The sequence below is a fragment of the Pinus tabuliformis genome, chromosome Q, assembly GCF_031772625.1.
Source record: "Pinus tabuliformis cultivar Carrire ecotype Pingquan chromosome Q, CPIR1, whole genome shotgun sequence".
Lineage (NCBI taxonomy): Eukaryota > Viridiplantae > Streptophyta > Pinopsida > Pinales > Pinaceae > Pinus > Pinus tabuliformis.
The window spans coordinates 118,034,009-118,106,097 of record NC_142296.1 but is presented as its reverse complement, the minus strand read 5'-3'; positions in this window follow the sequence as shown (position 1 = coordinate 118,106,097).

The following is a 72,089-nucleotide window of genomic DNA, read 5'->3' as shown; positions in this document are numbered from 1 at the left end:
TCCCATACTCCAATATGAATCACAAAGAATTTGAAAAAATTATAACATAAATGTCAAGGAGATGAAATTATTGATTTTTGTTACCCTCCTTATCATCCTATGTATTTACTAGCTCAATCAAGAGTTAGGCGCTTGATTGGTCAATTACGCATCCTCAAAGCACCTTAATTTACCATTGAGAGGTCACAGGTTCAATTCTCTCGATGCTCTCAGGATCGGGTAAATGTTCAGTTCACTTAAAATTTAGGAATCAGTGGAAATTATGCTTTGATTAATTAACCCCGCACAAAGTTAGAGGTTGTGAATGAGGCCAACATTGAAATTTTTTCAGTTTGTGCTTGTATGCACTGAAATTTGAAATGGTTATAGTAGATGCATGAATTGATGTTATGGGAGGGTTCCCATACTCAAATATGGATCACAAAAAGAATTCAACAAAATTATAACATAAATGTCAAGGAGATGAAATTATTGATTTATTTTTACTATCCTTCGCATCCTATGTATTTACTAGCCTTGTTGAGGTTTAGGCACTCGATTGGTCGAGTTCCCATCATCACAGAACCTTAATTTTCTATTGAGATGTCACAGGTCCAATTCTCTCAATGCTCTTGGGGTCAAGTAAATGTTCAATTCACTTAACATTTAGGAATTGATCGAAATTATGCTTTAATTAATTGACCCCGCACAAAGCCGAGGGTCTTGAATGTGGCTGACGTTGAAATCTTTTCATTTTGTGCTGGTATGCACTAAAATTTGAGATGATTATCATAGATGCATGTGTTGATGGTATAGGAGGGTTCCCATACTCAAATATGACTCAGACAAAGAATTTGAAATTTTTATGACATAAATGTCAACGAGATGAAATTATTGATTATTTTTTACTATCCTTATCATCCTATGTATTTATTAGACCCATCGAGGGTTAGGAGCTCATTTGGTCTACTACATATTGTCAAAGTAGCTTAATTTATTATTGGAAGGCCACGGGTTCAATTCTCTTGACACTCTCCAAGTTAGGTAAATGTTTAATTCACTTAAATTTTAGGAATTGGCAGAAATTATGCTTTAATTAATTGAACCCACAGAGAGTCAGGGGTTGTGAATTGGGCCAAAGTTGAAATTTTTTTCAGTATGTGCTTGTATGCACTGAAATTTGACCTCCTTATAGTATATGATGCAAGTGTTGATGAAATGGGAATGTTCCAAGACTCAAATATGACTCACACAAAGAATTCAACAAAATTATAACATAAATGTCAAGGAGAAGAAATTATTGATTTTTTTTACTATGCTTATCATCCTATGTATTTACTAGCCTCGTTAAGGGTTAGGTGCTCGATTAGTCGTGTACCCATCTTCAATGCATGTTAATTCTCCATTGAGAGGTCACAGGTTCAATTATCTTGACACTCTTGAGGTCAAGTAAATGTTCAATTCACTTAATATTTAGGAATTGGTGGAAATTACGCTTTAATTAATTGACGACGCACAAAGCTAGGGGTTGGGAATGGGGTTGACGTTCAAATTTTTTCAGTTTGTGCTTGTATGCACTAAAATTCAACATGTTTATAATAGATGCATGAGTTGACAGTATGGGAGGGTTCCCAGACTCAAATATGACTCACACAAAGAATTCAACAAAATTATAACATAAATGTTGAGGAGATGAAATTAATGATTATTTTTTACTATCCTTATCATCCTATGTATTTACTAGCCCCATCGATGGTTAGGTGCTTGATTGGTTGAGTACCCATCACCAAAGCACCTTAATTTGATATTGAGATGTCACTGTTTAAATTCTCTCGATGGTCTCGGGGTCAAATAAATTTCCAATTCACTTAACATTTAGGAATCGATGGAAATTATGCTTTAATTAGTTGACCCTGTACAGAGCCAGGGGTTGTGAATGGGGCCATCGTTGAAAAGTTTTCAGTTTTTACATGTATGCACCCAAATTTGACATGTTTATAGTAGATGCATGCGTTGACGATATTGGAGGGTCCCCTTAATCAAATATAACTCACAAAAAAATTCGACCAAAATATAACATAAATAACAAGGAGATGAAATTATTGATTATTTTTACTGTCCTTATCATCATATGTATTTATTAGCCCCATCAAGGGTTAGGCACTCGATTGGTCGAGTACCCATCGTCAAATCACCTTACTTTTCTATTGGGAGGTCATGGGTTCAAATATCTTGACACTCTCGGAGTCAGGTAAATGTTCAATTCACTTAATATTTAGGAAATAGTGCAAATCATGCTTTAATTAATTGACCCCACACAAAGTCGGGGGTTATGAATAAGGCCAACGTTGAAATTTTTTCATTTTGTACTTGTACGCACTAAAGTTTGACATGGTTATACTAGATGCATGAATTGACAGTACGGGAGGGTTCTCAGACTCAAATATGACTCACACAAAGAATTTGACAAAATTATAACATAAATGTTGAGGAGATGAAATTATTGATTATTGTTTATTGTCTATTAGGTCCCTATAATACTAGTGTATTCCCCTTATTGTTATTGTTTTTTTTTTCTCTGTAAATACTAATTCTATTAAAAAAGGTGAAAAAATATGTACAATGAGGTTATGCCCTCAGAGGAGGCCGAGGCCATTCCTCAATCAAAAACTCAGGGACAATACAGTTTAAACTGTCAACTAGATTTACATTACAGACCTCAGAGAATTGATTTCGGTCCCTGACAGACTGACAAAATTTACCAAGACTACTGTTATCATAACCTTCAGTGACCTCAAAAACACGGTAGCGCTTAGCATAGCTATCTTTAAAACAAAAATTGAAATCTGTGTTGGCTGGAGTTGCTACCTGAAGCTTGAGACTGAAACAGACAAGAACATTTAACTGCAAAATCAAAGACATAGGACCAAAATTGCAAAGCATGTGAACCAGAAGGCGACCCGACAGAAAGGAGTAGAGATTAATCCGCATGGCTTGGAGAAGCTGGCATGTCCTCCTTTGCCTGGCTTGGTGAAGCGACCCAAGTCACGAACCCGTCTTCGTCCAGAACCGGCGCTCCATCAGAATCAGTAACCAGACGTAAACAGCCAGTTGCTCTTTGTGATGGCTTGCATACAATGTCATCTTCCTGAGCGGGGTCGGGCTGCTGAGGCACCTCCGGGACAGGGGCGTCCACATGCATGCGGTCAACATGAAACACCAACCCGGTCATATCCCCAAGAAGAATACTGTCATCCTGAGAATGTGAGGAAGCGGAAGGAGTCGAGCTGAGCTGGTTGCTCTCCTCCTCTGAGACAAATACAGTAAAATTCACCGTCACCACAGGCCTGTTGAGCCGACTTTGGAATATGAATCTGGAGGTCTGGTAAGAGTTATTCGGAATAAGCCTCTCTTGGTCTGAAGGCGGAGATGAGGGAGGGACTAAGGCAATTGGGGCAACCTGCTGAGGAGCAGATTGAGAGGGGCGACCCCTGTTCCCAGACCGACCCCCACGACGCGGGATACCTCGACTGCGAGGCATTGAATCAGAGGCAGAAGACCTGAGAGATCGATTGAGACAGAATAAATCCGAAATGGTGGGAGTGCTACTAAAATCCTGACGATTCCAGAGCCGAGCGATTAAGTCGACAGGATAGACCAGACCGGGGAGCTGAAGCGGCTTAGCTTCATAAAGAACAGAGTCATTAACTGCAACAGAGATGTTGAGCCGATCCATTTTAATGAGCCGATTAGAGGACAGAGTAGCCATGCTCGCATTGATATCAAACTCGCTTCGAGACTGATCAGGATTAAATTCACCTGCCATGAACCTGAAGCTACCTCCGACGATGCGTACCTTGTAGATCTTCCGCCTGCCATCCGTTAGGCCAGGTGGCTGCGTGGCATACTCTATCATTGAATGCAATTATGATCACCCGCATCCGGGTGCGTATCCTTTATCTGAGATTTGTCCTGAGTGACAATTTCCTGAACTTTGGCGATTTGGTCCCTGGAAGCTAAGCCGGCAATAGTACCTTCAAAATAACCATCCTTAGCGTCCACTCCAATATTGGCAAGAAGATCAACGAGCTTATTTCCTTCCCTTCTGGTGTGTTTGAATGTGATTGCTTGGTGCTGAGAAAGCCAGTGATTTATCAGCTCAAGCCTCTGGGCCATTCTCCAGCTATTGCTTACCTTGTGAATGGGTGAACCGTGCTGAAGCTTTATGAAGCTTTATGATCATTCTGATTATGATCTGCGAATCTCCTTCTATGATGAGAGGGAAAAAATCCCTTTCATGGGCTATTTTGAGACCTCTCCATAATCCCTCCAATTTTGCTGAGTTGTTGGTGTCCCATCCTATCAAGCCCATGAAGATGCATTGAGGATTGCCATTATGGCCTCTGAATGCTCCTCTGTATCCTACTTTCCCTGGATTTCCTTTAGAGGCTCCATCAAAGTTGAGCTGGAGCATGTCTAAGGGCGGCGGAGTCCAATTACTTGATTCCTGACTTTGCATATTGGGGTTCTTTTTATTGATTGAGTATTGGTTTATCTGAAGCCTCCAGTTGTTCCATACTGTTTTTTCCTGAGGTAGTGTGGGAAGATATTCTGAGTACCATTCTCTGATTGATAGAGTCTCCATAATGTTCTGATGAAATTTGTTCCAGATTTTTTCTATAGGCATAGTTTGATCTTTGAATATTCTTCTGTTACGCTCTTTCCATATGTTCCACATCAGTAAGCCAGGTATAAGATGCCACAAGGTGTTAAGGAGATTACTTTGAAAAGGCTTTTGACTCCAATTGCGTATGGTGACTTTGAGGTCTCCTTGTACTCTTCCCTCTTTTTGACAGCAGAAAGCAACCTTCTCCCAGAGTTTCCTCCCAGTTTGACAAGTTTGCATAAGATGAAGGGTTGTTTCCTCCTCTTGCCTGCACATGTGACATATAGATGGTCCCGAGAAACTTCGTTTCCTTAGATTGTCCCACGTTAGAATTCTGTTGTGACAAAGGAGCCATAGAAACGTAGAAACTTTCGGCCAGTTGGAAGTATGCCAATTTTTTTCCCATAAGTTATCTTTGTTTAGCTGCTCTTGTATGATTATGTTGTACGCTTCCTTTGTAGTAAAAATTCCTTTCTCTTCATAGCCCCATCTTAAAATGTCCATTTCTTCTGAGACCATGACTTGCCTCTTTTGTAGTTCTGTATTGAGAAGTTGCTGAGTTTGTGCAGAGCTATTCGGTAAAAATTGATTTGCATTTTTCCATTGCCTATATTCTTGAGCTGTAGCTGTGTTCCAAAATTGATTGACTTTGGCTAAATGATTTATCTCCCGCTCTGCAGTTGGATGGTCTTGGAGAATGTCCCTTATCTTTGGTAATTGCTACCATGAGTCCTCCCAAAAACGAGCAGTTGTTCCACTTTTAATTTCCCAAAAACTGTGTTCTTGAATGAGACTTCTGTGTTGTATAGCCGAATTCTAGATTGCCGATCCCATACTTATCTCTGTCATTCGTATTCTTTCTTCCATGGGGCAGTTGCTTGCATATTTAGCTGTCCAAAGGGAGGCCCATGGAGTATTAGGATGGGCAAGCCATCTCCACCAAATTTTTGCACCCATTGCTTTATTGTTGTGCTCAGGATCTCTTAGACCAATACCTCCTGCTTTCTTAGGAAGACAAACTTTATCCCATTTAATTAAAGCCCATTTACAATTTTGGCCTGAGCTTCCCCATAGAAAGTTGTGCTGGAGATTCTTGATTTCTTTGAGAACCCATTTGGGGGCAGCCAGGATGGAGAAAAGATAGAGGGGCATGGAGTGAAGGATTGCCTTGATAAGAACGATTATGCTTGCCATATTCAGAGCCCGATTAGTCCAGAGGAATAGTCGAGTCTCTAGTTTTTCCAACAGTTGCTTCCAGGAAGAATGTTTGAGAGCTGAGGCCATTAGAGGGGCACCGAGATACTTGGAGGGAAGGGATGCATTGGTGAAACCCAGAATTCGACCAATGGCTTTCTGGGTAGGAGCAAGGGTATTAAAGAAAAAGATTTGGGATTTGACTCGATTGATAAGAGCACCAGAAGCATCAGAGAAAGTTGACAGGATTGATTTGAGGAGGCGAGCTTCCTGCACCTAAGGATGGCCGAAAAGCATATTATCGTCTACAAATTGCTGGTGGGAGTAGGCAGGGGAGTTGTTAAAAGAAAGACCTCTTAATTGCTGATCAAGCCTAGCAGCGGTGATGCTTCTACCCAAACCCTCAGCCATTATTATGAAGAGAAAGGGAGACAAGGGGTCCCCTTGCCTTATCCCTCTGGAGGGACGGTAAGTAGCTGAAGGAATACCATTAATTAACACAGAGAAGAAAGCTGAAGATAATAGGTTAAAAATCCATCTGACCCATGAGTGTGCAAAGCCAAAGGCTATAAGAATTTTTTGTATATAGACCCAACTAAGACTATCAAATGCTTTAGATAGATCTAGCTTAAGCAACATACCTGGATTCTTGGTTTGCTTTAAGGAGTGGATTATCTCATGAGTTAAGATAATCCCGTCCGTTATTTGTCGGCCTTCTACATAACCTGATTGCTCGGGCGAGATAATAAGAGGGAGCAGCGGCTTTAATCTTGTTGCTATTACTTTTGAAGTAATTTTATAGATGATATTACACAGAGCAATAGGTCTGTATTTGTCAGGGGTGTTGGAATCTTCCCCCTTTGGAATTAAGGCTATGAAGGTAGCATTTAAGCCTGGATACATCCATCTGAGAGCCCTGGATTCCTCCACGACTTGCCAGACCTCATTCTTTATCAAGTCCCAGAATTTATGAAAAAAATTCGATGTAAAGCCATCCGGACCTGGCGCTTTCCCCTCCTTCATTTGTTGAACTGCCTCTTCAACTTCCTGAAAGCTAATAGGCTTAATGAGAAGACTATTATGTTCCTCTGTTATTATCCTGGGTATGTTCTTTAGAAGCTTATTGATGGCCGGCATTCTGTTTATGTTGGGTTCCTGATGAGCTTTCTTAAAATAGTTGAGAAATTCCCCTTCAATGTCGTCATGAGTTTCAATTTTATCCCCCTGTTCATTTTTAATGTGAGTGATGTAATTTATCATTCTGCGCTGCACAGTAGTTTTATGGAAAAAATTTGTGTTCTTTTCTCCACTTTTTAGCCATCTGATTCTTGATTTCTGTCTCCATAATGTTTCCTCCTGTTTGTCCCTTTCTAAAATTTTTGATTCTATGGCTTGCTCCTGTTTGGTAAGTTCCTCCGTGCGCCCAGCGGTGATAATGGTTTGCTGGATTTTCTTCATCTCTGCGTTGAGCATGGCTTGAGCTTTAAAGATGTTGCCAAAAGTGTTATGATTCCATTGTTTGATTGCCCCTTTTAGATGCTTGAGTTTTTGCTGGAACCTGGAAATTCTAGTGCCTTCAGCCGGATTGAAGTTGAGCCAGGTTGATCTAACTAGCTCTTCAAAGTCCGGGTGAGATAACCAAAATTCTTCAAATCGAAAGGGGTGTTTGAGATTGTTGCCTAGCCTGTTCCATTGTAGTTCGATAGGCCAGTGATCTGATCCAGAGATAGGAAGAAGAGATGTTGTGAATTCCCCTCCTAAATGAGTTGCATTATTTGAGATGAGGAATCTGTCAAGACGCGAGGCGATCTACTGCAAACCTTCCCTTTTGTTAGTCCAAGTGAAGAGGCCATTGCTTGTGGGAATGTCTATCAACTAGTTGTTGTTAATGAAGTTTTTTAGTAGATTGCCATCACTATTTGCTCTGCTTCTACCTCCTTGTTTTTCTTCCATGTTGGTTGTCATGTTGTAATCACCTCCAGAGATCCACAGTGGGTACGGCCTGTCTTTGCTGAGTTCTGACAATGTATTCAGGATTTGAGCTTTTTGAGCAGTATCCTGAGGAAAGTATACATTAGTTATCAGTCCATGGGAATTAGTACCTGAGAGGTGGAATGTTGCCTGGATGAAACTTTTGTTAGCTTGTATATTGTTGAGTTGGATGGTCGGGCATCCCAAAGGATTGCCAGTCCTCCCGAAGCTCCCTGAGTATCAACAGCTGTAACTAGCCCTCCTGACCAAGCTTTCGCTGCTATTTTTTCCAAAATTGTTGAGCTGCATTTCGTCTCCTGCAAAAAGAGTATACTTGGTTTTTCTTGCATCAACATATTTTTTAATAATCTACCTTTCCTCGGGCCATTGAGCCCTCTGATATTCCATGATATCAAATTCATTGAGAAGGGTGGGGGTTTGCATTGAAATATTTGGTCAGTTTGGCGTACCTCCCTGACTCCACTAATATCTCTCCAATCTTGATGGTTCTCTCCAGTGTTGTTTTTCTGCCTCTCTTCTTATTGTCCTTGGTGATAAATTTACCATCCCATGGACTTCCTATTTGGACTCCTAGAGAGTATTTCTTTTGTGCTATGTTCAGGACTTCTACTAGGTTATCCACTTGCCGTTCTGGTATTTTTTCAAAATTCCTTGTCTTGCATGCTTGTTACAAACCTAGTATGTCCAACTCCCCTATGTCTAAGGGCTCCGGGTCTTCTTCCATGATTTGAGGTTCTTGAGAGTTATCCACTTGTTCATTTGATGATTTTTCATTTGGCTGTGAGTATTCAACGTCCATTCCTTGTGATTGCCATGGCATGGATTTGGCTTGAGATATCAAGTTTACTTGCTTTTGAGTTTTCTTTCCTATTTGCCCTGATGTCTCACCTGGTTGTTCTTGATGGGTTTCTTTGTCTTTCGCCCTTTCCTTCTCCAGATCTTGCTCATCGTCCTTGTCCAGTGCTTTGAAACTATTGCTAGTTGTGGGCATTGCCTTATTGACTGGATTTACCTTGGGGTTGCCTGTTGCTTTCTTGTTTCCTCTCCTTCGATTTGTTACCTTAGTGAATCCATCTGTTGTTTGATTGTTAGAACTGTCTTGGGAAGAGGGTTTATTATTTTGAGGACAATCTCTATAGAGATGCCCTATATCATGGCATTTCCTGCATCTAAAGGGCACATGTTCATAGTCTATAACTTGAATCCACTCAGAGTCTTCATGAAAGAAACTTACCGTGTCTGGCAGTGGTTGCTTGAGATCCATGTAGACACAGATCCGAGCATATGATGTATATCTGCATAGTTTTGTTTCTTCTGCAACCTTTACGAACTCGCCGATTGCATTCCCAATCTCTTGTAGAGACTTTTCTTCCCAGTATTCCCACGGCAGTGAATAAAGCCTTATCCACACTGGCGCAGAGCTCATATCCTCCTTGTCTGGTTTGAATCTTTCGACCCAACCTTTGAGATATAATCCTGCGAAGTTGAAACAATACGGACCCCCATCCAATATCCTGTTGCGGTCTTCCAGGCAGTTAAAAACTGCTATGAAGAAGCCCTTGGCTCCTAAGTACAGAGAGATGTGCCCCTTTGGATGCCATTTGGTATTGATCCAACTTCTCAGCGCTCTCTCCGTCGGCCATATTCCTATGAATTTACCGATCAGCGCGTGATCTCTCATGTACTGTATCCTAGCATTGATACGTTCACTCGGGAAGTCCACCCTTGGTCTGTGGGCCGCTACAGGCTTGCAAGTTGAAGAACTTGCCCTGTTCCTTTCTTCTGCATCAATGTCCTTTCCTTTCTGCTTTCTGCGGTCCATGGTACCGCCGCTCAGTTCATTTTCATTCTCCTTGTCTGCCGTATGCTGTGTTCGGTTGTCCGGATTGGGGGGAGGCCCCTGGCCCTCCCCCTGAGGGGATTGCATTTTGCCCTGTTCCTTATGGGCGCTTCTCCTTGAACGCTGGTTCACCAGACTCTGCCGGTTGTACCAAGTTTGACAGGCCTGCCGTTTGCAGGTTTCGCAGAAACCCTAGGGTTGGTTGCAGCAGTCGTAGGTCATCCGCGAGTTTTGTCCCCTTATTTTTATTGTTAATGTAGCCCCCTACTATTATTTTTGTGCCCATGTATCCCCCATTTTTTTATTTCTGTGCCACATAGAAGCCCACTACTATTATTGTTGTGCCCTTACATTATTATTATTATGTAGGTTCTAATTATATTGTGACCCCTTACACTCCTATATATACCAAGGAGGTCTTATCATTTGTATCATACAATAATTGTTCATTTATTTAATGTAAAGGATGTTTTACCCTCAAAGAATCCAATTTCTAAGTCATTGATCTATCTTTTCCTCTATTTTGTGAGTTGGTTGCACAACATTTGGTACTAGAGCTTTGGATTCTAGGGTTTTGCTTTTTCAAACAAGCCATATTGGAATTTTTGCTATGACATACAATGATTCAGAAGCTAAAATTGTAACCATGTGGAGCATAAATATTGGTGAACATTATGTACGAATTTCAGATCTTGGTTTGCTACATTTTCGGAGATATGATCCAAGAAAGTTAGTGTTTTTGCAGGCTCCAGAATTCTATCTCAAACAGGTGACCTAAGGAAAATCGTCATAACTTTCTCTCTTAGCATCAGATTTTAATTTCATAAAAAGTGAATAAAATTTCATGGACTCTAATTTTTAGTGAATAGTTTTCAAAGCCGAAGGTTGAAACAATGATACATTTTACTTCGTACAAGTTTTGTCTACTAAACTAGTCTATAATCAGGACATCGTGGGAGATTGGGCATAACGTTTTCTTGAAGAATACAATCTCAGTATGATTTATGGGGTTGGAAAGAAGACTCAGAGTGCTACCATTGGATAGAATATCAAGCCTTGAACATTCAAAATTATAGAGGTACAACAATTTCAACATTGAGCTCCTAAAAAGCAAGAAAAGGGTGTGTATCTTTTTTAAATTTTGCATAATTTTGCTTGAAAAAATAGTTTGAAGTGATTCAAAGGGCATAGTGAAGTATAGATATCATTATTTGATTCAAAAATGCCTGGAAACAAAAAATGGACACAACTAGTGAGCAACCATAAATCTCTTCCATGATGCATGAAAAAGAGGAAGAAATGTAGCATGATATATCAAAATGACGAGACCAAATGCAACAAATTTCCCTCTCGCAAAAGGTAGCAAAAAATCAATTAGAAGCCATGATGAATGTTAATATACATAGTATAAAATGGACATGGGAGTTTTGAATGATGGTTTAAAATAAGACATGGAAGCAATGATTAATATCAAGATAGCTTCCCAGTGGTGACAAGGTAACCCATGAAAATCACGATGAGGAAAAAAGGAATATGAATTATGATTTTAGAGACTCCAATATTAGGTTTAAGAACCACCACATTCCAAATATCAATATGAGGAATTTTTATGGCAAGGATCCAATAACATGGATACTACAGATTGAGAAATATTTTGATCTCCATGATGTGCAAAAAACACAAAAGGTATGCATTAAACCTTTATATTTAGAACCCAATTAGTTTGTATGGTATCAATGGATTTTTTCTCATAAAACACTTTTCACTTGGTCAATTTTTACGGAGGAAATGATAGCACATTATGAAGATACAAAAAGAAACCCCTTCTTTAGCCAATTGATAAATCTCAAACAAAAGGGTTCAATGGCGGAGCACATTAAGGACTTCTAAAAATTGAATATCATGGTAACTGATATTCCAGAGGAGCATAAGGTTGATGTCTTCATAAGGAATTTAAAGGATAACATCTAACATGAAGTTTGTCTTTCAGAACCTGATTCATTAGAGAAGGCATTCAAGATGGCAAGAAAAGTTGAAAGAAAAATTGTGGCTACAAGGAAGTATACCACTCACAACTATAAAGATGGAAGTGTTGGTGCTCCTAGCCTTCCACACCCTACAATGTTTACACCACAACAATTGGAGGAAAAAAGAGAAAAAGGGATTTTTTTATAATTGTGACAGAAAATACACTAACAGTCATAAGTGTGATGATAATAAATTATTCTACATGGATTGTGAAGAGGAGGAAGAAAAGGAACAATAAACTTCAAAAGAGGAGGATATACACTAGTAACCAACCCTAGAGAAAGAAGAAATGAATCTGACCATATTTTTTAATGACTTGGCAGGAATTAACACTCCTCAAACTCTCAAGATAGAAGGATATATCAACAAGAAAAATGTAATAGTGTTGATTGATTCAGGTTGTATGCATAATTTTATTCATTTTAAGATAGCCAAGGAATTGAATTGCTTCCTGTATCCAGCATTAGAGTGCCAAGTGATGATTGCAAATGGAGGAACTATAAATTTCTTTAGAAAGTGCCATAATATAAACCTAACCATGGGGGAATATGTATTGAATAGTCTAATTCTTTCCATTCCAATGGGTGGTATCGATGTTGTACTAGGAGTCCAATGGTTACAATCTTTGGGGATAACATCTTTTAATTTTCAAGAACTTTTCTTTATTTTTTTTTTGGAAGGAAAGGAAGTTGAATTAAGTGGTATCGCAGGGAAACCAAGAAAGATAATCATCTCTAATGGAATGACAAAGCTTCTGAAGAAATAACAATGGGGCGTAATTGAACAATTATGCTCACTAAAGGTTCAAACATCGAAATCATCTATTTATCCAAATCTCCAAAAATCCTTGGATAATCATTCTAGGTATTTGAGATTCCCAAAGGAATCCCACCTATTTATGATCATGATCATTCTATTCATTTGATTCCATGAAGTGTTCCTCTAAACATCATACCTTACAGATATCCCTATCCCCAAAAGAGTGAAATTGAACATATGGTTGCAGAAATGCTAGAGATTGGTATAATTCAACCTAGTCAAAGTTCTTTCTCTTCTCTAGTATTATTGGTGCACAAGAAGGATGGATCATGGCACATGTATCTGGATTATAGGGAGCTCAACAAGCTCACTATTAAAGATAAATTTCCCATTCATGTCAATGATGAATTGTTGGATGAACTACATTCAGGATATCATCAAATTAGAATGAATATTGAATACATTCTAAAAACAACATTCAGAACTCATGATGGTCATTATGATTTTTTGGTCATGCCTTTTGGCCTTACTAATGCACCTTCCACATTTCAAGGTTTGACGAATTGCATTTTCAAACCCTTCCTTAGAAAATTTGTGTTAGTATTTTTTTATGATATATTAATTTACAGCATGTCTTTGAAGGAGCATGTTCAACATGTTGACAAGGTGCTCAAACTATTGGAGGAGAAACAATTATATGCAAAAACTTATAAATGTTTCTTTGGAGTATATGGGGTGGAATATTTGGTTCATATTGTATCTCATGAGGGTGTTAATGTATACCCTAACAAAATTAAAGTCATTAAGGAATGTAAAATCCCCACAACCATAAAGTATATTCGAGGATTTCTAAGGTTGACATGGTATTATCACAAGTTTGTTAAGCATTATGGGAGAATAGAAGCACCTCTAACAACATTACTGAAGAAATATGCATTTTCTTGGACTCCATAAGCAACTAAGGCATTTGAAAATATTAAAGAAGCAATGTGCCAAGCACCTGTATTAGCTACGCCAGACTTCACAAAAACCTTTATTATGGAATGTGATGCCTCGGGAAATGGAATTTGTGTTATTTTAATGCACGAAGAAAGACCCATTGATTTTTAAAGTCATCCAATCAAAGGAAAGTATTTACACAAACCTATTTATGAGAAGAAAATGTTGGCAATATTGCATGCACTAAAGCAATGGAGACCTTACCTAATGGGAAGACACTTCAAGGTAAAAACATATCATGATAGTCTTAAATACCTTTTGGAACAAATATTATCTTCAGAAGAGCAACAAAAATGGGTCACCAAGATGTTGGGTTATGACTTTGTAATCATCTGCAAAAAAGAGAAGCAAAATGTTGTTGCAAATGCACTCTCAAGAAAGGATGAGGATGTGGAAGAATTTCTTTGTGCCATTTCTATTATCCAACCTGATTGGGTAACCAAAGCAAGGGAAGATTGGAAGAATGACGAAGAGGTATGGATACTCATTCAAAATTTGCAGTAAGATCCCAGTACATCTGATACATTTAGCTGGAAAAATGATTCATTATGGTACAAAGATCGCTTATATATTTATAAGAAATCCCAACTCAAGAAAAAGATTCTTTTGGAATGGCACACCTCCCCCTTAGGAGCGCACTCAAGATTTTTTAAAACTTACCACATGGTCAATAAGGAGTTTTTTTATGGCCTTAAATATGACATTCAAAATTTTGTAGTAGAATGTCTGGCTTTCCAAAAAAATAAAGTTGATATAATTAAGACTCCGGCTCTGTTACAACCTTTAGCCATTCCAAATCAGTGTTGGGAGGAGGTCTCAATGGATTTTATCACAAGTTTACCCAAGTTTGAAGGAAAGAGTGTCATCATGGTGGTTGTTTATAGACTTACCCAGTATGCACACTCTTGTGCATTATCTCATCCTTTTAAATCTAGTATAGTTGCTACTAAATTTATGGAAACAACTCAGAAGCTACATGGAAACCCAAAGATTATAGTAAGTGATAGAGATCCCATTTTCACAGGAAATTTTTGGACAGAATTATTTCCTTGTCTTGGTACTCAATTAGCTCATAGCTCATCTTATCATCCTCAATCTTATGGGAAAACTAAGATAGTGAAAAAATGTTTGGAAGGATATCTTTGTTTCTTTGTATCTGATAAAAAAACACAATGGGTCAAGTGGTTACCTCTAGTTGAATGGTGGTATAACACTTCTTTCCATACTGCAACAAAAATGACCACATTTATGGCACTTTATGGATATCATCCACCATCCATCACTTCATCTTTAAGAGAAAATTATAAGGTTCAAGCAAGGGAAGATCACATCGAGCATCAACAACAAGTTCTCCAACTCTTAAAGGATAACCTCACTCTAGCACAAAATCGAATGAAATAACAAGAAGATTAGTATCGCAGTGAAAGATTTTTTGACGTAGGCGACTATATATTTTACGACTACAACCATACAAACAAATGTCCCTGAAGCAAGCTAAGAAGGATAATAAATTATCACCCAGGTACTATGTTTCTTACAAGGTGTTGCAAAATATTGGTACTATGGCATACAAATTGGAGTTGCCTACATCTTCCTGAGTACACCCAGTTTTCCATGTTTCATGTTTAAAGAAGATTATTGGTGACAAGCTCCTAGTTCAATCATTGTTTCCATAACTTAACGAAGAAGGAAAAATCATATTTGAGTCTGAAGTAGTCACGGAAACAAGAAACTGACGGCTATGGAATCGATTAATTTCATAGTATCTCATTAAGTGGAAGAACTTAGCCATTGAAGATTCCACATGGGAGGATGAGAATTTTATACAGAAGCATCTGGAACTACTCAAGCGTTGAGTACAACACTTTTTTTTGAAGGAGAGGGGCATGGTAGGTGCCTATAATACTAGTGCATTCCCTTTATCGTTATTGTTAGTGTAGCCCACTATTATTATTGTTGTGCCCATGTATCCCCCATGTTGTTATTGTTGTGCCCCATAGAATCCCAGTGTTTTTATTGTTGTGCCCTTACATTATTATTGTTATGTAGTCTCTGATTATATTGTGACCCCTTAGACTCCTATATATACGAAGGAGGTCTTATCATTTGTATCATCCAAGAATTGTCCATTTATGTAATGTAAAGGAGGTTTCTCACTCAAAGAGGCTAATTTCTAAGTCGTTGATCTATATTTTCTTCTATTTTTTGAGTTGGTTGCATAAAATTGTCTTTATAATCCTATGTATTTATTAGCCTCATCAAGGGTTAGGTGCTTGATTGGTCGAATACCCATCATCAAAGCACCTTAATTTTCTATTGAGAGGTCACGGGTTCAATTCTCTCCATGCTCTCGGGGTCATGTAAATCTTCAATTCACTTAACATTTATGAATTGGTTGAAATAATGCTTTAATTAATTGACCCCGCATAGAGCCAGGGATTGTGAATGGGGCCAATGTTGAAATTTTTTTAGTTTGTGCTTGTATGCACTAAAATTTGGCATACTTACAGTAGATGCATGTGTTGGCAGTATGGGACGATTACCAAACTCAAATATAACTCACACAAATAATTCGACAAAATTATAATATAAATGTTGAGGAGATGAAATTATTGATTATTTATTATTGTCCTTATAATCTGTTATATTTACTAGCCCCGTTGACGATTAGGTTCTTGATTGGTCGAGTACCCATCATCAAAGCACCTTAATTTTCTATTGATAGGTCATGGGTTCAATTCTCTTTATGCTCTCATGGTTAGGTAAATATTCAATTCATTTAACATTTAGGAATTGGTGGAAATTATGGTTTAATTAATTGAACTAGCACAATATCAGGGGTTTTGAATGGGGCCAACGTTGAAATTTTCTCAATTTGTGCTTGTATGCACTTAAATTTGACATGGTTATAGTAGATGCATGCATTGATTGTATGGGAGGGTTCTAGACTCAAATATGACTCGCACAAAGAATTCACCAAAATTATAACATAAATTTCGAGGAGATGAAATTATTAATTCTTTTTTATTGTCCTTATCATCATATGTATTTACTAGCCCCTTCAAGGGTTAGATGCTCGATTGGTCGAGTACCCATCATAAAAGCACCTTAATTTGTTATTGAGAGGTCACAAGTTCAATTCTCTTAATGCTCTCGAGGTCAATTAAATGTTCAATTCACTTAACATTTGAGAAATAGTGGAATTATGTTGTAATTAATTGACCTCACACAAAGTTAGGGTTTGTGAATGGGGCCAACTTTGAAATTTTTTCAATTTGTGCTTGTATGTGTTGAAATTTGAATTGATTATAATAGATGCATGGGTTGATGGTATGGGAGGGTTGCTAGCCTCAAATATGAATCACACAAAGAATTAGAAAAAATTATAACATAAATGTCAAGGAGATGGAATTATTGATTATGTTTTAATGTCTTTATCATCCTATGTATTTGCTAGCCTCATCGAGGCTTAGGCACTCGATTGGTCAAGTACCTATCGTAAAATCACCTTAATTTTCTATTTAGAGGTCACATTTTCAATTCTCTTGATGCTCTCGAGGTCAGGTAAATTTTTAATTCGCTTAACATATAGGAATTAGTGGAAATTATGCTTTAATTAATTGACCTTGTATAGAGTCGCGGGTTGTGAATGGAACCAATGTTGAAATTTTTCATTTTGTGCTTGTATGCACATAGATTTGACATGGTAATAGGAAATTCATGCATTGACAGTATGGGAGGGTTCCCATACTGTCACACGGAATCTGTCAAGGGTGCGGACACGACTGACCTTCCTAGAAGTCTAAGACATTCTAATGACAAACAAGACAAAATGGAGTGATCTTTCTCTAAATACACCTTTTACAACATGAAAACTACAAGTGTTTAGGCTTACCTTATTCCAAAACGCTGTTGTTGAAGTCCGTTCTTGACGATCTGGATGAGCTCCTCCTTCAAGTCAATTCCTGCAACCACAAACAATCAAACAATTACCAAGCACTTGCATTTCATATAATAAAACATATATTCAACATGCAGACCAAGGAACACATGAAATAACTTATTAACACAAGCTATTGAGAAAAATAAACCAGTTTGTATTAATAACGAAACAAAGAAACTCTTACAACCTGGCCTTGGTGTTGTGCAAGTTCCTCCCAGGGTCCATCAAGGGTTTTCCTCTACTTTGACAAAGCTCACCCTCTCCCAAGTAGAATCAAGTGAAGACAATCTCTCCTCACAAAGGCTCTAATGGAAGACCTAAATCCTGCAGCATTTACCCAAAGAAAATGTATAGCTCCAACCCCTCTCCTTTGGCTCAATGCCTTTATTTATAGTGCTGTAAAGAGGTTATTCAGGTCCACTATCAATGGGATCATCCCCCTCTATGGGTGGGATAGCTCCCTTATTGATGGGATAAGTTCCCCCTTAATAGAGATACATGAACCAACTGGAGGCGCATCCATTTCATCAAACCGACCTCTAGAATGTTCTAGAAGTAACCACAAGTAACTTTTTCAAGATAAAACTCGCGCATTTTGCCTTTTACAGAGGGACGCACCTGTCCCTTAACATACAGAGCGTCCATGGACGCAGATTTTGTGAACATGGTCAGCGTCCCCGCAGGTAAGGCTAGAGAGAACCTGCGACCCCAGAGATAAACATGATTTTTACAAGACTTTCTCTCTTCTTTGAGTTTGAGATGGATAACAGAGGCATGAGACTTGCCTAAGAGGGTAGCATGACTGTTGATTTGAGCCATACTAACTGTAAGTAGTCAAGGTGACATTTTTTAGTGTAACAGATTGCCCCCTAAAGTGCGAAGCCTGGAATAGAATAGGGTTTTGTAATTCTAGGAAGGGTGAAGCGCTTTATCATTTCAAGGATTGCCTTGTGGATGGCCTGGTTGGAACCTGCAATTTTCAACACAAAATACATGGATAAGATTATATCATCACTGAGGTAGGCATTCCCATACTCAGATTCAAAACTTTAACTAATGGACTAACTATTCTGATACAGGAATGATCTTGCAGTACATTATTTTTATAGACTTTTGTAGACACAGTATGGACGCAGCCATCTGTTTATGATAAGTCTACATAGACAATGAATACAAAACTCCTTGCAGCCTGGATGGTAGAAACTAGATCCAGGGTCTTCACTTCTACTTCCCGAATTGGTACGATTCTAGCCATGTGATTAAATGATTCGATGTCGAACATGGTAGAAACCACTTGATTACCAGTCAATGATGTAAACTGTTAACAAGCGTGAGAGAAACCACCAGTAATGTCAATGGTCCTCAAAGTACCAAGCACAACCCGTGAAATGTGAATAGATGTTTTGATGTCGAACACTTCACGGAATCCTCTGATCGAAAGTCAATGATGTAAACTGACGTCAAAGGCGAGAAACCTGCCATTGATGCATGCAGACTTCAAGGTACTGTCAATTCCTAAGTCATCTTTCTAGATAATGTGTCGATGTCGATAGAAAGCGACCCGTTGCAGGCAAGCCCGCAACACGAAATCATTGTTCAAGTTGAAGAAATGTTGCTGTAAGGACTGACTCAGGGATGGTCAAATGGATGACAAGTATTTTGCAGATGAAAGTTTTGCTTGCAGACCTTTTGAACACATAACGACACAACAGATGGTTTGGTGACGAATAACTCAAAGTTGATCCCTGAACCCGGTTAAAGATTTTCAAAGTGATTTGGTCAACTGTGAGGTAAAAGATTTCCCAACCCAGGTGAATGAAAAGTGTCGTGTTCAAGAGCGGTAATAAAGTCTCTTCTGAGGCAAAAGGTGACAAATAGGTTCATTCTTCTCTTTTTTCCCCCACCATTTCTGGCAAGTACCTCTTTATTTTTAACAAGCTTGAGGAGGATAACATATGCTTGATTATAAGCTCATCCTTCGGACGAGTCCAACCTAGTTTAAATTCGAACCCTAGGAAGGAGTGGTTCGTTCCTGTTTGTAATTGAACAGGTCCTTTACTGTAAAAGTTTAACGAGCCCAGTATAGGAGAAACTCGGCGTTTTTCATTTTTAGAGAGTCTGAAAAACTTAAGGAAACTCCACGTTGAACTTTTTCGTATATTTGTGTCCCTCAAGCCCGAAAAAGTATAAAATAATACCTGGGGGAACCGCTTGATCTTGCGACCAAGGAGTACTTTCATAATAGTGTCGTTGACCTGAAAAGTAAAAAGCGATCAAAGACACGTCGTTTTATTTCCTTATCGAGTTTGAAACGACAAAAACCCGGCAATCTTTTCCTGATTTTGCGGTCAGAAAAGAGCTAAAAGGGGACCGTCTTTTAATTCCGTTTTAACGAGTGAAAAAGAAACACTCGGCAATCTTTTCATGTTTTAGGAGTCAGAAAAGGGCTTAAAAGATGACTCTGAAATTTTGTTTGTGAAAAATTACAATTTCCCTCGAAATCCCTTCGTCCTGCACAAAAGCGACACATTACTCATACCTGTTTAAAATAGGCAAAAATACATTTGAAAACATCTTTTCATGGTAAAAAATGAACTAATTCATCCAAAAAACCTATAAAAAGACCTTTTACCATGTCATTTTTACCGTTTCACTGTTGAGGTTGAAAAAGGAGCTTTTGACAAGAAACTTCCCGTGGTTGCTGCGGAAAATCTGACCGTCGGAATCGAACGCCGCTTCACCGAGGTATTTTACACATCCCACTCTTCATTTTTATCCGTTTAGTTTTTTGTTTTCGGTCTCTGTTTCATTTTTTGGGGGGGTTTTGGGTTCAAAATGCGCCCCTCGGCGGACGCAGGTGCCCTTCGGGTGACCCGCGTCCCCCGACTTTTTCTCACACGGGAAAAAGGTCGGGGGACGCAGTCCACCTTCAGGCGAGCTGCGTCCGGACGCCCTGTGCTACAAAGCCGGGGTGCGTCTTCCGCAAAGGGCGCATTTCAAAACCCTAACTCTCTCAAAAAACCACCAAATTTTCTCAAATTAATTTCTAAATGACTCTTTTGATGTGCAGGGCCCAAAACATGTTAGACTGGAGAGAGAGAGAGCACGTAGAGGACGATGAAGCTGCGATTAACCACCAACCCTCTCTGGATGCCTTAAGAACATGTGGATTGTACAAATATTGGACCATACCGGGCATGAGGGGCCAGGTAAGATTTTTGGAATGGCTGGTTGAGCGATGGAACGTTCAAGATCAATGTTTTTACATTGGAGGGCACCAGCGCGAGATAGAGCCCTCGGATGTATACTTTCTCACTGGCTTGCCAAACAGAGGTGAGCAACTCAACCTTGCGGGGACCAGGCCGGGTGGCCAATCCCTTGATGATCTCCGCGAGGAGTGGTGCAGACCAGGGACTCGCCATAAAAAAGGCGTGGAGATAAAGCACATCGCTCTGGCGGAACTTAGAGTTATTGCATTTACGGTCACTAGGATTTGTGGCGCGGCCGCCTTGCACATTGCCTCCGGATCCCAAATGCGGATGGCAGTTGACTGTTACCAAGGCACCATCTTCAACTGGTGCGAAGCTGTGTCGGCTCATATGAAGAGCCAACTAACCAAGGCAAAGAACGGATGACTAAAGACTTTTGGATATGGGCCTCTAGTCGTGAGCTTTGCCTTGGAGAGAGTTCCTATGCTGATCCCTCAGCAACTCACTGTTGATGACTTGGGTCCTCGGGAGCCAAAGCTTGTTCGATGGGTTGCGGTGATGGCCCGGCATCCTGACGAGGGTGCTGCAGTGGTTCGATTCTCAGACAGTTACTTCGACTGGCTAGAGGGCCAGCTTTTTGTGATACAAGATTTTCCATATGCCGGAATGGATTTCAGAGGTGATCCGGACATGGTTCTTCCACAGGGAGAACAATGGGATGACAGAGGTACTTTCATTTTCACAAGTTTTCTAATTATGTATTTTTTATTTTTCATATATATCGTCTCAAAGTAACAGTAAAATTTTAAAAATGCAGATGTTGGACCACAGCGTCCAGCCAATCTCCGGCCTTACGACAGACGACATCCAACTGCACCGGCACCGGCCCTACAGGATGCGACAGCAGAAGTACTAGCCGATTTGGAGCATGATCTAGAGCGTCTCACGGCAGATATACCTGAGACTACTATGGATGATATTCCAATGAGGCTTCAGCGCTTCGTGGTCGCGGTCCCTGGACCGTTTAGGAGATTTCTGCGCAAGATAGCCCGCGCAGTGGTGTCGTACAGAGAGCACCACCAGTGATTGACTAGTCACTTTTGTAGTCACATGTGACATTTTTGACTTTTTGTACTATCATTTTGCCGATCATAAGGTGTGTTAAACCTATGATCGAAGACGATGTATATTTTTTGGACACACTTCTATCTATATCTATATATCACTATTACCGGCTTATCTTGTTTAACATGTATGATGAAATGTCTTTAAATTTACTTGCATGATTATTATAAATGTCTGTCCAACACTCGAGAAGCAATTGCATCTGCTAATGTATTCAAAGACCTTGGAATATGTTGATATTCAATGTAATCAAATTCACGTTCCAAGAGACGCACTCTCAAAAACAACCTTAATAACACAGGATTTCTAATGGCATAAACTCTATTAAGCTGTAATACAACAAGTTCAGAATCTAACCTCACTATCAAACGTCGAATTCCAAATGAAATAGATTCGGATAATAATTCAACCACTGCACTGTATTCTGCAATGTTATTCGTTGTTTGACCGAGGCTTACCCCATGCATAGAAACTAACTCGTCAGAGGGTGAATAGATAACCCAAGCTGCGGAAGAGATATTCCGTGTACTACGACAAGCACCATCAGCAAATCCAATGTATGTTTGGAGAGGCGTCGACATCTACAATATCAAGAGTAAAACCAAGATGAGCCAAAATAATGACGAAAAACCACACTTGCTAAGCTAAGCACACTGACTAAACTAACACACTTGCTAGCTAGAAAGGAAATCTAACCTATCTAAAAATTTCTCCATCCATCATTTTAAGCATAATACCTCTTTAGGTAAAGTCCATTTCTGGGTTTGCCCAAAGAGTCCCCATCAAAATCAACTAACTCATAAGCCCCTTTTGCTAGCTTTCGCTTTACAATGTAGGGCCCATGCCACATGGGAACGAACTTTCCGGCACCTAGCTTATCGTTAGCTTGATCATATAATAATACTAGGTCTCCTTCCGAAAAACTTCGAGGGGTTACATTTTTATCGTACTGAGCTTTCATTCGTTTCGCGTGAGTCTCGATAGCTAAAGTAGCGTCACGTCGAGTCTCATCTAATTTAGCTAAGTATAACAACCGTTTCTCCTCTTCGGAAGTAGCTGGAAGTAATTCGACAGCCATTTGAAGTGATGGGATTTCGCACTCAATAGGTAACACAGCTTCTAAGCCATAAACTAGCTGAAAAGGGGTGAAACCTGTTGAATTTTTCACTGAAGTTCGATATGCCCATAGCGCCGAAAATAACATGTTATGCCAATTCGTTCGATGGATACCAATGATCCGTCGAATCATGACGACTAGAACTTTGTTGATTGACTCAACCAAACCGTTGGCTTGCGGATAATAAGGTGTAGAGCTATCGTGGCGCAAACCAAGCTGGCTTGTAAGTTCAGTCATCATGACATTTCGAAAATGGCTTCCATGGTCCGTAATGATTGCTTGTGGGACACCAAACCTAGTTATGATATGATTGAATACGAAAAGTGCAGCTGTCTTGCCGCTTGCGTCGAATGTAGGCATCGCCTCGGCCCACTTAGTAAAATAATCAACCGCAAGGATGATATACGCATGCCCCCCGGCCGAGTGAGGGTTACAAGTAATAAAGTCAATGCCCCATTTGGCGAATGGACCAGCGGCAATTATAGGGTGGAGAGGAGCAGGTGGAGCGCGCATCTTGCGATCAAACACTTGACAGTTGTGGCATTTTCTGACGGCAAGGATACAATCTTTAAACATAGACGGCCAGAAATAGCCAGCGCGCAACACCTTCTGAGCTGTGGCATACCCAGACATATGACCGCCACATGCTCCAGAGTGACAATCATTCAAAACTCTCTCAGCCTCATCGTGAGTTAAACAACGTCGAAAAACTAAGTCTGCCCCCAGGCGATAAAGTGTATCTCCAATAATTCTGTATTGCTGGGATTGAAACCGAATTTTTCGACGGTTTTCCTTGGAAGCTTCAGGCCGAAAGGTTTGGGTTTGGAGATAGATGATTATATCCCCATACCACGGATCTACAGTGCTAATAAGAAACAAAGATTCGTCCGCAATGGACTCCTCTGCCACAGTCTCTGTGTCAGCACTCGGGAAATCACACATTAATTCCGCGAAGACTAAAGATTTCTTAGACTTGGACTTCTCAAACTCCAAGTCGAACTCTTGCAGGATGACGATCCATTTAGAGTACTTGCCCCCTAGCAGTTGTTTTGTCAAGATATAAATCATAGGGTTGCAATCCGAAATAACAGTAGTTTTGCGGAGAAGAATGTAGTGACGAAAACGCTGGACAGCTTGAACGGCTGCCAGGGCCAATTTCTCCACATGTGAATATTTTAACTCAGTTGGATTTAAGGTTCTGCTAAGGTAATATATCACATGCTCTGCCTTGAATTCATCTTCTTGAACTAACACCATTCCAATGGTGGAATGCGAAGCTGCGAGGTATAAGAAGTAGTCCTGGTTGTAGTTGGGAGGATGCAATAACGGTGCATGGGTCAACGCGTGTTTCAGTGCATCAAAAGATTGTTGAGCAATCTCGTCCCAAAAGAATTGTACGTTCTGTTTCAACAACCGTGTAAAACCTTTAGTGACCTCGGCGTAGTTAGGGATGAATCGGCGTAAAAAGTTCGCTTTCCCTTGCAAACTTTGGAGTTGGCGCAAACTCGAAGGAGGAGGCAATTGGATGATAGCCTCGACTTTCGAGGGATCGACGCGAATGCCGGTTTTGGAAACAACAAATCCCAGCAATCGACCTGTTTCTATACAGAAAACACACTTGTGGGGATTCAACCGAATTCGATAATGCCTACACCTCATAAAGATTGCTCGTAAATGGACAAGGTGATCAGCTCGGTGTAAAGAATGAGCAGGCAAATCATCGAGATAGGGTTGCACAATGTGCTTGATGTCATGAAATGCATAAGACATGGCCCGTTGAAAAGTAGCACCGGCATTCTTAAGGCCAAAAGGTAATTTGCAATAAGCAAATGTCCCCCATGGACAAATGAATGCCGTTTTTGGTTGATCGGCAGGTAGAATATTGATTTGATTATAACCTGAGAAACCATCCATGAAGGAAAACATCTCACTTCCGGCACAATCATCAATAATTTGATCGATATAAGGCGTAGGATAGTTGTCTTTTGGACAAGCTCGATTGATATCCCTATAATCGATACAGATTCTTATTGTTCCTTGTTTTTTATTGACGGGAACAATATTCGATACCCAATCCGTTAACGGGATCGGATAAATGAAACCTGCTTTCAACAGCTTTTCGACTTCGGCTTTGATTGCAGCTGCTTTTCGAGGGTGAATCTGACGCAACCGTTGCCGAATGGGTTTAGCATCCGGGTAGGTTTTGATTTCATGAACAACAATGGCAGGATCAATTCCGGCATTTCCTCGTAGGACCAGGCAAACACGTCGCGGAATTCTTGGAATAGGGCCTTGTAAGTTTGGATTTCTTCTTCAGTACATGCGGCACCTATATGAATGTTCTCCTCGATTCCGGGCTTTACTGAAATATCAATGGGAATAGTACGAGAAATATTCCCTAAATTCAGCTCTGAATCAGAATGTTTCGTTGGATCCTGAGCGTCTTTGACATATTCAGCGGTAAAGATAGATGAAAAATCATTTTCAAAGGCATCATCCTTAGGTAAAAACGAAGATCTGTGATGGAGATCTTCCCATGGTAGATCATCTACACTTAGGATTTCGCGAAGTTGTTCGTCAGATGACACTTCTTCGGGAAACGTTATCCGTTCTAAGGGTGAGGTGAAAAGTGACTCTTCACTGACCACATTCATTTGGTCGGTTGAATGAAAGTCGGTAAAAGACATAAGAGCTTCATAAGCAATCTCATACGGACTCAACGGCATAACATCACCGAGTGAGTCTAGCTCAGAGTCAGAGGGAACATACCAAGGATCATCATAAATAATGTTTTCTGACGTGATCATATGAATTGTTGCAAACGAAGGGTCTGCATTGAGTGGAGGGAGAGGAAAAGTTCCCAGTAAACCGGAATCCTTAACTAAACCTACACCAATGTCCCTATAAGGGATTGTCGTTTTACCAACATGCTGGATAGTTTCTAAAGAGGTTGGGTCGGATGAAAAGTATGTCAGCTGATCAATAGTCACGATCTTACCGTTATGTGGAAACTTAATGACTCTGAAGACCGATGAAACGACCGCTGTCATAGCATATGACCAACTTCGACCCAAAAGAAGGTTGTAGTCTAGAGGGGCATCAACCACTTCCACATCCAGACTAACGGTTTTACCTTCGACCCCTATAGGCAATTCTTGTAGAATACCAAACGGACGGAACCCACGGCCATCAAAGGCCTTAAGGATGGTGGGGGATTGGTTCAACGAAGGAGAACCAAGCGATCTCCAACATTGAATCGACATAATACACGTAGAAGCTCCCTCATCAATCACAGTCCGATGAATAGGCCTGTTTTTGACTATCACTGGAATTTGGAAAGCCATTTGATGGGGGAGACGCGGTGTACTACTTTCTAGATCAAAGATCATTAGGTTCGGGTCCTGAACATCGACAGCTCCAATAGCCGACAAAAGCAATTTTCGTTGCGCTGGACATGATTGCAGCACTTCGAGTGCCGACATTGCTGAAGGTGAAACAGCTAAGTCTTCAACAATGTTGTAATTCTGGGCTGCTCTCGCATGTGGATTGAAAGCAGACCTTCGAAGTACACCCTTGGCGGGCGGCTTAATCACTAAGTCTGGGTTAGGTTTTTCGATCTGTAGTGGATCGGAACCAGGAGCTGAGGTTGATGGGTTAGAGTTAGAAGATTCTGCTTCTTTACCATCAACAGGAGCCTTACTACCATAATCTTGCGATCGAGTCGCAATCCTGACATGAGACATCATCAAAATGGGTTCTTCACTGGCATTCGAAGAAGAACCTATCATCTTATTTTCCTGCTCGGGGAATGGATTCTTTAACACAGCAGGAGTGGGAGAACCTTTAACTATTTTCACTACCTCGGCCCGATGAGGGCAGTCTCTCGTAAAATGATCTTCTTCACAAATGAGACAAGGATAACGAGGTTTGCGCTTTTCGTCATTGGTTTCCGACTTTTCCGTTTTCTCCTTTGGAGCCTTGTCTGCTTTAGCCTTCTTCTTTCCTTTCTTCTTTCCACCGTTTTTGGATTTGGCCGTAGATGACTCTACAGCGTGAATGTCGGCGGTAAGTTCAGGAGGAGAAGACTCTCCTGTCGGAGAATCAGGCAAAGTGATAATTGGAGTATTGGAGGTCTTGGAAGACTTCTTCTTACTCTTCGTAGTCACGATACCGATCATACCATCAGCGGCATGAGATCCCGAAGGAGCAGCAGCGATTTGGTTTGACTTTGGAAGATCCGGAATTTTCTCGTGTAACGTACCCGACTGAGTGTAAACTAAGTCAAGGTATTGTGCCTGAGCAATGACTTGCTCCTCAGTAACTACGCCGGCCTTAGCTACATCTTCAGTAATTCTTGGTAATAATGATTTTACAAACCATTCAGCTAAAATTTGGTCCGGGATAAAAACTTTCACTAATCTTCTTCGACGTCTCCACTCATGGATGTGATCAGAAATGTACGTGGATGTCGATTGTTTTAGCGAAGTTAATAATTCCGTACCATTATCGTATCTGACTGGTAACTGAAAATGAGTTAAGAATGAAGTAGCTAACTGGCTAAAGTTGTAAAAAGAAGCCCGTGGCAACTCAATGTACCACTTGGCTGCGAGACCAATGAGTGTACGCTGGAAAAGACGTAAGCGGATAGAATCATCTGAGATGGAATTTGATGCACACCAGAGGTGGTAAGTCATCACGTGATTAGACGGATCCTCTCCAGACTTACCTTCGAACTTGGGTATATCGCTGGGCAACTTATTTGGCATTGGCGGCCAGAACGGAAGATATTGAATTGGATCGTTCGTTAGGCGCGTCAAGTCGGGTAAATCTAAAGTTGCAATAAATGGTAACTGCCGGTTAGGATCTCTGAAACTCTGAGTCACAATACCAGCCCCAGGAGGAGGATATCCAGGATAACTAGGAACAGGATTCGCATTGGGGATATTATATCCTCCTGGAAAACCAGGATTAACCGGACCGTACTGGGGTTGTTGAGGTGGTTGATAATTGTACCCAGGATACGGTTGATACTGGTAAACCGGTTGTTGGGCAGCTTGCCCAGGTTGATACTGTCCCTGGTACGGAGGTTGAACAAATTGAGGTTGAGTAGTAACAACCGTACTTGTACCAGGTTGACCTGCAGGCATCTGGACTGTGGTTTGAACCGTGGGTCCAGACAACGGTACAGATGTCTGAGGAGCGGTTACAGGGACAGTAGAAACCGGAGCTGCCGATACTCCAGAAGTAAGCATGGTAGATGAAGCGGTAGTTGCTGCAGCCGTGTGAGGAGGAGTACTCGGTGCAATTGGCGGCTGAGTAACTACGGAAGTTACAGGGGTCTGAACACTTGACTGGACAGGTTGCGGTTGCTGGGGTGGACCAGGAACTGCAGGTTGTCCTGCTTGAGGTACCGACTGTATACTTGGTTGCGACATCTGTTGACCCTGTGACGGATCCCATGTTAACATTCCAGGGTATTGACTCGTAACAGGTTGAGGATACTGAGATCCATAGCCGTATTGAGGATAGGGTTGATAGCCGTAAGGTGTAGTCCCATATGATTGCCCTTGAGGTGGTTGATAACCTTGACCAGGGTATTGACCCGTAGGTTGATAACCTTGAGGTAAATACGAATACTGGGGTTGACCTTGACCTTGAGGTTGGTATCCTTGAGGTTGATACCCTTGGGGTTGATACCCTTGGGGTTGCCATCCTTGAGGTTGCCATCCTTGAGGTTGATACTGATACTGAGGTTGACTTTGGGGTACGTATTGAGGCTGGGGTTGATACCCTTGGGGTTGATACCCTTGAGGTTGCCCCCCAGTCACAAATGAAGTACCTTGAGGTTGCCCCCCAGGCATTAACGAAGGTTGCCCCCCAGGCGGTAATTGGCCACCTTGAGGTTGGTTAATGGGAGTTGAACCTGACATCATATAAACTTCACCTATACTCAATGGTACATTACCACTGTTTCCAACTAATAACCCATGATCAACAGGTTGAGGAGATGCTCCCGCAAAGGTACCAGAAAGTGACTGATACCCAGTAGGAACAGAAGGACCGCCATGTAAAAATGATTCAGGACTTTGTGAAAACACAGATGACTGACCAGACATATTTACAGGAGAATGAATTCCTCTAGGTGGAACCGGAGTACGAGGTGTAGAAAAACCTACTGAGTTGTCTAAAAAATTGGTTAATGCAAGGTACCAAGATTCACTTCTAGGAGGACTGTAAAAGATGGATTCACGCTCCCTTAGATCAAGGGTAATTAGATCTTCAGAATCAGACACGCCTATTTCTTCCTCTGGAACAAGTTCTTCTATAGCAATTAATCCAACAGGAAGATTTTCGGTGATAATTCTTTCTACTCTTGGTGAATCAGGAACACTAGGAGTTGGAGTAACAGGTTCAGAAATTTCAGGTTCTTCGCCTGTTTCACTGGCAGATGAAAAACTACCAGCAAGCTCGGAAACTGTAACAGCTTCGGGATTGTAACCTGTTTCTAATCTTTGGTAATCTGGATGGACTACCAAAGAAGATTCTCCTTCTTCAGGTGAACCTATTTTACTGCCACTAGGAGTTACAAGGACCTTTAAACCCTCTAAATAACTGGGGTCGTCTCGAGGAGGTGAACCCCTAAGTTCACGGGATCTTCTCAACAATTCGGCCACAGATACAACTTCAGGAGACTGGCCCGCAATGCGACGGGACCTTCTCGGTAATTCCGCCACAATTAAAGATTTTAACTACAACACACGAAAACAAAGTAAAAAATTTCAAATCAAATCACCTAAAGTCTTCTAAAGAACCAATCAAATTTGAAGCACACGCCTAAATAATCTAGAGCGTCAAACCACACACAAACAGTAGTCTTCCGGACCAAAAACGCTAGTTGGTGATTAGGCCCAACCTCGCAGGATTCAGTACAGAAATAGTGGGTGGAACAGTTACCCCGGCAACCTGCTTAATGAATAGACTGGACCAAGTTCCTCCACTTTAACCGTCTCGAAGTGAAGCGAACCCCCCAGAAAATCCAAGTGAGTATAACCGACGTCTGCTCCAGGTACAGTGGGACCTTCCCTCCACCGTCACCTTGGGTAGAATCCTAGATATTATGGCCACTAAGGTTACCAATCACAACAATTACACCTGGGGGAACAGTCTAAACTCCAACAGCACGCAAGGGCAGAGTAGCAAGCTCCAATCCCCTTACCGGCTCCTTGACAACAATCCAAGGTTTACCGATAAGTGACCCCTGGCTCCTCGACAATGGTTAATCCGAGGTTTACCGTTTGTAATACGTACTGTCTGGCGTCGTTCCCAACGAGGGAGGAATGATCCCCTCACTGGTTCGGACACGAGCTCGTGTTTCTCCTTTAAGAGGAGCTTTCCCAGAATGTAACTGAAACAATTGGATTTGTTCTACTCAAGATAGACTATCTGTTTGGTTTTGTAGTCTTGGAGAGTTAAGTACTCACCTACTCCAAGACCCTAGCCTAAGCTATGTTGGTGCTTCAGAGCCCTAGAAAAATAAAGATTACTAGATTGATTTTAATTTAAGCGTTACTTTTAAGGTTGTTTCTTAAGTCAAAAGGTGATGGAAGTGAAACTAGTGGTGTGTTGACTCGACTCGAAACCACTACAAAATGCACCTAAAATGATTTATCCACTACTTTACTTTTTCGATGAATTGCTTAACTAAAAAGTTGAGAGAATGCAAACTTTATAAAAGCAACTTCTTAATTGAAGACAATCAAAGAAACAATTCGTTTTTCTTTTCCAAGCATAAAAACATAACTTCTCTTTACATGCACGAAAAAACTCTTTTCTTCTTTTGAAAACAAAAAGCTACTTAAAACAAGACTTTTTAAGAAGATGTTTTTGTATTTTTCTTTTAATAAAACAAATAAATCTAATATAACCAAAAATCAATCTTAACAACTCTTAAAATCTATGAAAATGCACTCATAAGCAAACTAAAGGCAAATTTACTCTAAGCAATCTTAACGAGGCCAAAACTAACAATGATTATTTCTAAGGTGTTTTACTTGATCATGAACGAATCAAGGACTAGCTTATTGCAGAACCAAAAACTAGTCAAAACAAAATTCTAATCTTTTTGTCCTTTTTGAAAATGGAAATCAATACTTTAAAAACAAGCAAAGCGAAATTTGACCCAAAACAACTCAAATGATAAGTTGCTCACACAAGGAGACTTTACGGCAGGCTCAACTTCTAAGAAGGTTGACTAACCAGAGATATCTAAGGCTGGACAACTTTCTAAGCTCAAAGTTACTACAAAGCCTTTCCAAAAATCAAACCCTAGGTCTAAACTTCGTTGAAAACCACTAAAACACTCAAAGCTCACAAAACCAGTTCAGGTGAGAATTCTCGACAGGGTACTAAAGGATCTGGGCAGAAAATACTAAGGAAAAACAAAATCTAAAAGTAATTTAAAGCAAAAATGGAATTTTCTTAACTTTTACAGGAAGACGCAGGCCACCCGTTGTCACAGGTGCGGCCCCGCACTGTGCAGTCGACAACAGCGCGTCCAAGGACGCACTGTGCAGCACACAGAGACTGCGTCCTTCTGGAAAAAGGAAGAAAAACTAAAACCAACTAAATCTAAAGCTAAGCCACCCAAATACTAATTCTCACAGTCAAAAACCAGAAAATAAAAATGATTTTCTCAAAGCAAAGTTCATATAAAGGAAAAGACTCTCTCATTAATGGATTCCCCAGCGGAGTCGCCAATTTGTCACACGGAATCTGTCAAGGGTGCGGACACGACTGACCTTCCTAGAAGTCTAAGACATTCTAATGACAAACAAGACAAAATGGAGTGATCTTTCTCTAAATACACCTTTTACAACATGAAAACTACAAGTGTTTAGGCTTACCTTATTCCAAAACGCTGTTGTTGAAGTCCGTTCTTGACGATCTGGATGAGCTCCTCCTTCAAGTCAATTCCTGCAACCACAAACAATCAAACAATTACCAAGCACTTGCATTTCATATAATAAAACATATATTCAACATGAAGACCAAGGAACACATGAAATAACTTATTAACACAAGCTATTGAGAAAAATAAACCAGTTTGTATTAATAACGAAACAAAGAAACTCTTACAACCTGGCCTTGGTGTTGTGCAAGTTCCTCCCAGGGTCCATCAAGGGTTTTCCTCTACTTTGACAAAGCTCACCCTCTCCCAAGTAGAATCAAGTGAAGACAATCTCTCCTCACAAAGGCTCTAATGGAAGACCTAAATCCTGCAGCATTTACCCAAAGAAAATGTATAGCTCCAACCCCCTCTCCTTTTGGCTCAATGCCTTTATTTATAGTGCTGTAAAGAGGTTATTCAGGTCCACTATCAATGGGATCATCCCCCTCTATGGGTGGGATAGCTCCCTTATTGATGGGATAAGTTCCCCCTTAATAGAGATACATGAACCAACTGGAGGCGCATCCATTTCATCAAACCGACCTCTAGAATGTTCTAGAAGTAACCACAAGTAACTTTTTCAAGATAAAACTCGCGCATTTTGCCTTTTACAGAGGGACGCACCTGTCCCTTAACATACAGAGCGTCCATGGACGCAGATTTTGTGAACATGGTCAGCGTCCCCGCAGGTAAGGCTAGAGAGAACCTGCGACCCCAGAGATAAACATGATTTTTACAAGACTTTCTCTCTTCTTTGAGTTTGAGATGGATAACAGAGGCATGAGACTTGCCTAAGAGGGTAGCATGACTGTTGATTTGAGCCATACTAACTGTAAGTAGTCAAGGTGACATTTTTTAGTGTAACACATACTCAAATATGAGGCACACAAAGAATTCGAAAAAATACCAACATACCAATAATCATCACATAGCTACCTCGAATCCTAAATTTCTCCATTCTCATAGTAATGAAACACCAACGCAATATTGAAGTAGAATTAATGGTTAGTGTCTATGATCAGATTTAACAACAAGAATTTTTTTAGCCCTCTTATCCTAATCTTCCTTTATGTAATATATCCCTCAATTAACAATTGGTTCCCATTAGTAATTCAAATTAAATTAAACACATCTCAACCCTATTAACAAAATTAAATATCAGATATATGTACCTTATGTTTAATATCCTATATATATAACCTTCCTTTCCCTTTTTTTATTTTTTGATGTAAGCATTTTTTTTTATTTTCTTTTTTTTTTTTGCTTGTTAAGACTAACCTACGTACCCACGGGGATTTGAACCGGTGATGTAAGCATTTTTTATATATAGAAGTAATTTTCAAAAAATTAAAAGGAATATATAACCTTTAATATTCAACAAAAAAAATCAATTTCTAATTTATACAATTGGCTATGGCATATGGTATACGATGATCAACACTAGAAAGGTTTAAGGCTATGGACAATAGAGGAGACTAACTTGTTGGTATAAAGGGCCCAATGTCATCATGCTTGATGATCGGTACTCCTACATTCAATTAAGAAAAACATAAGGCAAGCACAAGATGTAATGTTAAGACAAAGTTTTATTTGGGAATGCTTCACCTTCAAGCTATCCCCCCAACTAAGAATCCATCATATATGTTGAATATTTGAGAAAGAGAGGGGGTTATTTGGGTAAGAAGAGAAAATAAATGATGCCTAGATTTCACTAAGAAGCATAGAGTTGAATTGGAGAGAAACTTTCTTGTTGTTGCATAATAAAATCCTAGCTAGTAAAGCTAACTTAATGTTGGTTTCCTCTTCGGATTTCCAAGATATTTCATGTCCTCATTACATATTGTTTTCTTTCATGTTGATTATTTTACTATGTTAACCTGCATTTATGGTTTATTTAGCAATTTGAGGTATTTAATGGTTTCGATCAATATAGTTATTAGTGTTGAGTAGTTAATGAGTTGGTAACTCAATGATCTTTAGTGTGGAGGTTTTGTTTCATTTTAGAATGTTTAATAGTTTTCATCTATTTCAATAGCTCTTTATCCTCCATTGTTGGGTGATGTCAAAGATGGGAAATCAATAATTCCCATTCCAAAGCTACTACTATTAAAATAAACTAGGAGTTGCTAAATTTCTTTTCATGTATGTTGTGGGGTTTCTCTCACTTTCATAGCCGATCTTGAATTGTTTAGTGAGTGTTTAATTCATGCTCTCTAGAGGTCATATCTCCTCTATGGGCTACATACACTTGATAACTATTGTCTATACCTTGACCACAAGTCATAAATTATATTGATAAAATGAAAAAACTACATAATATATAATATAATAATAAATAAATAAATAAATGTTTAATGTTTAATATATGAAAAAATTATAGTATATGGTTTAAATGTAACATATATATTGTATATTTTCCGTTATATATAACATATTATATGTGATATTATAAATAAATGTCTAAATATTCAATATTTAACAATCTTTATAGTATATATAGATATATAACATTCAATGTAATATACCACTCATCATAACACTCAAGATTTATATTTCGTTCGCCTATGGCTATACTATTCGCAAAGTTGGTTCATATATTTTATTCGCATGTGGTCTCTCTTGAAGCAACTCTCTTTTTTTCCATGGTACAATGACTACTGGAGAGAAGTGCTTCACGAGTGTGGTACCTATGGGACAGAACGGACACTCATGGAAAGAAAACATTAGCTCTTACAAATCTAACTTCACAACATGATCAAGCAGCAACTAGTGCATTTAATGAGAGGAATTGTGCAATTTTTACTAATAGGGGTGATTGCCTGATTGTGGGAACTGCGTAGTCCCAGTAGTTAGTGAGGAAGCTTGATGACTGGAACTGTGCAATGCACAATTCAGTCTAGGTCAGGGTCTAGTAGTAGTCTCAGTGACCAAGCTGGGAAACTGGCTCTATGCAATTCCAGAAGCCAAGGCAGAGGCCTTGAGCTCCCAGATTGTGTAGTGCATGCGGTGAAGTGTGAGATATGGGTAGGGGGAGCCTAGATCTGTGCATGGGGAGTGTGAAAACAAGAATATCTTAAGGATGAGTGAAGATTTGACTAAGTGTCAATGTATGCATGTAAAACAAGTGCAACAATGGATAAAACTAAAGGAACAGGAGGCATGTGAAGGGAGTCACCGCACAACGACCGTTGGTGCAAAAAGGGGAAAACTCATGTGACTCTTGAGAAAGGCATTCTATAACTTGAAACAACACTTATACAAGTTAAAACGCCAACAGTCATTCAACAAAATGAGTGAAACAACACTCCTACAAGCTAAACAACAAAAGTGACAAAAAAAAACAACAAAAGGTGTGAAAAGAAAAACTCACCCCGAAAAGTGATGACAATGTTTTGAAGGCTCCTTAATCCCCTAGGAAAGGTAGAGCTTGGTGATCGAATGTATAAGTGAGCTCCATAGGCATCCATTACATAGATTTGTGTAAAATGGTGTTCATGTCGCGTATGCTTGAGATCAAGGACAACAGCGACACTTGGCAGAAACTTCTAAATATGGAAATGTGTCACCTTCAAGAAACTAATAATAGATCCCTACTTACTAGGGTTGCTTTTCCTCTTAGCTTCTTTCTTTTCAGGAAAAATACCATGCACTGCCTGGAAAGATTGCGCAGTTCTCGAAAGGACCAGGAAACTCTCCAGTTCATGCACAAGCAGTTTTTTAGCACAGTAGGTTCCGCGCAATTTCGGAGTTGAGTGGCTCTGGATACCTCTCATGCTCTGTGCAATTTTCTAGTTGAACATAGGTTTCCAGCTGGGTCTACGTAATTCTGGAGTCGAATCTTAGTTTAGCCTTGAACTACGCATTTCCTGAGAGCAAGGTTGGTTTCCCTCTAGGATTGTGCTAATCACCAAGGTAGACCTAGAAATGTATTGCAACCAAGTGAATAGGTTAGCTTGTGGTTAGACAAAAAAGCAAGTAAGCAAGCACAAGATGTAAAGATAAAGATAAAACTCAAATGAAAGCACAAATACCTTATCAGTGTAAGATAAGTTGTTGGGATTTTAATAAGGAGGCTCCAAAACAAAGAGTAGGCAAAATTTTGGAGGTTGGTTGTAGCCACTACAACACAACCCTAAAGGAATAGGGTTTCCATAACAATACTAATATACAAAACATGACATTATCATCGAAACCCCAAAACATCAAAAGAATGGTATTTTCTAGATTTCATCAGTAACCCTAAGTAGACTAGGGTTTATCATATTAACATTGGCATAACCATAGGTTAGGGTTTTAAAATGAACCTATTAGGGTTCCACAAACATAATTGTTAGTGAGGGTAGATTCAATCTAATGATTAATCTCCCAAACAAGAACCTTTATGATTCAACAGTCCTAGACATAAGACTTGTTAGTAATGTAAAGCGGATTTCTTAGAATGAATGAATATACCTTTATCATGAAGAGAAACAAAACTTCTAGTCTAAGAAATACCTTTGAGTTTATACAAACCTTACACTACATTAATTGCAATATAACTTTTTTGTCTTGTGAGGTCTTCTTCATAGCCCTTTGAGCATATCAACAAGATTTTCCTAAACAAGAAAAATATAAAAGAAGTGTGATTAACATCTAGTGTAAACACATCTAGATAGAAAAAGGAAAACTAAAAATAAAATAATTCATGGATTAAGATACTTATCTTTGGAAAATGGTGAGGGCTCCAATCTAGTGGGATACCTATAAATTTAAGAAAACAATTCAACAATATCTTTCCAAAGAATGTTAAACCTATAAGTGTTATAAATCAAAATACAAAATAATTCAAAAAATTAGAGTAGAAGGATAGAGTCCCTAAGAGTCCATAGAAATAAGTCTTTGACTTCATATTCTTCCTTCTTGTTCTTCTTTGGAGGTCCTTCATCAACAATATTTTCATATTCCCTTTCTCTCTTCTTGTTCCTTGGATTCTCAATACAATCGCTTTTATAGTGAACCATATTGTGACAATTGTAGCATTTGATTTCAGATATGTCTATATTTATTTTGTGCCCTTTAGACTTCTTGAATGATCCTTTGTTCTTGTGATGAGCAGAGTAGGCATTTGAAACCTTTTTCTTCTTCATTCTCCTTGTTGCTTACTAGAGAAATTTTGACTTCTTCCTGACTGCATGCATTCTATAGTTGTTCGAATGTCGGAGTCTCCTTCCAACTGTTGAGACTTGATGAGATGGAACTACATGATGTTGGTAAACCTAGAAGTGTAGTCATTACAAGCTCCTTTTCCAGTACTATCTCATCAATTTCCCAGAGTTCATCCCTTAATCTAGCTATTCTCACAAAGAAGGATGGCATTGTGCCTTCCTTTGTCATTTTTATAGATCTTAGTTCATTTTTAAGACTTTCTATTTGACCAAGATTCTTAATAGTGAATAATTTGGATAATGCCTCATACATCTCTTGAGCAGATTCTATGTTGGATATATAGGGGATGAGGTTATCCTTTATTCCATCCACCATTAGTGTCATGGCCAATATTTATGTTTCCTTGAACTTTTGCTTTTTTGCATCACTTGACTCATTAGTAGGCTTCTTTACCTTTCCCTTGACTAGATCTAAAACTTTATTCTTCTCGAGGATGAGGTTTATCCTCTTCTTTCATGCTCTATAGTTAGATGTTCCTTCTAGCTTGTTATCTGCCTTCATTGAGTTATACATTGTCCTTGAAGATGATAGATTTGACTTCTTATATGTTCCTTTTGATGACCCTTATTCAAAGCTTCTTAGAAATTCTTATTCATCTTTCAATAGATATTTGAGTTACCTTTTTCCCTTCTTTACCTTAGCTCTGACAGCATGTTAGAAAATCATAAAGGTAGAAATATTTTCTTTATATAGAAAATTTATTATGACTTTTTTATCTTTATGTTCTTCTTTTATCTTTTAGTTCATCAAGCAATTACCAAAACAATAACACAAATATCACAAATACCACATATAGGCGGAAATTCAGGGAAAAACCCCTATCTGGGGTAAAACCCAGTCAACAACTCTTCCTTAATAACTTCGTGAGATAGTCTAAAACTCTTGACCTAGACGCGGACTTCCTCCACATAAATTCAACCCCTTATTCCTTCTTGAATATGATAACCCTTTAGCAACAACTTCGACCTAGTAGCAACAACTTGCAGCATCAATTTTCAACCTGGCAGCAACAACAAAAACTTTGACTTAACAAAAGAGACTTTGATCTCCTAGAGGAATCCACACAAGAGAGATATAGATATCCCAAAATTTTGATCTTGACCTTTTCTTCCTTCTCCAACTTCGCACTCCTTTTAGCCTCATTTTCCAACTTTGCACTTTTTTCTCTTCTTCTTGGATATTGAACTTGAGTGAGTGAGATATCTCCAAATGAATTCCAACTGCTTGTATATATAGGCTTTTGGTGAGATTGAATTACCCAAATTGAGGCCGACTTGGTGCAGAGGTGAAAATTCACTTATTTGACTCAATAATAAATCTTTTTACATGATTCGAAAGCCCAAGAAGGGTCTCTTTAAATGGGTAATGACTCTAATGATTCTAATGACTCAGTATAAATCCTAGAAGTCCTAAATGGGGACTTTGACCTAAAACATGAAGACCTAAGCATGAAACTCATGCTTTAATAAGTCATAATAATAATAATAATAATAAATTTATTTTTCTTTCTATTGACAAATACATGACTCAAATAAAATTTATGAATACCGAACCTAGTTACTCTTCAACAGAGCTAAGCAATGGATTCCAACCAAATGAGTTGTTGAAGGTTGTCCTATTAGGAATACCAAGAGCCAACACTAAAGGAGTAGGGGTAGTGGAGGCAGAAGAATGTTAAGCACTTCCCAAAATGGGTGTAGTTGAGGTTCCTGGGGTAACCATAGGTTGTACGGTAGGATAACCCACAACAGGTGTGCAACTTGAGACAGGTGGGTTGAATGGCGGTGGAGCAAAGGTTTCCACAAAAGATCATGACTCACCAGCAGTCATTAGTATGTCCAATGGGGAAACCAACAAATACACTGAAGGCAAGGGTGCTTCCTAAATCAAGATAGGCCGAAGAGGATCTGTAAGTGGAGGATTACAACGAGGTATTATACCTTCAATAGAATGTTCCTCGGACAAAATAGACTTTGGGTTAGTATGGATGTGATTCATGGTTTGAAAATGGATATTGACTCATGTTGACGGTACTGGAGCCACCAACATGTAAGGGGATCTCCCCGGTAAGAAGTCCCAATTAGACCTCAGACTATTTGGTGTAGGAGTCCCAACAGTGGGTCGTATGGTAATGCCTTGACCACGATGTCGCACAGAGGCAAGTAAGATAACTCTGTCAATAGCAAGGGTGTGACCGCTACAGTGAGTCAAGGAAGGTGTATGAGAGGTTCTAACACGGGTGGGTGAGATGAGGGTGAAGGTGAGTTCTAGGTTGAAAGGGATCAGTCCCAACTCAGCTAGGAACACACAACACATAGGACATATACAGCTTTCGGTAGAGCAGTCCACTCGGATGTGGTAGTCATGACATACAAGGTAAGATAACACGTACAGCACTCACGGATCAGTCCGAACAAGTGCAACGATTGTTACAGCAAGGTTCATGTGAAAGGTCTTTTTGATGTCCGACAAAGCAGTCAACATGGATGGACAACATTAACAACATATAAAACACATTTCCATTAATAGATTAGCATTACAACAAATGAATCAGTTCAGATGTAGAACACAGGTTAAAGCAGCATGCATTACAAGTGTTAAAGATCAGTCTTACAACAAATACAATACATGTGTGAAAACGTGTTGGCTCTTATTATATAAAGAAGTGTAAGTTCCAATCATACAATACATCCATGTAAACTCGCTAGCCCCAACAATGGAACGTTACAGCCACATCCGCTTGCTCCTCCAAAGAGATGAACTAGCTCCGTGTAGTTGAGAAGCCAAGGCATGTTACAATACTGTCAAAGCTCTTTCCAAGATAGTCTTATCAGAAGCTTGGTTGACCAAAAGCCTTTACAATGAGTTATGAGGGACTATTTATAGCAAAGGGTGGGGTGACCCTTGACATTCCCCTTTCTGACAGTTCAACTACCCTCATGACTCTTCACATACTTTATGATGGTTACATCCAACTATTGACACTTGACATGACTCAACGTTACAATGCACATGTACTCATGTGAGACAACATGGCTTGAGCAAGCCAAGCAAGACATCACTGACACTCGATCCGTTGTGATGATACCAACTCTTTGACATGCTTGTGATGGTGAAGGTGATGAGTTGATGCCAAGCTTGGTCGTCTGTGATCATGTGCATGCACCTCATGGTGACTTCTTGTTGAAGCGAACTCTTGCCTCCGTTACAACTGGTGCATTAGTTCAGCCCCTTCATCCAACTTGTCTGTTATCATGCGCATGGTCTTCTTGGGTGCCGCTTAACCAGCAACACACTGAGGCAAAGTGTCTGTGTTTATCTTCAAGTGTGTGTCGATGGTCATGCGCATCAACTTGCCGAAGTACATGTTCAGCTCCAGTTGGACTTGCTTCTTGTCTTCACCTTGGTGAGTGTGCTGAATGGGTTGGATTGCATGTGTGTGCACAATAGCATGCATGTTGTTGAATCCCTTGCATGCGATCAACAACACTGCTCATCATGTCTACTCCCTGCCAGCTGCTGGGATGGATCTTTAACTTGTACGAGAGCAGTTTCATCCGTGAGTGCATGGTGTGCCCATTGTTGTTCCTATTCCTACTACAACTCACTTATCTGTCTGTGCAGCTTCATGTTCTTCCCTGAGTTGCTGCTTCAGCACATGCAACTCCTTCTTTATTCCATTCCCTGTTTTCGCATGATCATCATGTAGCGTCGTCACCTCATAGCCTGAGTCTCCAAAGTTGCTTTCATCATCTTGAGCATGCAACTTTGTTCCGCCCCTGTATTGTCAACAACCTTCCTCTTGCATTCATTGCATTTGTTGTCTTTGTTGCATTCGCTACATTTGGTATGTTGCCTTCAGCTAATGTTCATGATGTTGCTTGTTGTGATGTTGTTGTTGTCATATCTTGATGTCCTTGTCTATGAACAACCTGATATCTTCATGATTAGGCAATCTCATAGACATTTGATTGACTGCATGTCTAGGTGTTCTTTGAACGGTGCCTTTGACTCTGCCCTTTGGGAAACCATTGTACCTACACTACTGAGAGGAAAATGAACACCTATAGTACCTGGAGACATGGAAACACTCATGGAAATCAATATGTCAGTCGAAAATGAAAATGAACTTAAGAACTGACTTGCAACATACCTGTGTGACTGATCATGAAGGTTGCGCAATTTCGGCCGGGAGGTTGGGAGACTGAGTGCCAAGACTACACAAGGTATAGTCTGGGCTATTGGGAGACTAGCTAACTACTGAAACTGTACAATGCACAGTCCAGTCTGGTTTTTTACTGTTGGGATTGTGCAATGCGCAATCTCAGCTGGCAATGGTTGTAGGCTCAATGACTACATTGTGCAATTTTCTTGGCTAGCAGTCACTGTCCCTCAGGATTGCGCAAAGTAGGCCTGGGGAATAAATGTTGGGTGTAAATGTGCATTTCTGTGGAGGAAGCAAAGTATTCCCTCTCCGGATTGTGCAATATTGTCTTGGTGAGGCTCTTGGTGAGGCAGTGTCCAGGCCGAGGTTGGCCAGACTCGTCGACGGGCAACTGAAAGTGAATGTGAGTGTGAATGCATGATGATACTGAGTGTAAGCATAAGCGAATGATCATGCATGCAAATGGTGAATGACAAATTCATAAAATGGAACAACATGCATGTGGGTGAGGTGAGTCGCCAAATCGATTACCGTTCGCAAAAAATAGTTTCATGCATGCGACAACAGTGAGATGTTGATGAAAACTGAAATGGTGCTAGGACAAGCTAACATACATGTAAATGATAGCAATCATTCAAAGAAATCAAGAAAGCAGTAATCATACAAGAGAAAACACAAAAAGTGGCAGAAATGCAACACAAGGCATGGGAAGCGAGCTTACCCCAAAACAGTTGAGTTGAATGTGCCGACTGCTCCTAGAGGTGATGTGGGATGTCAGAGCTGCAAGGTTGATGTGAGGAATGATCTCTGAAATGTTTGGTTGATGAGTTTTGATAGTATTGAGGTTGTGACGTGCATGCCACAAATCTAGGGAAAGCAACACTTGGTGGGAGGTTTCTGAAATGATCCTTGCATGTAACCTCCAACTGCTAAACATAGATCCCTAACACAAGGGATGCCTTTGCATGCTACCTTGGGAGAAGCATCCCGTGCATGAAAGTCAGTTTTACTCGGTCCGGGAGGGAACTAGTCAACTCAGCTGCACATGCAAGAGACTTCTCAACTTCTGGAAGGAAATGCACATTTCTAGTTGGGAGCTGGGTTGACTGCTTAGGAAATCTGTGCAATCTCTGGGTAGAGTAGCTGGCTGCTACCCATATTTGCGTAATTTTTGTGCTAAGCAGCCTTGCTGGGGAAAATTGCACAATTCCTATTGGGAGGGTTGACTGGCAGGATTGCACAATCTTGGAGCCCAGCAGGCTGCCAGATAGGATTGTGCAATTTTTGGAGGGAAGGTTGGTTGCCCTCCAAAAATGTGCAATTTTCTTAGAGAAGTTGCTCAGCCTACAGCTAGACCAAGTCTAGGTGAATAGCCTGTGAGGGGAATGGATCAAGTTGTGATCAACAGGCTGCCTTTGTGCAAGAAAAACACTGAAGTTTGTGAACTTGACGAGGCAAGGCAAGCTGTTGTGAAGGTTGGAAGGGAGGCTCCAAAACGAAGCTAAGGCAAAATTTTGGAGGGTGGTTGTGGCCACTACAACACTTTGCAACACACTGGTAGAACTCCAGCTCTCTAAATGGACCTTGTTCATGAAAAGCAAGTCTAACACCTTCGGAAGTTTTGTTCAGCTCTCAGCTCATCTTGGTTTCACACTAGCTTGATTGTATGATGTAGCATCTCCAAGTTCTTGGTCGATTGACACACATTCCAAGCGAAGGCAACACATTTGTTTCGATTGGGGTTGAGGGGCATATTGTTTCACAAGCAGTATAGTCGTCAAAGTCTTAGTTTCATCTCTGGTGTTGCTAAGCTCCCAGCAGGCCTAGATAGTACCCCTGCAGAGTCACATAGGTACACAAGCATGGCTCCGCTACCAGCGAGCCTGGTCAGTACCCCGACGGACTTACTTGCATCACCTCCCTATGCAGGAAGCCTTTCTCTTCTTTCGCCTTATTCATTTTTCATTTTGAATTTTTTTTTTTTACTTTCCTTTTTATTTTTTAACCATGCATAGCACTTATTCATTTCATAGGCGGAAGAGGGATCCCGTCTTATTGAGAGCAGAAGAGATTTTTCCTGTAGATAAGTAGTTTATTATACCTCTAACGTGCTTTTTAAGTATTTCCCCCTCACCTTACTCTACTTGACTAAGCTGACAAGGGTTAACCCAAAAACAACCGACTAGAGTAGGTGACACTAGTAGCACGCAAGCGTTGTGTTTTCACCAAGGTTCACTCCAAACAATACATATTTTCCATCGACGTATCATAGACTGAAAGTGATGAGCTCTTCATACAGAGGCAGGATGACAGATAACCAAGTAGTGATAGCAACACAAAGCCTCTTGTACTTTACCCAGCTTACTTCAAGAGTCATACATGGTTTCATGTGAAACTATCCTATGAAACGAAACAAGCGAACTAACAAACAACAAAGCAAAGAAAGAGCAGAAGCAAAAGTGGAAGCAAAATAAGTAAGAAAACAAGCAAGTAGACAAACAAAGAGACAAAGCAGGTAAGTAAACAAGCATGCAAGCAAACAACTCAAAAGCAAACACTATTACTCCTAAGCTAACCGTGCATGGGTCATTTTACATGAAGTGATACTTCCAATGCAGCCATCAGCGCATTGGTTGACCCATGTTGGTGAAGGCATGGTTCGCGAACAAGACAGTGGTGTGAACCAGCATACAAGAAAGATGTAACAGTGAAGACAAATACACTCCTATCTTACAAGTGACCACAGAACAAAGATGAGTGAAAGTGCATGACATGCATTCTATGGTGTTGCCATGATGTTGTTCTACACTGCGTGTAGATGTTGAGTGTATGCATTCTCTTGACTGTGTCATGCAAGAAAATGTGAGCAAGGTAGACAACTTTTGTGCTGCATGTGTGCTTTTTGTGTAAGATTCCTCCAATGCATGAGCAATGGGATCGTGTAGTTCGAGTGGAGGAAGCGAAATCTAGGTGTTTGGTTGATCTTCAATGCAAAGCAGAGAGTGATGAGGAGCCTTGAGTGTTTCAACAATTTCCTAATTGGAAGTGAAACCAACCTCAGGACAGCGAGGGCCTGACATAACCATCAGTTCAGGCTGAAGTGCCTCAACACTCTAAGGGGTTTCAACTTCGTTGACAGATACATCATCATAGACCAATGTCTTGGATAGATTAACAACTATTGAATCAACATCGTGATCAGATGAGGAAGTGAATAGATCATGACAACCAAGATCAGAAAATTCAAGATGTTTGTCGGCAACCTCATGATTTGATGAATTAGGCAGAGGGGTAGATGGGAAGCAAACATGTTCACCCTATGTGTTTTCAAGAAAGATAGATGACAGATTGGATGGATGTTCCGAGGAAGATGTGTCCTCTTCGCTCTGTAATGACAGACTGACATCCAACGTGTCCTGTGAATGATTGGAAGTAGAAGCATTCGGAAATGAGTTTTCACAAGGGAAATCAGCAATGGCAGAATCACAAGGGATGTCAAGATGAAGCAGATGAGGATCACAGTGTATTGTCTACTGAGACTTATACAAATTACACTTCAATTAAAATTTTGTAAAATATATTCACCATGGCTACTCGAGGTTCTCACTGTCTATGTTGATACCTACAAGGCCTTCGTCCACATTCTATTGAGGAATTTATGAGTGAATAAAATTCCCTCACTTCACACGGGAGTTGTTGTAGCGGCTACAACCACCCTCCACCGTGACCCTAGTCACCTTGTGTCGTTCCTAAAATTATGTCCACTAAGGTTACCTCAAATCATAGACACCAATAGGTGGGTCACGGTCGTAGACAATACACTGTGTGGACATGACACCTAAGTCCCTAACTCAACTTTGATATCCTCGAGGGGATCCCCAGTACACAGAATACCCATAGAAATGAAATCGAAAGAAATCTATGAGGGGATCCCAAGTACACAGAATACCCATAGAAATGCAATCGAAAGAAATCTATCTTCTCTTAACTCTGATGTTTTCTCATGCTTAACTCCATTGTAAGTGGAGCAGTCTCAAATGATATGAGTACAGCAAGATTTTACTCTCATTAATGGAACTAGTCTCAGTTTTGAAGTCTTGGGCAATTTACTAGCAATAGCCTATCCCAAGACTCTAGCCTAAACTAATATGTGTGTATCCTAAAAAGAGAGTTGTTGATTACTTTTATTACAAGATTGATCTTAAGGGTACTTCATTAATGTCTTCGGAAGGGGTGTTGAAATATGGAATTTTATGAGACTCTAACTCAAACCATGCAGAAAATATTATTTTCAACTTCAGTTCAATGAATAGGATCTTCTACAAGGAGAGAGTAATTATATGTCTTTTCCAAAATGAACAAACAAAATACAAGTTCTATTGCACCTAAAAAAAATGCAGACAATGATACTCCAAAGTGCATGAACACTAATGTACAGAATATCAAGCAAATAATATTTTTTTTTTCCTTTTTTCTTTTAAAATGCAAGAAAATGCAAGCTGAACTAAATTCCAAAAGAAAACATGAATGCAGCCATGATAATCATAGTCTAAGATATAAAATACTTTAAGACATAAACTAGCAAACACAGGCAGTGGGGATCACTAGAAAAGTGACAAATCAGAGGTTATAAGTACTAACGCAGGCTAACATATTAATACATTGTGTTATAAGTAGTGTTAATGTATTATGATAAGGGTTAGACAATGTTATAACACTTTGTTATCCACTGCAAGCAGCGTTACACAGGTTTGACTCAAAACAAGAGGGTTTGGGTCCAAGAAAAATGTTTAAATTAGTTTTGATTATTAAGCATGCAAACAATGGATGGGAACTCAAGAAAGTACAAGATCAGAGAAATGGAATATAGGAGAGGGAAAAATAAGCTGGGAAGAAGAATTATCCCTAGTGGAGTTGCCACTTGTACAATAGGATTTAATGCTTGGTTGGACAAACAGAAAACCCTCTTAGTTTCTCTCGAAAACCTATGGCAAACTGAATAAGATAAAGGTTGTTCCAAGGTTTAACTCTTTTAGTGATGCAAGAAGTAAGGAAGAGATTGTTAAGATGAGTGGAGGATAAGCCTATGAGTCCTCACATGTAGACCTATTGGAGTTTTTGGTGTAGCTGGGAAGTGCTTCTAGCTAGTTCCAAAGCTTGGTCCTCCACATAAGAAAGAGAACACAAAAATCTTCACAGCATAATAATATTGTCAATCAAAATGATTAGAAACAACTAAACAAAATTGAATGCATTATAAGAAACCAAAATTCCAAAGATTCATTAGTTAGATACAAGAAGTAAATAATGAATAGTAGTATATGGAAGCAAGAAAAACCAATATATATTAATGAAGGAGTTGGAGTAAAGTTACAACCATCAGATGTAATTGAATTAGCACCTCCTCCAACTCCTAGCTCCGAAACTCTCCCTCTCAAGCTAGATCTCAGCAACAAACAGTACAAGAATTCCCATCCCCTTCTCAATGGCCAAGCCTCTAATATATAGGCAAGAGGAGGCTATGAAGATTCCCAAATTCCTCTTTAGTTTGATTTGGCAAAAAGAATTTGGGTGAATAATGTTTCCTCATTTAAAAATGCTTTAATCCACTTTTAGATGTTTTTATACTTAGGAAAAATCTTCCCCATGCTTGATGGCTCTTTCCCACTTTTGTGTGATTTTCGTGTTTTGGAAAAAGCTAGAGATGAGGATAAAGAGATCATTCCACAATTTGAGTTTCGGAAAGTGAACAAGAGTTTCAAAGTTCGGTTAACTCGAGCTTTTTGCGTCGCAACTAATTGAGAATTTTGGTAACACAAGTTAGATGAAGTGGACAACTTGTTATAGACTAGGATAACGTGGTCCTCATAGTACATAACTTGTATTATAGTCTTATATAGGCTAGCAAAAATAGGTATTTCAACCAACAACATAGTATTCCCCTTTGTTGATGAGGAGGTATTTTCATGTATAACACTATCAAATGGGGATTCTTCATGAACATTGGGTCTAAACTTTACTATAGCACAATTTCCTTTTACTAGCCCTCTTGGGTCATGTATTTTGAATTTTTCATAGGTTAGCCAAATATTCTCAAGTTCCTCTTATTCTTTCAATGCATGTTATTTAACAAGGAATAGATACCTAAATTAATAGGAAAAGAAGGCTATATTATTTTTTTTTATTTTATTCTTCATCCATATCATGATATAAGAAAAAGGAACTTCTTTTTATGAAATTGGGTGAATCTAGGAGGTGTTAAGTTTCTTAACAAAATATGCAAAGGGATCATAAAATTATCGCAAATTTCATAAAGATTTTTTTGTAGTTCAAAACTCATAACTTTGAACAATAGATGTGTATGAGCTCCTAGGTTAGAGGCCAATTCCAAGACGTTAATGGAAAATGGGTTTTGCTACAAACTAAATCAATGAAATAACCTGAGTCCATCAAGAACCATAGGCAATTCCCTGCTAGTGTCTCTTGTGATTTTCTAATCTCTTGCTGCAAATTGGCTAAGAGGATATGAGCCCAATTAAATATTGTTCCCTTCTAAATAATCTAATGGAGAAGAAGAACCCATTTTAATTCAAATTGTTAGATTTTCTACCCATTCAACCTAAAAATCACTGTGGCTAAGAGCATTTGAGGATCCCTGAGATATTGAATACAATACAATTTATTTTATCTCGTTTTAAAAGGTTAAAAATCATACCACTAATATCTAATTAACTTATCCATTGGTGTGCTAGTTTCTTCTACTTCTTTGGCTATAAATTGGTCTAATAATTGTGGCTTGTCTCAAGGGATTATAACTTATACATGTTAAGGTCATCCTCAAGCCTAAAATACCTAATAACATGACAAGAAAAAATAACAATTTTACAAGTTTTAGCATCATTACGAGATATAATACACTATACCGTGCCATAATAGGGAAAAATGGCAGCTCTAGCAACTATATTGTGTAGGTTGGACTTCATAATATGATCTAGTGATCTCATAAGTCTAGGATATTTGGGGGATTTTTATGTCCATAGGGATTTTCAGTTTGTTCTTGTATATTTAAACATTTATTGAGGAATTGATATTCAAAGTTTCCTTAGATGTCGACAAAGAAAATGTTGGTTCTAAAGATTTCCTTCAATTTGTTGTTGCTTTAGGTTGATCTAAAAATGTTTTCACTTAGCCAGTAGAGCGTTTCATGTGATGGGGAGGGCTTGTGGTCCCCTGGCTAATTTTTTATATTTTGATTGAATTACATTTGGAGAGCTTAGCATGTACATGCTTAGCTTTAGGATTAGTAATAGGGAGCACATTTCTTGATGTGATAGTTGGCACACATGTTAGTTTGACATCTTCTATAGGGGTCTCATTGAGGAGGATGGACAGTTAGAACATTTGGAATAACCACTTTGTGTTGGGTTGTGTTATATTCTTTCCACGACTAGCCCACGTAGTTAACCAAGGGGTTAGAGGGGGGGCGGAGCCTCCCCTTCGTTGCACCAATTGTGTAGCGAGGGGGGTCACAGGGGGTTTGAGGTGTACCCATAACCCCACTTTATGGGGTCTGGGTTTTGGACCCTATGTTAGGTTGGGCGGACCCACTTACGGTTTTGTGCATGATTTTCACACATGTTTTTTGGACGCAATGGTTTTCGGTCCATGGTATTGGATGCTTCGGCATGTATAAATATGTATTATAGCATTGAAAGGAACATAATGAAAAATCAAGCTGGTAGTCCCGGTTTTGGGATCTAGGGGAAAATCTCTGTGTATAAGTGTTTTATGTGTTATGCTCTCGCATTGTTTATTTTATGTGTTTTAGAATTCGTATGCAGGTAATTTCTGTATGGGGTTAAAACCTACATTTGGTATCAGAGCAGTTTTGGCTTCAAGGGGACGCCTTTGTTGCTGAGGGGTTTCGCTCGGGCCTGTGGTAGACCCTATTCAGTGGGAAATCTGCAAGATCAATTCTGGTGGTGAAAGAAGATGGCGAGCAGTGGAAAGATAGAGATCGATAAATTTAATGGTCAAAGTTTTGATTTGTGGAAACTCAAGATGGAGGATCTGTTGGTGGATAAAGATCAATGGATCGCAGTAGATCCGGGTACTAAACCAACGGGAGTGTCCGATGAAGAATGGAAGAAGTTGGATCGAAAGGTAAAGAGCACAATACGATTGTGTGTCTCAGATTCAATATTACTGAATGTATCAGGGGAAGCTATGGCAAAGGCTTTATGGGACAAATTAGGGACTTTGTACCAATCTAAGTCTCTGGTGAATAAATTGTTCCTGCAGAAAAAGTCGTATAACCTGAGGATGAAAGATGGAGACTCAGTGACAGAACATCTGAACGCATTTAATATTGTGGTAAGTCAGTTATTATCTATTGATATTAAAATTTTAGATGAAGATAATGTAGGAATTTACAGGGTAAGTTCCTTAGACAGAACACCAAAGGACACCGCTCACAAATAGATCACAGATCAATACACCAGTATTTTGACGTGGTTAAAACCCTCAAAGAGGGAAACAGTCCACGGCCTGAGCCAACGCGGCCACTTCAGGCAATTTATTAATAAAAGAATGAAAATTTACATATGCTTCTCTCATAGACGGATTACCCTACAAATGACCCTCCATGCGCTTTAAATAGAAATCATGGACCAATCGGGTGTTAAGCCACGGATCAAGTGTCGGTAATACCGAGGAGAGAATGAACCGTCGGATCACTACATATCGTGACCGTCGGATTGTAAGTTACAAAATGTACAAGGTAAAGAAACACACTTTACCTAACTCTATACTAGACCAAGTTGTACTTAACTATTTCCTATGTGTCGGAATATCCTAACATCCCCCCTTAAGAACAACTTGGGATAGGATTGAAGGATTTACAAATATGACACAATAGGAGAAGGAAGGAGGCACTAGAGCCTATCCCCCCTTAGTGACAACTTCCTGAACTCCAACCATAAATCGAAGTTTAGTGAACTTCGTCTCTGTGAGAGCCTTTGTAAAGATGTCTGCAACTTGATCATCTGTTGAACAATATTGCACTTCAAAAACATGGTCATGAATGAGCTTTCTGATGAAGTGCATGTGCAGTTCAATGTGTTTGTTGCGCTAATGTTGGACTGGATCTTTGCATAGCTGAATGGCACTTTGATTATCACACCAAAGTGTAGTCAGATGCTGCTGCTGAAAGCCAAACTCTGACAGGATCTGACGAAGCCACAAACAGATCACAGATCAATACACCAGTATTTTGACATGGTTAAAACCCTCAAAGAGGGAAACAGTCCACGGCCTGAGGCAACGCGTCCACTTCAGCCAATTTATTAATAAAAGAATGAAAATTTACATATGCTTCTCTCATAGACGGATTACCCTACAAATGACCCTCCATGCGCTTTAAATAGAAATCATGGACCAATCGGGTGTTAAGCCATGGATCAAGTGTCGGTAATACCGAGGATAGAATGAACCGTCGGATCACTACATATCGTGACCATCGAATTGTAAGTTACAAAATGTACAAGATAAAGAAACACACTTTACCTAACTCTATACCTAACTCTATACTAGACCAAGTTGTACTTAACTATTTCCTATGTGTCGGAATATCCTAACAAATAAGTGCATCAGTTTGTTGTGTTCTCTACCATATTCGTGGGATAGTCTGGTTATTGCAATAGGTAGTAATGCAACTGCCTTGAAGTTTGATGAAATAGTCTCATCCTTGCTGACGGAGGAGATGAGACGGAAAAATACAGAGAGCCAGAATGGTGATGCCTTGTCTGTACGAGGACGGTCCCAGAATAGAAACAAAAATAAGTCATCGAGTGGGAGATCTAAATCTAGAGGTAGATCTTAATCTCCAAGAAAACTTGTAAAGGTGGTGTGCTGGAAATGCGAAAAGGAAGGGCACTACAAAAGGGACTGTAAATCTAAAGCTCCTGATAAAGGAAAGGGATCTGATGATGCTCCTTCTGTAGAGGCGAAAACCACCTCAAATGAAGGTGGGGATGTGTACTTGGCTTCTTCGAGTACACATGTAGATCATGAGGCATGGCTGATTGACTCGGGTGCATCCTTTCACTTCACTCCCCATAGAGAGTGGTTCTACAAGTATGAGAAATATGATGGTGGTTGTTAGGCCCCTATACTACTAGTGTAACCCCTTATTGTTATTAGTACAACCCACTTATTATATTGATGTACCCATGTAGTGTCCATATTGTTGTTATTGTGCCACATAGAAGCCCACTATTGTTATTATTGTGCCCTTACATTATTATTGTTATGTCGGCTCTAATTATGTTATGACCCCTTAGACTCCTATATATAGAAAGGAGGTCTTTTCATTTGTATTATCCAAGAATTGTTCATTTATGTAATGTAAAGGAGGTTTCCCCCTCGAAGAGGCTGAATTCTAAGGCGTTGATCTATCTTTTCTATCTTTTCTTGAGCTGGTTTCATAACATTTGGTATCAGAGCTTTGGATTCTAGGGTTTCGCTGCTCCAAACAGGACATCGTGGCATTTTTGGTATAAATTTTTTTCTGTGATGTTTCAGAAGTTAAAAAAAAAAACCTATTTGAGAAGAAATCATTTTGAATCACGGGTCCAAATTTCAGAGCTTTTTGCGCTATATTTACGGAGATATGATCTGAGGAAGTTGGTCTTTTTGTAGACTCTTGAATTACATTCCAAACAGGTGACCTGGGGAAAATCATCATAACTTTCTCTCTGAGCATCGGATTGAAATTTCGTCAGAAGGTGCAGAAAGAGGACAGACTGTAGTTTCTTGTATATATTTTTCAGAGCCAAATGTTGAAACAGTGACTCGTGGCACGTCGTACAAGTTCGCTCTACTGATCTAGTCTATAATCAGGTCATCTTGGGAGATTGTGCATAACTCTTTCTTGGAGAATCCAATTTGGATCAGACTGGTGGCATTGGAAATAGGACGCAGAGGGCTACTACAGGTCACAATTTTAGAACTTAAAGATCTGAAAGTACAAAGTTACAGTCGTTTCAAGATCAAGCTCCTAAAATCAAGAAAAAGCAAGATGAGGAAGTTTGATGGCAAGGATCCAATAAATTGGATACTTCAGATGGAGCAATATTTTGATCTACATGGTTTACCACTGTTATAAAAGGTATGTATTACATCTTCATATTTAGAACTGGATCCATTTTTATGGTATGAAGGGCTTTGTTCTCGTAAACAACTTGTTACGTGGTCAATTTTCACGGAAGAAATGATAGCACATTATGAGGATACAAAGAGAAACACCTTCTTTAGAGCAACACTACAACAATTGGAAAGAGTAAAAGGGCTTTGTGACATACTGGAAAGCAAAATTATGGAAACCAAGAAGCATACCCCTGACAACTATAAAGATGGAAGTGTTGTTTCTCCCAGCCTTCCACAACCTACAAGGGTTACACCACAACAATTGGAAGAAAAAAGAGAAAAAGGGCGTTGTTACAATTGTGATAGCAAATTCACTAAAGATCATAAGTGTGCTGAGAAGAAATTATTTTACATAGAATATGAAGAGAAGGAAGAAAAGGATCAAGAAACATCAAAAGAAGAGGATATACGCTAGGACCGCACCCCAGAGAAAGAAGAAATGAATCAGACCATATCTTGTAAAGCATTGGCAAGAATTACCACTCCTCAAACTCTCAAGATAGAAGGACATATCAAGAAGAAAAAGGTGCAAGAAGTGAAAGATCACATCGAGAAAGAAGAAATGAATCCAACCATATCTTGTAATTCATTGGTCGAAATTACCACTCCTCAAACTATCAAGATAGAAGGACATATCAAGAACAAAAATGTTTAAGAAGTGAAAGATCACATCGAGCATCAAGAATGAATCCGACCATATCTTGTAAAGGATTGGAAGAAATTACCACTCCTCAAACTCTAGAGATAGAAGGATATATCAAGAAGAAAAAGGTTCAAGCAGAGAAATATCACATCGAGTAACTTTTAAAGGATAACGCCACTTCAGTGCAAAATCGAATGAAACAACAGGTAGATCAACATCATAGTGAAAAAAAATTTGATGTGGGTGATTGGGTATTTTTACTGCTACATCTCAAGCAAGCTAATTATGAGAAGGAAATGTTGGCAATACTACATGCACTTAAAAAATGGCGGCCTTACCGAATGGGAAGACTCTTCAAGGATGAGGCTATGGAAGCATTGTTTTGTGCTATTTCTATTATCCAACCAGATTGGATAAATGAAGCAAGGGACGAATGGAAGAAGGACGAAGAAGTGTGGCCACTTATTCAAAAGTTGCAAAAGATCCCAATTCAAACAATATTGCCAGAAATTGAAGAGGAAGGAAAAATCATATTGGAACTTGAAGCAGTCACAGAAACAAGAACCCGACAGCTACGAAATCGATCAATTTCAAAGTATATCATCAAGTGGAAGAACTTACACGCTGAAGATTCCACATGGGAGGACAAGAATTTTATACAAAAGCATCAAGAACTACTCAAGCGTTGAGGACAACGCTTTTTGAAGGAGAGGGGCATGTTAGGCCCCTATACTACTAGTGTAACCCCTTATTGTTATTAGTACAACCCACTTATTATATTGATGTACCCATGTAGTGCCCATATTGTTGTTATTGTGCCACATAGAAGCCCACTATTGTTATTATTGTGCCCTTACATTATTATTGTTATGTCAGCTCTGATTATGTTATGACCCCTTAGACTCCTATATATAGAAAGGAGGTCTTTTCATTTTTATCATCCAAGAATTGTTCATGTATGTAATGTAAAGGAGGTTTCCCCCTCGAAGAGGCTGAATTCTAAGGCGTTGATCTATCTTTTCTATCTTTTCTTGAGCTGGTTTCATAACAGTGGTGATGTCTTCTTAGGGGATGACAGGAAGGCTAGAATCATCGGTCGTGGAAAAGTAAAGTTGAAGCTGCAAGGTGGAAGGGTTAGAACACTTCTGGGTGTTTTACATATTCCTGTATTAGCCAAAAATATGATTTATGTTAGCAAGTTGGATGATGCAGGTGTAAAAACAGTGTTCAAGAAGGATACCTGCAAGATGGTTCGGGGAGCACTGGTAGATGCGGGGAGTTCAGATTGGAACTCTGTACAAGCTACAAGATAGCACTGTTGTTGATGGGTGCAACAGCTATGTGGTTCCTGAAAGTGGAGCTGAAAATCTTGTGGTCTCTGGAGAGAAGACCATGTTGTGGCATCAAAGGCTTGGACATATTGGAGAGAAAGGCCTTCGAATACTTCATGTTAAAGGTATGGTAGAAGGTATGAGTAATATCTCTTTGGATTTTTATTTCTATGAAAATTGTGTATATGGGAAGCAGAATCAGATGAGTTTCCCTCTGGTAGTAAGAGGGCAAAACATATATTAGAGCTTGTGCACAGTGATGTGTTTGGACCTGTGAAGGTTCCATCACTAGGTAAGTTTGTGTACTATGTATCATTTGTAGATGACTTCTCAAGGAATACATGGATATATTTCCTTGAGAAGAAATCTGAAGTCTTTGACAGGTTTAAAGAATTTAAGGCTCTGGTGGAAAACTAGACAGAGAAGAAGATAAAGGTGTTGAGGATAGATAACGATGGAGAGTTTTGTAGTAAGGATTTTGAAGAATACTGTAAAAAATGTGGTATAGCACGGCAGAAGACTACTCCATATACACTTCAGCAAAATGGAGTTGCAGAAAGAATGAACAAGACGTTGATGGAAAGGGCAAGAAGCATGCTCAGTGGTGCAGGATTAGGACAGGAATTCTGGGCAGAGGCGATGGAGACAACATGTTACCTAGTCAACATATCACCTTCATCAACATTGGAGGATAAGACTCCACAAGAGGTATGGAATGGTAAGAAACCCTCTCTTTCACATCTGAGGGTATTTGGATGTGATGCATATGTACATGTTCCAAAGGAGAAAAGAACCAAGTTGGATAGTAAATCTGATAAGTGCATCTTTATTGGGTATAAGGATGGTTTAAAGGGTTATAAGCTTTGGAACCCAGTAACAAGGAAGGTTGTGTACAGCTGAGATGTGGTGTTTAGAGAGGTGAAAGATGTTATTAAACATGAATTCCAACCAAAGGAACCTGAGAAGATAGAGTTTGAGCTAAAGGAGAAAGAATCAGATCTACAACAGAGGAGGAATCAGAAGATGAATAGCCACAAACTCCGGTTGTGAGAAGATCAGTTTGAGAAAGAAGGCAGCTAGAAAGGTATAGTCCATCTGCTTTCTGTTCAAATTTTGCTTTGTCTATCACTGATGATGATCCTAGACTGTGAAGGAAGCAGTGGATTCAGAGGATGGAAAACTCTGGAAAGAGGCCATGGTTGATGAAAAGGCATCTTTGCACAAAAATGAGGCTTGGGATCTAGGGGAGTTGCCAGCTGGAAGGAAACCCATTGGCAGCAAATGGGTGTTCAAGAAGAAGACAAATGTCGAAGGAAAGGTGGAGAAATACAAAGCTCGATTGGTAGCAAAAGGTTATTCCCAGGTGCCGGGAATTGATTTTGGTGATATTTTTTCTCCTGTTGCCAAGGTAACTTCTATTAGATTAATTTTATCTATTGTTGCTGCTTTTTATTTTGAGGTAGAATAGATGTATGTGAAGACAGCATTTCTTCACAGGGATCTGGAAGAGGAAATATACATGAAGCAACTTGAAGGCTTTGCGGTGAAGGGTAAGAAAGAACTGGTATGCAAGTTAAAGAAGTCTTTGTATGGGTTAAAACAGTCACCAAGGATGTGGTATCAGAAATTTGATACATTTATACGGGGACTTGGCTTCACCAGAAGCAAAGCAGATCACTGTGTGTATTTAAAATTAATTGGTGACCGTGTTATTTATCTGGTCCTGTATGTGGATGATATGTTGCTAGTTGGAAATGACAAAGAAATTAACCAGGATTTGAAGACCCAATTGTCCTCCAAATTTGACATGAAAGATCTTGGTGCTGCAAACTATATTTTGGGCATGGAAATTAAAAGAGATCAGGAAAAGAGGAAGCTCTAGTTAAACCAGAGGAAGTATGTTGAGACAATACTACAGAGGTTTAATATGCAGGATAGTAAACCGGTGAAGGTTCCTATTCCTGTAGGTGTGAGGTTATCTGTTGAACAGTGTCCCAAGACACAAGAAGAAGAAGAGGAAATGTCCTGTGTTCCATATGCAAGTGCAGTCGGTAGCTTGATGTATGCAATGGTCTGTACTAGACCAGACATTTCACATGCAGTGGGGGTATTGAGTAGGTTTATGTCAAAACCAAGGAAGGAGCACTGGACAACAGTGAAGCAAGTTTTCAGGTATTTGCGTGGCACTAGTGATTATGGTTTGTGCTACCAAGGAAGATCGGGATTGGACAGAATGTTGGATATTCATGTCTTTGTTGATGCAGACTGAGCTGGAGATCTGGATCAGAGAAGATCTACAAGTGGGTATGTGTTTAACCTATTTGGAGGTGCAAACAGTTGGATGAGTAAGAAACAATCTGTAGTGGCACTATCAACTACAGAGGCAGAATACATGGCAGTCACTCATGCAAGCAAGGAAGCAGTTTGTTTGCAAAGATTATGTTCAAGTATGGGGTTAGTACAGGGAGCTATAAGGATAGACTGTGACAGCCAAAGTGCAATTTTCTTGGCAAAGAACCTTGCATATCATCCAAAGACAAAGCACATTGATGTTCAGTATCACTTTGTGAGGGATATGATAGAAGACAAAAAGGTGTTGCTGGTAAAGGTGGACACTTTGAAGAATATTGCAGATGCATTGACAAAATATATGAGCTCTGAGAAGTTCTCTTGGTGTAGAGAGACAATGGGCATTTCAGGGCTGGAAAAATGACTAAGCTCTCTTGTGGCCCCCTGTGGAAAGAAAAAAAGAAGTGGGAGAATGTTGGGTTGTTTTATATTCTTTCCACGACTAGCCCACATAGTTAACCAGGGGGTTAGAGGGGGGTTGGAGCCCCCCTTCGTTGCACCAATTGTGTAGTGGGGGGGGGAGGGTCACAGGGCGCTTGAGGTGTACCCATAACCCCACTTTATGGGTTCCAAGGTAATGCCCTGGAAAATTTTGGTTTTGGACCCTATGTTAGGTTGGGCGGACCTAGCTATGGTTTTGTGCATGATTTTCGCACATGTTTTTTGGACGCGATGGTTTTTGGTCCATGGTGTTGGATGCTTCGGCATGTATAAATATGTATTATAACATTGAAAGGAACATAATGAGAAATCAAGCTGGTAGTCCCAGTTTTGGGATCCAGGGGAAAATATCTATGTATATGTGTTTATGTGCTATGCTCTCGCATTGTTTATTTTCTGTGTTTTAGAATTCGTATGCAGGTAATTTCTTTACGGGGTTAAAACCTACACTTTGCAGTAGGGTGTTATGCATTGGTAGGCTGGTTATAGAGCCCTAGGAGCATTAAAGTCACCTTGCACATATGTTGAGGAGGATCACTTGAGTTGAGGAGCCAATGTTGGAGTATGCACCATCTTTCTTATAGAAGTGCTTGACATGTGGACACATAGACTTAGAGGGTGCACCACCTTGGTAGTAGTACAAACCATATTGTGGCACAATGCCATATGGCATTCACGCTTAGTGTAGCACTCCATATTGTGCCACAATTCCATATGGAATTCATGCTTGATATACATGTGAAAATGTTCATCGTGGGGGAAAATGCATATCTATATATATATATATATATATATATATATATATATATATATATATGAACACATTACATTTTTGAATTTGTACCTCTGAACAACAGGATAATTCACTTGACAAAAATTCTTGGCCACTTTGGAATTACCAACAATATTATTAGAAAGCACCAACCATATCCATATAAATGATAGCTACTCTATTGCATATGCATGATTCCATGACAATCCATACTCCACAACAAAAGCAAGAATAAATAGGAAGACTACCAACCAACAAAGCATGGACACCATCAAACTATGCTACCAAAGGAATCAATGGATGAGAAGATAGAGGAATATTAGAGAGGGTAGAAGGGTGGATGTTCTGAGATAACACCCTCATTTTCCTTGATGAACTACATCATTCTAGCCTCCAATGAACACCAAATTTAATTAATAATCATAATTAGAGTTATGTTCATGAAAAACATGACTCAAAATAAATTTTGTTAAAGTTGCTTCTCATAGCTGATCATATATGATTCATCACTGCTTGAAGACCTAAATTATGCATAGAGAAAAATGCATATATATATATATATATATATATATATATATATATATAAAGGTAAAACAAATACATTACATTTCTGAATGTGTACCTCTACACAACAAGGTACTTCACTTCACAAAAATGCTTGGCCACATTGGAATATACCAACAATATTATTAGAAAGCACCAACTACGTCCATATAAATGATATCTACTCTATTTCATATGCATGATGCCATTACAATCCATACTCCACAACAAAATCAAGAATAAATAGGAAGACTACCAACCAATAAACCATCAACACCATCAAACTATGTCACCAAGGGAATCAGTGGAAGAGAAGATAGAGGAATATTAGAGAGGGTAGAAGGGTGGATGTTCTAAGATAACACCCTCATTTTCCTCGATGAACTTCATCATTCTAGCCTCCAATGAACACAAACTTTAGTTAAGAATCAACAATAGAGTTATGTTCACGAAAAACATGAACAAAATAGATTGTGTTAAAGTTGCTTCTCATAGTTGATAATATATGATTCATCGCTACTTGAAGACCTAAATTATGCATTGCGAAAAAATTCATATATATACATTACATTTCTGAATTAGTACCTTTGCACAATAGGGTACTTCACAAAAATGAATGCACCATGTGGCAAGTATATATATATATATATATATATATGCATTAAAATATATATATATATATATATGCATGAAAAGGTAAAGCAAACACATTACATTTCTAAATTTGTACCTTTGCACAACAGGGTACTTCACTTCACAAAAATTCTTGGCCACATTGGAATATGCCAACAATATTATTAGAAAGCACCATCTGCATCCATATAAAATATATCTACTCTATTGCATATGCATGATTCCATTACAATCCATACTCCACAATAAAATAAAGAATAAATAGGAAGACTACCAACCAACAAACAATGAACACCATCAAACTATGCCACCATAGGAATCAATGGATGAGAAGATAAAGGAATATTAGAGAGGGTAGAAGGGTGGATGTTCTGGGATAATACCCTCATTTTCCTTTATGAAATTCATCATTCTAGCCTCCAATGAACACCAAATTTAGTTAAGAATCAACCTTAGATTTATGTTCATGAAAAACATGAGCAAAATAGATTGTGTTAAAGTTGCTTCTCATAATTGATCATATATGATTCATCACTGCTTAAAGACCTAAACTATGCATAGTGAATTTTCCATTGAGCCAATCCACTGAAACTTTTCATTTCCCATAGGCTTGGGCACTACTTTCATTCTTATTAATGGCTAATCCAAGCAGGGTACTAGGGTTGATAGCTTGGCCCAGTTATTGGTCCCTTATCCAAGATCCAATGAAAAAGAGATATAATGAGATGAACTAAAATAAAGGTAGTCTCATGCACCATATTTACTTTGACTTTCTAGGGAAGCACCATCAAAGAAGCTACATGGGCGAGAATCGTCACTCACAAAAGGATTAATTTGATGCTTTTTCATGTTCTTCATAGTATCTTTGCATTCTTCATAGTAGAATTTACTCCAATATACTTGTGCAGGATAGAATGGGGCATCTTTGAAATTAATCTCATTTATAGACATGTACATATCCCAGCTAATAGTAATTGGGAAAGATCTATTTTTACATACATACTTATCCTCATATAACGTTTTGAATACTTCTAATGAGTTCTTTTCCCATTTACATGTTCCATTCAAAAATGTTAAAGATGTTTCCCATTCCTTTGTGTAATGACATCCCACAAACGGGTATGTAGAGAGTTCTTTTCCCATTTACATGTTCCATTCAAAAATGTTAAAGATGTTTCCCATTCCTTTGTGTAATGACATCCCACAAACGGGTATGTAGAGCTGCGCAGTTTTCCTCATGTTCTTGGCACAACATACATAGGCTTGGCCCTTGTACTTGGAACAACATACATATGCTTGGAAAAACAACATACATACATATATATACCAAATATATGATGAACCATATTATGAGTCAATAAGTTTCTCTTAGATTTCTTCCAACTAGATAACCACCTTGAAGAATCTTTAGAGTTATTTGGATAGAAATAAGTTCCATGTTACAGGCCGTCCACTGCTTCTCTCATTCGATGGGTTGTAGGTACAACCAAACATGTACCTATCAAATCTATCTTCATTGAGCGAGGGAAGTTCAAGTAGAGTTCAAAAAGCTATATCTATTGTCATTTTGCATTTTTTAGGGGTAAATATATGAATCTATGGTTAACTTTTTTATAAGAATGTGTATATATGATCCAACTAACCAGAGTCCAAATTTGGTCTTCATCTGATTTATTATGTATTTATTACACCAAAAAAATTAGTATAATGTGGCAGGATGATCGTGGAAAAGTACCACATAATTAGAATAAGTAAATGACTAACAATTTTGTTTTACATTGACGTCCTCCTTTCTCAACTCATGTTAAAAAGAAATGAAAAATAAATATTTGAACTAGTTATATAACTAGAAACATCATGTACCATATTATGAAAAGATTCTTTTGATGATAAAATTTATTAAGATGAAGTATTTTGTATCTATGACTAATGAATGAATGAATGTTGTACATTAATGAATGATTTCTATATTTATCTTTAAGTACAAGACCCCATATGTTTATTTATGAATTTTTTGCTTTACTAGTGTTTTGCATGAATCTTAATGTGTTGCTTTCAATTATTTTCTAGTAAATAGATTGGATAATGGGGAATTCAAAGTGATGTGGTGAGTGATAACAGCTTTCATCTTCACGTGGTTGTCCCTGTTCAGTAGAGAATAAATTAGGATTCGAATGTTCACTTCGTTGCAGCTCCATAAAATCGAGGAAGGTTTTCTCCAAGATTAGACTACTCCAATTAATTATTCTCGAAACTAAGAGTATCTCATTCAAGTATTCATGCACTCAAGTATTTTTTATTATTGTTTAGTCATATAAATATTTGTTAATTTATTTTATTATATTGATGATTCTTTAAGTGTTGGTTGAATGAGTATAACAATTGTTGGAGGACAATGTAGCAGGAAGCTTTGGTGTTGATTCTTTTATACAAAACCTCCTTATTTATTTCCCTAAACCATGTACCTTTAAAATGTTATAACATGCATAGGGAATCTCCATATCTTCGTTGTCCTCTTCCTGACAAATATGACATTTAACCATTGTAGCATCTCCACAATCACTAATGATTGTGGGTATGTTATAATTGGTGGAATTTCATATTTGTCAAGAAGAGGAAAAAAAAAAGAGATATGGAGATTCCTTGTGCATGTTCTGCCATTTTTAAGGTACATGGTTTAGGACAAGGTCATAAGAGCTTCCACCTTCATGTGGTTGGCCCTGTTCATTGGAGAAAAAAAATTAGGATTTGAATAGTCTTGGAGAAAACCTCCCTCGATCCAAAAAAGCAACAACAAAGTCAATGTTGACTTTGATTTTTCTCTGTGAAATAGAGGGAGGTTTGCTCCAAGATTAGACTACTCCAATAAATTATTCTTGAAACAAAGAGGAGCTCATTCAGGTATTCATGCACTCAAGTCTTTTTAATTATTATTTAGTCATAAAAATGTTTGTTAATTTATTTTATTATTTTGTTAATTCTTTAAGTGTTGGTTGAATCTTCTGCAAAACTCTTTTGCAACAACCTTTAGAGATCAGAGCATTCATCTTTGTGTGAGGGCCAAGAAGGATTTGGAGTAAGAAGCTAGGATACCTTCAATTGGCACTCAAGGTAAAAAAATCTTGGTTGATGTAATGTGTCTCTTGTTATGGATATAGATCTATATGATTTCCCCCTTCATTATCTTGTGTATTCAATCTTTTATGGAAAAAAGTATATCTAATCTTCCTTGAGTATATTAGGTTAGATATAATAGTAGTCAATATTCCTATTGCTTGAAAGGGTTTTATATTGGTGTTCTTGATCTCTTGTGTGTAGGAAGCAAGTGCTAGGAGTTAGAGTTGGATCTTTGGGGATATATTGGCCAGGATTATGCAAGGACAACTATCAAATAAAGGGTATGGGCCATATTCTCCATTCTCTTAACATGTACTAGGATTTAATACATTGCATATAGTGGAAAATTGCATTGGCTTCTCCTCCAGGGATTTTATTTCTTCCTTTTGTTGATCAGATAGTAGCCCCTTGTCCTCCCCCTAAAAACATTATTATAGCTTGGACTCTAGTTCCTCCAACATTATGCCTGCTCCTCTTTTCTTCTCCTTGTACCAAGTGATCACCGCTAACTTTGTTCTTTTGAGGTTTTATTAAAGTTGTAGAGGAGGGATTCTCAAGAGAAAGAATCATATGGTTCTAACATTATTTACTTGCTTCTAGAAATAAAAAAATTATTATATCTGTGTTGGGTTAAGTAGGAATGGATTGGGTTTACCTAGTAGGGGATCAAGTTTAGAAAAATGGGGTTATGGTTCGAGCCCCCTCCCAAACAAATTCATTTCCTAATCTATAGATTTTCTTCAATAAGGTATTCGGAGATAAGAAATTAGTTAGGATGCTTTGTAGCTTGTTAGAAATACTGGGGGGGTGAATCAATATTTCTTTCCCAATTCAAATTTACTTAGTTTATGCATTCATTTCAAAGTTATCTTGTACCGTTATATCATTAACAAATCACAGTGTTATAGATGAGAGCTTATTCAGTAAACCATAAAACACATCAACATATCAATCAGATATAGACACCAGATTTTAGGTGAAAACCCAATGTGGAAGAAAACCACCATTGTTGTCATTTTGTCTTATTCTTTTATTATAAATAAAGTCTTCTTACATTTTGTATCAGCATAGACTCTTGTCAACACGCGGGCTACAACCTCCACAAGTTATTCATCTCCTACTGGAAGGAAGCTACTACTCCCTAATAAGTTTACCGACTTCTACTGGAAGGAAGATCCTACTCCCTTACTGAAGGCTCCAACCCTTAGCATCTTTGTGGACCACGTTTCAAAATTTTCATATTGGATCGACCTGTCTCAATCAACCATCAAAACATGTAGGCTACCACCCATACTAACCATATACCAAGATATCAAGCACTGATCAATTTGAATACCAATCATTGAATACCAACCCATGAATACCAATCACTTAATACCAATATACCTCATAAGGAAACCTCTTGCTCAATAAATGTTGTAAATACCAAGTCAAATCACTAATAAATACAAATCCAATAACCAAGTCACAAACTGTCAAATACTAAGACCAAGTACCAAGTCAAATCCTTCAAGTAGATCCCATGCTCATCAATCCTTAACTAACTAACAAGACGTCATCCATCGCATCCACTGTCATAAATCCTATCAGATGCCAAGCTAAGTCAATACTCATAAATCCATTCACATCTTAATATGTAACATTACTCTAAGGCAACAATCTCATCAAATTCCTCCTATGCATCATCATCATAATGCATCTAACAATATGAGAGGAGAGAAAACATTAGCATATATGTTAAGTTCATGAATGATATTTCTCATAGCATTTTTGTCACTAAAAGCAAGTTGTCAAATGCATATCCCAAAGGCACACTGCTTTGCCAAAAGAGCCATCAAGGCAAACAAAAACATATATTTTTAACACAAGAAACCATATAAGTTTATGCCATCTAACATCTGTTCATTGTGAGATCACTATTAGTATTCCCATACAAACATTAGACTTATAGATTTTCTACCATGTAGAGCATGTATAGAAAAAATTATTTATTTTTGCAAAACCCTAGTCATAGTACAACTAAGGGCTGATTTATTCAATAATCATTGCATACTTCATTCTATTTATTGATCTCTAAGAACTAACTAGAAATGTATCTCTAGACAAGGTACAAAGCATTATTCAAAAATTATGAATCAAGAATGTTATGCAACCAGATCACCAAACAGAATAAAAGATAGATCAATGACTTGAAAATTAGCCTCTTCGAGGGGGAAACCTCCTTTACATCACATAAATGAAAAGTTATTGAATGATACAAATCACAAGACCTCCCTGGTATATATAGGAGTCTAAGGGATCACAATATAATAAGATCGTACATAAAAATATAATGTAAGGGAACAACACTAACAATAGTGGGATTTTATGGGGAACAAAAATAACAATATGTGGGCTACATGGGCACAAAAAAAACAATAAGGGGGCTACACTAAAAATAACTATAATGAGGCTACACTATTATTATAGTGACCTAACATGCCCCTCTCCTTCCAAAATTGTTGACCTCAATGCTTGAGTAGTTCGGGAAGCTTCTGTATAAAATTCTCATCCTCCCATGTGGAATCTTCAGTGAGTAATTTCTTCCAGTTAATGAGATACTCTGAAATTGAACGATTTTGTAGCAGTTAGATTCTTGTTTTTGTCACTGCTTCAGGCTCCAATATGATTTTTCCTTCTTCAACAAGTTCTGGAAATATTTTTTGAACTATGAGCTTGTCATCGATGACCTTCTTTAAGCATGAAACATGGAAAATTGGGTGTGCTTGGGAAGATGTAGGAAACTCCAATTTGTATTCCATAGTACAAATCTTTTGCAACACCTTATAATTACCATAGTACTTGGGTGATAATTCAATATCCTTGTTAGCTTGCTTGAGGGACATTTTTTTATATGGTTGTAGCCATAAAAATACCCAATTGCCTACGTCAAAACTTCTTTCACTGCGATGTTGATCTGCTTATTGTTTCCTTCGATTCTACGTCAGACTGAGGTTATCCTTTAAGAGTTGGAGAAATTATTGTTGATGCTTGATGTGATATTCCACTACTTGAGCCTTATAATTTCCTCTTAAAAATGATGTTATGGATGGTGGATGATATCCATAAAGCGCCATAAATGGGTTCATTTTTGTTGTAGTATGGAAGGAAGTGTTATACCACCATTCAATCATAGCTAACCACTTGACCCATTGTGTTTGTTTATCATATACAAAGCAAAAAAGATATGATTCCAAACATTTGTTCACTATCTCAGTTTTCCTTTCAAATTGAGGATGATAAGATGAGCTATGAGCTAATTGAGTACCAATAAGAGAAAATAATTTCTTCCAAAAATTTCTCTTGATTCGACGACTTTCAAGAGAAATGAGTCTTCCTTCTTGGATTAAAACAACACCAATTCTATTTCCTAAGGCATCACATTCCACAATAATAATGAAAATTGTGAATTTTGGTGTAGCTAAGACTGGTGCTTGGCACCTCTTTAAGATGTTCAAAGGTCTTAGTTGCTTCTAGAGTCCAAAAAAATGCATCTTTCTTCATTAATGTTGTTAGAGGTGCTCCTATTCTCCCATAATTCTTAACAAACTTGTGATAATATCATGTTAACCCAAGAAATCCTTGAATATGCTTTTGGTTTGTGGGGATTTTCCATTCCTTACTTGATTTAATTTTGTTAGGGTCTACCTTAACACCCTCATGAGATACAATATGACCCAAATATTCCACCTCTTGTACTCCAAAGAAACATTTGGAGGTATTTGAGCATCCTGTCAACATGTTGAACATGATCCTTCCAATACTTATTATAGATTAGTATATCATCAAAAAATACTAAAAAAAAAATTCCAAGGGTTTGAAAATGGAATTCATCAAGCCTTCTAATATGGAGGGTGCATTTGTAAAGCCAAAAGGAATGACCAAAAAATCATAGTGACCTTTATGAGTTCTGAATATTGTTTTTGAAATGTCTTTAATTTTCATTCTAATTTGATGATATCCTGAACGAAGATCCATCTTGGTGATGTAATTTGTTGCGTGTAATCCATCCAACAATTCATCAATGGCAGGAATGGGAAATTTATTTTTAATAGTGAGCTTGTTGAGCTCCCTATAATCTGAATGCATATGCCATTATCCATCCTTCTTATGCACCAATACTACTGGAGCAAAGAACGAACTTTGGCCATGTTGAATTATATCAACCTCTAGGATTTCCACAACCATACATTCAATTTCACTCTTTTTGGCATAGTGATATCTATAAGGTCTGATGTTTGGAGGACCACTTCCTGGAATCAAGTGAATAGCATGATCATAATCACAAATAGATGGGAGGACTTTGGAAGTCTCTAATACCTTGGAATGATTGTCTAAGACTTTTTTCATATCTGGAGAAATGGATGATTTCAATGTTTGAACCTCTAGTGAGCATAATTGTGCAATTACACCTTAATTCAATTTCCTTTCCTTCCTACAAAAATTTCAAGAAAAGTTCTTGAAAATTAAAAGTTATCGTCTCCAAAGATTGTAACTATTGGACTCCTACTACAACATCAGAACCACCCGTTGGAATGGAAATAATTGGACTATTCAATACATATTCACCCATGGTTGGCTTGATAGTATGAAACTTTCCAGAGCAATTTACGATTCCTCCATTTGCAACCATCACTTGACACTATGGTGCTGGATATAGAAAGTAATTCAATTCCTTGGCTATCTTATAATGAATAAAATTATGGGTACTACACGAATCAATCAACACTATTACCTTTTTCTTCTTGATATATCCTTCTATCTTGAGAGTTTGAGGAGTAGTAATTCCCGCCAATACATTACAAGATATGTTCAGATTCATTTCTTCTTTTTCCAAGGTTAGTTCTTGGTGTATATCATTTTCTTTTGATGTTTCTTGTTCCTTTTATTTTAGTTCTTGGTGTATATCATTTTCTTTTGATGTTTCTTGTTCCTTTTATTCCTCCTCTTCACAATCTATGTAAAATAATTTTTCCTGGGCACACTTATGACCTTTAGTGTATTTTCTATCACAATTGTAACAAAGCCCTTTTGCTCTCTTTTCCTCCAGTTTTTGTGGTGTCAACCTTGTAGGTTGTGGCAGGCTAGGAGTAGCAACACTTCCATCTTTATAATTGTGAGTGGTAGAATTTCTTGTTGCCATAATTTTTCTTTCGAATTTTATTTCCACCCTGAATGTTGTCTCCAATGAATTAGGTTCCCAAAGGTGAACCTCATGTTGGATGTTATCATTTAAATTCCTTATGAAGACATTAATCATATGCTCTTATAGAATATAATTTACCCTAATATTCAATTTTTTGAAGTCCTCAATGTGCTCAGTGTTGAAAATGAAACAAAAAAAACATAATTTAATTTTGTCCTTGAATTAAATTAGGAATAAAATTGTAATTCCACATCTCATGACAACTTGTATTAGTTAACTAAGTTAATTTGACTTAGTTGGATCAGTTAATTCGAGTTGAGGGTCTAACTTGAGTCATGTATATTATCTCCTACATTATAGGATCCCTGGTTGATTTTATTTTGAGTTATGATTAATTAATTCACTTTAACTGAGTTAAAGTCAGTTAAACTAGTTCCAACTGTTGGAGGACCTAGTGAGAGGTAAAGTAGTATGGTTTTTCTTGCATTGTAGTGTGGTGTTGCCTATAGTGATCAACCGGTAAACTGATGATTCACTCATAAATAACTCATGCATGTCAGATCTGAGAGTTACCCAGTTGAGATTGGAGTTCAAAGATAGTGTACTATCAGTTGTATAATCATATGGATTGTACATGTGGTGCATGTAGTCAGAGGAAGGACTGTGAGGATTGTGCAATTCCAATTGAGTAATTTCCCTAATTAAAAGGGGGGATAATTCCCAAGGAAATAGGGACTTGGGAAAGAAGAAAATTGGTTAAGAATTAGCCTGGGCTTGTCTAGGAAGCTATGAGACAAATAAAGATAGTGCAGAGGTTGCTCAGGCTTGAGAAAAGCATTGTAATCTTCTCATATTTTCTGACTAATGCAATATATAGATAGCAGGGGATTTTAGCTTTGGATTTCCCCAGGAAATCATTATGTAATGTGTTGATTGAATTTTTTCTCTTGTATACTTAGTGATTTCGTGATCGTTTAATTGTTTCCGCTAATGAGTAGAAAATATTCATGTATTGTTTTAGAATATTAGCATATTAAAATTAGCAGTTTGAATCTACAAGGAATTTCTACATGGTATCGAAGCAGAAATCACTCTAGAAGATGAGAATACGAGTTTGTCTTTTCCAGGTGAAATCGAATTTACAGTATCATACTTTAGAGCCAACAGGATGTCGTTCTACAGATTGAGACTTGAATATTCCCTTGAGGGTAGTTTGAACTATATTGCTTGGAATGACGAGATGGAGGTAGTGTTGGAAGACAATGGGCTTAAAGAATACATAGACAAAGATATTCCTAAGCCTCAAGTGGTTGATGCTCAAGATATGGTAGAGTGGAGAAAATTTTTTGCAAAGGTGAGAAGGATTATCCTTGAAGGAGTTCGAGATCATATTGTATCAAACATTCATGGTAAGGAGACTCCATATGTAATTTCAAAGGCCTTGATAGACCTATTTCAAAACAGTAGTGACCATAGGAAGTTGTAACTGAAGCACAAGCTCAGAAAAATCAAGATGGAAAAGGGCGACACAATACCAAAGTACTTGACCAAGTTCACCCAACGTCAGTATGAGATTGGAAGTGTTGGTGTTATAGTTGTTGAATATGACTTGGTCAGCCTAACACTTCTAGGCCTTCCCAAGAGATGGCACAACAACTAGGACTCAATGAATGGGAGGGAGAAGCTACCAGAGTGGGAACATTTGTGGTCCAACTTAGTGCAGGAAGAGTTTGGTGGAACACCAGAGATGGATCCTCATCCAAGCATGATGATGAGGAGAATTGTGCCTTAGCTGGAAAGGCGAAGAAAGGGAAAGGGAAGTCATCCCATTCCAAGATAGATTCTAATTAGGGAAACAAGAAGAAGGACATGTCGAAATTTAAATGTTTTCCCTGTCACGAGCTGGGACACTATGCCACGAAGTGTTCGCACAAGAAGGTCAGCAAGAATCCAGTAGGAGGAGCGGCAAATGAAGCTATTGCTTCACAATTTGAACTGGATTTCACCCTCATTGCTTACATGGTGACATTCGTGATGGGTAGTATGTGGTATATGAATAGTGGATCCTCATTCCATATGATCGGCAACAAAGAATTTTTTAGTGACTTGGAGGGGGAGGACCTCCATATGCACATCAAAATGGGAGATGATGGGAGGTATAGCGAGACCGACATCGGTACTGTTAACTTTCAGAGGGAGTTTGGTTCTCCTCTCACATTAAAAGATCTCATGTATGTTCTGAGTTCGAATAAGAATTTGGTTTCAGGGGGTTTGAGGGGCACCCGTAACCCCACTTTATGGGGAAAATTTTGGTTTTGAACCCTATGTTAGGTTGGGCGGACCCACCTATGGTTTTGTGCATGATTTTCGCACATGTTTTTTGGAGCGATGGTTTCGGTCCATGGTATTGGACGCGATGGTTTTCGGTCCATGGTATTGGATGCTTCAGCATGTATAAATATGTATTATAACATTTAAAGGAACATAATGAAAAATCAAGCTAGTAATCCCGGTTTTGGCATCCAGGGGAAAATCTCTGTTTACATGTGTTTTATGTGTTCTGCTCTCGCATTATTTATTTTCTGTGTTTTAGAATTTGTATGCAAGTAATTTCTGTATGGGGTTAAAACCTACATTTGGTATCAGAGCAGATTTGGATTCAAGGGGACACCTTTGTTGCTGATGGGTTTCGCTTGGACCTATGGTAGACCTTGTTCAGTGGTAGATCTGTGAGATCGATTCTGGTGGTGAAAGAAGATGGCGAGCAGTGGAAAGATAGAGATCAAGAAATTTAATGGTCAAAGTTTTGAGTTGTGGAAACTCAAGATGGAGGATTTGTTGGTGGATAAAGATCAGTGGATCGTGGTAGATCCGGGTACTAAACCAATGGGAGTGTCCGATGAAGAATGGAAGAAGTTGGATCGGAAGGCAAAGAGCACAATACAATTGTGTGTCTCAGATTCAGTATTGTTGAATGTATCAGGGGAAGCTACATCAAAGGCTTTGTGGGACAAGTTAGGGACTTTGTACCAATCTAAGTCTCTGGTGAATAAACTGTTCCTGCAGAAAAATTTGTATAACCTGAGGATGAAATATGGAGACTCAATGACAGAGCATCTGGACACATTTAATACTATGGTAAGTCAATTAGCATTTGTTGATATTAAAATTTCAGATGAAGATAAGTGCATCAGTTTGTTGTGTTCTCTACTTGATTCGTGGCATAGTCTGGTTATTGCAATAGGTAGCAATGCAACTGCCTTGTAGTTTGATGAAATAGTCTCAGCCTTGCTGATGGAGGAGATGAGACGGAAAAATATGGAGAGCCAAAATGGTGATGCCTTGTCTGTACGAGGACGGTCCCAGAACAGAAACAAAAATAAGTCATCGAGTGGGAGATCTAAATCTAGAGGGAGATCTAAATCTCCAGGAAAACCTATAAAGGTGGTGTGCTGGAAATGCGGAAAGGAAGGCCACTTCAAAAGGGACTGTAAATCTAAAGCTCCTAACAAAGGAAAGGGATCTCATGAGGCTCCTTCTACAGAGGCGAAAACCACCTCAGATGAAGGTGGGGATGTATACTTGGCTTCTTCAAGTACACATGTAGATCATGAGGCATGGTTGATTGACTCAGGTGCATCCTTTCACTTCACTCCCCATAGAGACTGGTTCTGTGAGTATGAGAAATATGATGGTGGTGATGTCTTCTTGGGGGATGACAGGAAGGCTAGAATCATTGGTCGTGGAAAAGTAAAGTTGAAGCTGCAAGGTGGAAGGGTTAGAACACTTCCGAGTGTTCTGCATATTCCTGCATTAGCCAGAAATCTGATTTCTATTAGTAAGTTGGATGATGCAGGTGTAAAAACAGTGTTCGAGAAGAATACCTGCAAGATGGTTTAGGGACCACTGGTATTGATGCAGGGAGTTCGGATTGGAACTCTGTACAAGCTGCAAGGTAGCACTGTTGTTGATGGGTGCAATAGTTTTGTGGTTCCTGAAAGTGGAGCAGAAAATCTAGTGGTCTCTGGAGAAAAGACCATGTTGTGGCATCAAAGGCTTGGACATATTGGAGAGAAGGGCCTTCGAATACTTCATGGTAAAGGTATGGTAGAAGGTATGAGTAATAGCTCTCTGGATTTTTATTTCTGTGAAAATTGTGTATACGGGAAGCAGAATCAGGTGAGTTTCCCCTCTGGTGGTAAGAGGGCAAAACATATATTAGAGCTTGTGCACAGTGATGTGTTTGGACCTGTGAAGGTTCCATCACTGGGTAAGTCTGTGTACTATGTATCATTTGTAGATGACTTCTCAAGGAATACATGGATATATTTCCTTAAGAAGAAATCTGAAGTCTTTGATAGGTTTAAAGAATTTAAGGCTCTAGTGGAAAACCAGACAGAGAAGAAGATAAAGGTGCTGAGGACAGATAATGGTGGAGAGTTTTGCAGTAAGGAATTTGAATAATTCTGCAAGAAGTGTGGTATAGCACGGCAGAAGACTACTCCATATACACCTCAGCAAAATGGAGTTGCAGAAAGAATGAACAAGACGTTGATGGAAAGGGCAAGAAGCATGCTCAGTGGTGTCAGGTTAGGACAGGAATTCTGGGCAAAGGCGGTGGATACTGCATGTTACCTGGTCAACAGGTCACCTTCATCAGCGTTGGAGGATAAGACTCCACAAGAGGTATGGACTGGTAAGA